General features: G+C 38.0%; 1 protein-coding gene across 3 annotated transcripts; it reads left to right on the forward strand.

The window, feature by feature from the left end:
• The first annotated feature begins 18,406 nt into the window (after nucleotides 1-18,406).
• On the forward strand, nucleotides 18,407-24,538 carry LOC107810654 (ubiquitin-like domain-containing protein CIP73). Of its 3 annotated transcripts, none has more exons than XM_016635447.2 (13): nucleotides 18,407-18,560; nucleotides 20,671-20,809; nucleotides 21,040-21,157; nucleotides 21,556-21,615; nucleotides 21,951-21,985; nucleotides 22,192-22,261; nucleotides 22,356-22,501; nucleotides 22,608-22,775; nucleotides 22,852-22,917; nucleotides 23,003-23,117; nucleotides 23,747-23,847; nucleotides 23,956-24,036; nucleotides 24,317-24,538. In XM_016635447.2, the coding sequence occupies exons 2-13, from the start codon at nucleotides 20,693-20,695 to the stop codon at nucleotides 24,323-24,325; spliced, it is 1,086 nt and encodes a 361-aa protein (XP_016490933.1). In that variant the 5' UTR covers nucleotides 18,407-18,560; nucleotides 20,671-20,692; the 3' UTR covers nucleotides 24,326-24,538. The 3 variants fall into 3 exon arrangements, with proteins under 3 accessions (XP_016490933.1, XP_016490935.1, XP_016490934.1); XM_016635449.2 differs by having other exon boundaries at nucleotides 23,780-23,847; XM_016635448.2 differs by having other exon boundaries at nucleotides 18,511-18,644.
• Nucleotides 24,539-72,089: the final 47,551 nt, after the last annotated feature.

The following is a 72,089-nucleotide window of genomic DNA, read 5'->3' on the forward strand; positions in this document are numbered from 1 at the left end:
CCAATAGCGTCGTCCTCTCCTTTTGAGCAGCAGTTGTGGCTGCGTTGCTGCGTCGCATCGCCAATGACTACCTAAACCAACCTCTCTTCTTCCCCAGACCTCCATAAACGACCACCAGTGCAGCCATGAAACCACTCTTGAGGTTGCCATTCGTGTTATGAGTTCCGTTGAAGTTGTTGCTGTCCAGTTTCCAACGAGTTCGAGATATTGAAGCTCGACGCTGCTATTAAACGTGAGTATTCATGTTACTGTTGTTGGCTCGGCGTGTTCTTTGCTTTCACGTTTTGTCTAGTTAAATTTGAGTAGTAGTAATATATTTGTCGTATCTTAAAATTTATATTGTCATGTTTAGTTTACCACTGATTGTTAATGTTATGTTCTGTTGTTGATTTTTATATTTCTGTTTAGCACTGATTGTCAGTTGCCTTGCCATTTATTGTTAGGTTATGAGATTATTAGCTTATACTTCATTAAACTAGATTAAGAAGAGAAGAGTGATAGTTTATAAATAGCATCAAATTAGTAATTTGTGGTAATATTGTCGTTTGTATGTAATTAGATTAAAGGAACCGGGGGCATCTCATGCGACCCGGCTCCGATTTGGAATAAGGTTAAATAGAACTTGTCGTGACTCACGGGTGCATTTCATATAGCATGGTTTACAATATGTTTTAATAACCTTGAATTAACCCTTTAAATAAATAAAGTAAAGTGTAGTTACTTTAAGCTTACCCTTTCAAAAATAAAAATGAGACGAGCCTCGCCGAATAAAAAATGTAAATTGCGGGGCCCTCAGTAAATACTTGTTTTAAAATTAATTAGAATTCGGAAGGACCATTTAGCGAATTTCACGGTCTTCCCAAAATAATAACGCGATAGTCTCTTTAGGCGCGTGTTTAATATTTTACTTTCTTAAGCCTGGGTGTGCATTTCATGCGACCCGTATCCAAATCCCAAAACATCAAATAAAACGTGTTCTGGATTGTGGGTGCATTTCATGTGACGCAGTCCAAAGACATATTTTAAGCGATGTTCACATTCTTAATAATAATAATTATGAAAGCGGTAAAAGGTTAAAATTTGCACATAAGTTCATATTTGTACAAAAATCAGATAATCAAGCCGAATATAACAGTTGAGCGACCGTGCTAGAACCACGGAACTCGGGAATGCCTAACACCTTCTCCCGGGTTAACAGAATTCCTTATCCGGATTTCTGGCGCGCAGACTGTAATATGGAGTCATTCTTTTCCTCGATTCGGGATTAAAATTGGTGACTTGAGACACCCTAAATCTCCCAAGTGGCGACTCTGAAATAAATAAGCAAATCCCATTTCGATTGTCCTTTAATTGAAAAAAACTCCCCTGCGCCCCCGCGGGTGCGTAAAAAGGAGGTGTGACAGCGTATATAACGCCATTTGAATACATACCCATATATGCGTATATAACGTCGTTTGAATCATATTTCAGCCACTGTGGGCAACATCATCATCATATACCAGCTGATCAGGTGGTGGTGCGTATATAACGCCATAACCTTTTCCCATATCCCATATACATATATTTACATATATACGCATATATAACGCCATCTGGTCATGGGTCAGTGCACATGAATGCAGTGCATAAAAAGTACGTCAATAAAATTATTCGGAATGTCATAAGACCATTTTGCCTCTGAGTAATATCATAAAGTAAACTCTTTTCAACTTTCGTATTTTTCTAAGACCCATGAACAGATGATAAAATATTATGACACATGAGAATTAAAGAACATAAATATTTCTATTACTTCTATGAGTAAAGTCACTTATAGAATTTGTGCATTTGCACGTTTCATTCATATCGTATGGATCATGCCAAAAGAAAGAAGGGATAGCCTTAACATACCTGGAGTAGGAATGACTCCGAATAATCCTTCGTGGATTGAACTTAGAACCCAAAAATTGGATTTATGCCTCTGCGCTTTTAAATTTGAGGAACGAAATTGGCTTGGTATCACTGCCAAAATAACGAAATAGAGCCAAGGATTTGGACGAGACTAGTTCTTGGTTTCCAATGCCAAAGACATCAAACTTGAAGTGAAACCAAGATTTGGATGAAAGTATAGGGATTTTAAAATACTTGGATTTGGCTAACTAGTTGAATACTAGGACGAAGTGTTTTGTTTTAATGTTCTTGGTTTCAAAACCAAGAATAAATTCGTTGGCTTGGAGTTGGACAAGAACGATTTTTTTATTCCAAGTTCTTGGTTTCAAACCAAGGAAAATGAATTGAAGTTGGAGACGTTTTCTGAACATGGGTTTTGTCATATCTTTGTTAATTCTTTTACTAAAAGTAAACTAGAAAATTGATATATTAATGTTGGGAAATGTGCCCAATTTGCCACTTAATAAGACTTGATCAAGAGTCACCATTTTGTATATGACCTTGCTGCCACGTGTTTGGATATATATTATCCAAATTTATCCTCATTTAATTAGGCAATGTCCCGTTACCCGGTAATTAATATATTACCCGCATTATTTACAAATTGCCCAAAATTAATTAAAATTCTATTTATTTTCAAAATACTTTATATATACTTTATATATTACACTACTGTAGTCATATGATATCTCGCATAAAAAAATTTCTAAGATAAAGAGGTCTTTGAAAAATGGTAAGTTCCACCGTTCTTAGCAAGCCTAAATCCAAAGGTTTGAGTTTTAAAAAATGATTTCTCTAGTTTCAAAATGCATTCTTTAAGTGTCTTGGTTGGTAGGCCCCATTTATAATTAATGCTTAGCAAGACTTCTTACTCCCAAAGTATGACACCAATGTAGCACACATATTAGTCATAGTTTAGTTTAGTTGTCATGGTCCCACGTGGACAAGACAATTCCTACACTTACCCACTTAAATGAATAATTAACCAATTATCTCAAATTAGTTAAAATACTACTCCCTTTTAATACACTTTATATACTTTACTATCATGATCATGTGGTATCTTACATGGTACTAGTTTATAATTATCGTGTATTATCGCTCGACCCGTATTTTATCCCAACATGCCAAACTTGGACGAAAATTCATTTTCTTTGATTTGCTTACTCTCTCACCTTCACGAATGTACTTATAACTTGTTTGAAATAACATAATACTTAAAAACTCTATAATAATCTCATTCACGAGCTTATATCAATTTACTCGTGGTGTATTTTCATGTATGAAAACATGGAGTGTAATATACTAGAGTTGTCAGAGCTGTCACACCTTCTTTTGCTACCCCGAAGGGGTATAGGGGAGTTTTCCAATTAAAGTGATAATAACCTAACGGGATTATTTATTCAAATTTAGAGTCACCACTTGAGATAATTTATGGTGTCCCAAGTCACCGATTTAAAATCCCGAATCGAGGAAGTTTGACTCTATTTTACAGTACGCGAAACACAGAAATCCGGGTAAGGAATTCTATTAACCCAGGAGAAGGTGTTAGGCATTCCTGGGTTCCGTGGTTTTAGCATGGTCGCTCAACTATTATTATTGGCCTGATTATCTGATTAATTACATATTTCATACCTATTTGCATTTTTAACCTTGGACCGCTTTTAATTATTTATGGAATTATTCTGGAACAAGTTACGATTGTCGTACACTTGTTTGTTTGGTACACACTGTGAATCATGTCACGGGAACCGTACTCACGGTCTACAACATGTTTAATTTATTAACATTATTAGAAGTTGTGGTCAGGTCACATAAATGTACCCCCAGATTTGAAAATTATGTATTACAACTACGTCGTGGGAACCGTACCTATGGCCACGATGATTTATTATTGATCGTGCCTAAAACAAGCTACGATGTTTATGAATATTAACGGCCTAAGGATGCTCCTAGCGATCAAATTTATGAGAGTAAGAATAAGAGAGCAACAGAATTATCTAAGCCCAATTTCCTCACGTTTTAAAAGCTAACTCCCACAAATCCGGTACTGTGAAGCCTTAAAAATTTACATCTTAATGAAGGGATGAAATATGGAATCAAAATCTCAATTTTACCATAAAAAAAACCCATCCAGAACAAAAAAATTTCTAAACAACGTGCAAACAAGAATCATTAATAGAGCAGATATTATTAAGACACTCAAAAACAGAACAATGATATAGTAACTCATACGATCAACGAACAGAACAATCGATAGATTAACGAAATAACAAAGGTACGAGGTTCAGCAAATAAGACGTAGAAGGAAATGAGAAATAAACCTCAAACGAATCTGAAATTAACTGTGCAGCAGCTCTGAAACACAAGCGTTAGAACCACGGATGGAAACTCGAATCGGCACCGAAAAGCTCAACTCTGATGTACCTCGATTCCTTATTCTCGGTTTGTGCTCATTGTCTATCAGACCATATATGTATCACAACCCCAGTTCGTCCTTCGTGAACTATCGTGACGGCACCTAATCTCTACGACTAGGTAAGCCTAACAAATTGCGGAAACAGAAATAACAGAATAAAACTAACCATAATTACAGAAATAACATAACAAAGCGTTTAAGATATCGCTCGGTATATACAATACAAACTCTCAAAACTAAACAACATTTTCCAAAACCTGAAATCTCATGAAATCACAAGCTATTAAATGTCTATAAGTATCTAACTCCAGAATGTCTCACAAAAGAAAATACAGAAGGGCTAATACTTAAAGAGAGAATAGAAAGGGACTCCTCGGTCTACAAATACGGCAGATATACCTCGAAGTCTCTGGAAAAGTCACATCGCCTCAAGGGTGATAGGACTAAGTCGAAGTACCTGGATCTGCACATGAAGAACATGCGTAGAAAGGGCATGAGTACATACAGCGGTACTCAGTAACTGTCAAGCCTAACCTCGGTCGGGTAGTGACGAGGAAAGTAACTGACCCTACTGAGATTAAATGAAATATAAGGTATAATAGTATAGAATAAGACAATATAATTAAGTGCAACAGTAAGAAGTAACACAAGATAGAAAGAACAACAACAACTATAACAGAGACAAAATAATCACGAAAAGGAATACAACTCAATACAGAGATAACAATCGGGGATCTCTTAGTATCCCGAGGATCTCTTAGTATCCTCAATATGTGTGCCGGGGGATCTCTCAGTATCCCGATGATCTCTTAGTATCCTCAATATATATGTTGGGGATCTCTCGGTATCCCAAGGATCTCTTAGTATCCTCAATATGTGTTGGGGATCTCTTGGTATCCCGCACTACAGTCCAAATCAATATATATATATATATATATATATATATATATATATATATATATATATATATATATATGCAGGGGATCTCCCAGGATACCGTCTCATAGTCCCAAAGTAAGCACGCAGCAACAACACAAAGAATACTCAATTAAATTCAGTTTTGCTCCAAGATAAAACAGGTATTTCTAACTTAGCATGCTTCACATAGTCCAAATAAGGTAGTTGGAGCAAATAAAGCAAATAAGGCAATTAGACATGATTCCCTAAGCTAATAGCAGGCTTAATTGCAAGTAGAATAAACAGGAAGGGAAAAACACAATTAAAGTTATTTTAAAAAAAATAGGATTTCCAATAATTAGCACAAGTACACACTCATCACCTCATGTACAAGGCATTTCAAATATCAACAATACCAAATCCTAAGTGGAGTTTCCCCCACACAAGGTTAGACAAGCCACTTACCTGGAACCGGCTCAAAATCAACCCGAAATCACGTTCTTGCCACGAGTACTCGACTCCAAATGGCCCAAAATATATTCAATTCAATTGCATAATGTAAATATAACTTCAAGTAACTTATTCCACTAATTAATTCTAAGCTAATACGCGAAATTAAGTAAAATGACCAAGATGCCCCTGGGGCCCACATCTCGGAACTGGGTAAAATTTACAAATTCAGAAACCTCACACTGTTACGAGTTCATATATATAGAAATTACTCCAATCCGACATCAAAATCTTGATCCAAACTCAAAAGTTAGGTCTAGGAACTTTTCCAACTTTTCTCCAATTTTTCCACCCCAAATTCGAATTTAAAGGATGAATTTAAGCATAGATTCGTGGAAATTAATCAAAACCAAGTAAGAGTTACTTACACAAAACACCCAGGTGAAAATCTCTCTCAAAATCGCCAATCCCGAGCTCCCAAATCAATTTTCCAAGTTTTGAAGCTAAACCCTCGTTTATGCCCTTTTTCTGATCAGTGAAACCGCATCTGCAGCCCTGAGACCGCACCTGCGGTCCCGCTTCTGCGAAGACCAAGTTACACCTGCGACTTTTCATTAAATTCCCATTTTCGCACATGCGACTAATTTACCGCATCTGCGGTCACGCAGGTGCGTGGACAGTTTCGCACCTGCGACTTCTAGCCTTTCCTCATCTGGCCGCATCTGCGGTCTCCCAGCCGCTATTGCGGTCCCACACACGCAAGTGCGGTTATGACAGCAACTCAACAGCTTCAGCTGCAAATTCCCAACTCTAAATTTCCCGTTAACCATCCGAAATCATCTCGAGGCCCCCGGGACCTCAACCAAAGGCACGAACAAGTCATATACTAATATCCAAACTTATACAAATCTTCAAAACATCACAAACAACATCAAATCAACCAATTGGCATTGGATTCAAGCCTAAGAACTCCAAAATCTCTCAAATTACGCTTTTGATCAAAAAGTCTATCAACCCTCGTCCGAATGACTTGAAATTTTTCACACACATCACATTCAACACTATGGAGCTACTCCAACTTCCGGAATCCCATTCCGACCCTTAGATCAAAATCTCACAATCGAACCGGAAACTTCCAAAAATTGAACTTTCGGCATTTCAAGCCTAAATTAGCTACGGACCTCCAAACACGCCCCTAAGCCCTAAATTACCCAACGTAGCTAACGGAACCGTTGAAATTCCATTCCAAGGTCACCTTCACACTTCTCCAACTACGGTCCAAATTCTACAACTTAAACTCTTATTTCGGGACTAAGTGTCCCAAACCTCTCTGAAACCTCAAATAAATCCTCCTGCCAACTCACAATAGCAGAAACAAATACGGGGAAAGCAGTTAATAGGGAATCAGGACATTAATTCTTAAAACAATCGGCCGGGTCATCACATCCCCCTATACTTAAACATTCGTTCATCCTCGAACGAGCATAGAGACATACCTGAAATAGTGAAAAGATATGGGTAACGGTTGCGCATATCCTGCTCGGTCTCCCAGGTCGCCTCCTCGACCGGCTGACCCCACCATTGAACCTTTACTAATATAATGTTCTTTGACCTCAGCTTTCGAACTTGCCTGTCCAATATCGCCACTGGCTCCTCAACATAAGATAGATCCTTGTCCAACTGGACTGAACTTAAATCCAACACGTGCGATGGGTCACCGTGATACCTTCGGAGCATCAAAACATGAAATACCGGATGAACTTCTGCCAAGCTAGGAGTTAAGGCAAGCTTATAAGCAACCTCCCCAACGCGCCGTAATACCTCAAAAGGGCCAATAAACCTCAGACTCAACTTCCCTTTCTTCCCAAATCTCATAACACCCTTCATAGGCGAAACCCGAAGCAGAACCTGCTCTCCAACTATATAGGAAACATCACGAACCTTCCGGTCTGCGTAACTCTTCTGTCTGGACTGGGATGTACGAAGTCTATCTTGAATCACCTTAACCTTCTCTAAAGCATCCTGAACAAAGTCTGTGCCCAATAATCTAGCCTCACTTGGCTCAAACCAACCCATCGAGGATCTACACCGCCTACCATATAAAGCCTCATACGGTGCCATCTGAATGTTGGACTGATAATTGTTATTGTAGGCAAACTCTACCAATGGCAAGAACTGATCCCAAGACCCTCCAAACTCAATCACACATGCACAGAGCATATCCTCAAGAATCTGAATAGTGCGCTCAGATTATCCGTCCGTCTGAGGGTGAAATGTTGTACTCAACTCCACCCGAGTACCCAACTCATACTGTACGGCCCTCTAGAACCGTGATGTGAACTATGTGCCTCTATCCGAAATGATGGAAACTGGAATACCATGCAGACGAACAATCTCCCCGATATAAATATCTGCCAATTGCTTTGAAGAATAGGTAGTACACACAAGAATGAAGTGTGCGGACTTGGTCAGCCGATCCACAATCACCTAAATGGCATCGAACTTTCTCGAAGTCCGTGGGAGTCCCACTACGAAGACTATGGTGATCCTCTCCCACTTCCACTCCGGAATCTCTATCTACTGAAGCAACCCACCCGGTCTCTGGTGCTCATACTTCACCTGCTGACAATTGAGGCACCTAGCTACAAACCCAACTATGTCTTTCTTCATCCGCCTACACCAATAGTACTGCCTCAAATCCTGGTACATCTTCGCGGCACTCGGATGAATAGAATATCGCAAGCTATGGGCCTCCTCTAGAATCAATTCCCAAAGCTCATCATTATTGGGTACACATATCCGACCCTGCATCCTCAATAACCCATCATCACTAATAATCACATCCTTGGCATCACTGTGCTGAACCTTGTCCTTGAGGACAAGCAAATGAGGGTCATCAAACTACCGCTCTATGATACGATCAAATAATGAAGACCAGGAAACCACACAAGCTAGAACCCGACTGGGCTCCGAAAGATCCAATCTCACAAACTGACAGGCTAAGGCTTGAACATCCATCACCATAGGCCTCTCCGTTGCTGGTAAATAAGACAAACTCCCCAAACTCTCTGTCCGGCGACTCAAAGCATTGGCCACCACATTGGCCTTGTCCGGGTGATATGAAATGGTGATATCATAGTCCTTCATCAGCTCTAACCGCCTCCACTGACGTAGATTAAGGTCCTTCTGCTTGAACAGATGCTGCAAACTCCGGTGATCAGTATAAATCTCACAAGGCACACCGTACAAATAATGATGCCAGATCTTCAAGGCGTGAACAATAGCAGCTAACTCGAGATCATGGATAGGATAATTCTTCTTATGTACCTTCAACTGTCTGGACACGTAGGCAATCACCCTACCGTCCTGCATCAATACCGCTCTAAGGCCAATCCTCGAGGCATCACAATAGAAAGTATAAGACCCCGAACTTGTAGGCAATATCAAAATTGGGGTTGTCGTCAAAGCTGTCTTGAGCTTCTGAAAGCTCGCCTCACACTCTTCCGTCCTAGAACGGAGCACCCTTCTGGGTCAGCCTGGTTATAAGGGCTGCAATAGATGAAAAACCCTCAACAAATCGATGGCAATAACCTTCCAAGCCAAGAAAATTGTGGATCTCTATAGCTGAGGATGGTCTGGGCCAACTCTGCACTGCTTCCACTTTCTTCGGATCCACCTGAATACCCTCACTCGATACCACGTGGCCTAAGAATGCCACGTAATCCAACCAAAACTCACATTTTGAGAACTTAGCATATAACTTCTTTTCTCTCAAAGTTTGAAGCACTATCCTCAGGTGTTGCTCATGATCTTCCCAACTCCGGGAGTATACCAGAATATCATCAATAAAGACAATGACGAACGAGTCAAGATACGGCCGAAACACACTGTGCATCAAATGCATGAAGGCTCCTAGGGCATTGGTCAGCCCAAATAACATAAAAAGGAACTCGTAATGATCATACCGAGTCCTGAAAGTAGTCTTCGGGATATCTGGCTCCCGAATCTTCAACTGATGGTAACCTGAACGCAAGTCAATCTTAGAAAATACTCGTGCACCCTGTAACTGGTCAAACAAATCATCAATACGAGGCAAAGGATAACGATTCTTCACTGTAACTTTGTTCAACTGGTGATAATCAGTGAACATACGCATAGAACCATCCTTTTTCTTCACAAACAAGACAGGAGCACCCCAAGGTGATATACTGAGACGAATAAAACCCTTATTAAGCAATTCCTGTAACTGATCATTCAACTCCTTCAACTCAGGAGGGGCCATACGATACGGAGGAATAGAAATGGACTGAGTGCCCAACAACAGATCAATGCCAAAATCAATATCGCTATCGGGTGGCATGCCCGGAAGATCAACTGGAAACACATCAGGAAAATCCCGTACTACTGGGACTGAATCAATTGTAGGGGTATCAATACTGACATCTCTCACATAAGCTAGATACGCGTCACACCCCTTCTCAACCATACGCTGAGCCTTAAGGAATGAAATAACTCTACTGGAAATATGATCTAAGGTACCCCTCCACTCTACTCGTGGTACACCTGGCATAGCCAGCATCACGATTTTGGCGTGACAATCAAGAATAGCATAATGGGGTGACAACCAGTCCATGCCCAAGATAACATCAAAATCTACCATGCTGAGCAATAAAAAATCGTCTCAGGTCTCAAAACCACTCAGGGCAACCACACACGACCGGTAAATAAGGGAACTTAAAGAATCCCGAGATACACCCAAATATGAAGCAAAATAAGAAGACACATAAGAATAGGTGAAGCCAGGATCGAATAAAATTGATGCATCTCTATGACAAACCAGGACAAAACCTATGATGACAGAATCGGAGACGACAACTTCGGTATGGGCAGGAAGGGCATAATATCGAGCTTGGCCTCCCCTTCTAGGGCAACCTCTACCTCCTCGACCTCCACCTCTAGCTGGTTGAGCAGGTGGGGTAGCAATTGGAGCTGTAACCATAGCCTGAGAACTCTATGGGGCACGCTATGGATGAGAAGTCTGTAGAGGTGCACTCCTCCCAAGTCTACGGCAATCCCTCACCACATGGAATGTGTCACCACACTCAAAACAAGTCTTGGGAGGATGCGACGACCGTGACTGGATTGGGACAGGTCTGCTAGACTGACCTATGAAAGCACCCCGCGTAGGAGGCGCACTAGATACTAGCGGTGCATAATAAGGCTTTGTGGCCTAGGAGGAGCTGGAATATCACTGGCTGTTGGAAGAGCTAAATGAACAGGGTGGCTCATATAACCCCTATCATAACGAACTACAGCTGGAGCACGGGCACCAAAATAATGGCCCGACTATCGAGACCTCTTGGCCTCCCTCTCCTCTCTATCCCTAGCATGCATACCCCCTATCCTCCTAGCAATGTGCACCACCTACTGATAAGAAATCTCCATCTCCAACTTACAAGCCATGCTAGACCTAATGTTGAGAATAAGCTCCTCAATAAACTAGCGAACCCTCTCGCGAACAGTAGAAACCAAGGCTGGGGCATGTCTGGCCAAGCTAGTGTAACAGACAACATACTCCGAGACAATCATAGTACCATGGTGCAAATGCTCAAACTCTGCGCGCCATGCATCCCTGAGGCTCTGAGGAACATACTCTCTCAGGAACATATCTGAAAACTGAGTCCAAGTTAGGGAAGCAGCCTCATCCAGACTATCTAACTCATAGGTGTGCCACCACTCATAGGCGACTCCTCGAAGCTGAAAGGTAGTGAAGGAAACCCCGCTCGATCCTGATATACCCATGGTACGGAGAATACGATGGCACTCATCTAGAAATCCCAGAGCATCATCTGATGCTGGACCACTGAATACAGGAGGCTTATACTTCTTGAACCTCTCAAGACTCAACTGTTCATCCTCGGAAACTACTGCCCTAAACTCGGGCTAATCTGGTACTGTAGGCTGTACAGGAATAATCTTTGGGACCTGATCAACACGCACTCGTTGTTCAGGAGTGCAGGCGGTAGGAGTCTGTGCTCCTCCCCTAACCTGAGATGTAGCTGCAGCAAGGGGAAGCAACCCTGCCTGAGCCAGAGTGGTGTACATGCTCATGAACTGCGCAAGAGTCTCCTGGAGCGCTGGAGTAGTAGTAGCAGTAGGTGTATCAAGGGCCTGGACTCCAGCTAGAAATACTGGTGGCACCTCGGTGGCAGCTCGCGCGGGTGCCCTGGCTGCACCACATGTGCTTCCTCGGCCTCTACCCCGGCCCCGACCTTTGACAGCTCAAGTAGGGGGCGCGGGTGCCTGATCATCTCTGGTAGCACGTGTCCTTACCATATGTGAGAGAATAGAAGACAAAAGTTTAGAATTGTGATATCAAAAATCTCACACGACAAGGAAATCAAATGAAGTGTAATTTTCCTAATAGTTACATAGCCTCTTATAGATAAATACATACGTCTCCGTACCGATCCGCGAGACTCTAACAAACCGGCTTGTGAATCATGACTCCTATGAACCTAGAGCTCTGATACCAACTTGTCACGACCCCAGTTCGCCCTCTGTGAACTATTGTGACAGCACCTAGTCTCTACGACTAGGTAAGCCTAACAAATTGTGGAAACAGAAATAACAGAATAAAATTAACCATAACTACAGAAATAACATAACGAAGTGTATAAGATGCCGCTGAGCATATAAAATACAAACTCTTGAAACTAAACAACATTTCCCAAAACCTGGAATCTCATGAAATCACAAGCTTTTGAATGTCTACAAGTATCTAACTCCAGAATGTCTAACAAAAGAAAATACATAAGGGCTAATAGTTAAAGAGAGAATAGAAAGGGACTCCTCGGTCTACGGACGCGACAGATATACCTCGAAGTCTCTGGAAAAGTCTCCTCGCCTCAAGGGTGATAGGACTGAGTCGAAGTACCTGGATCTGCACATGAAAAACATGTGCAGAAAGGGCATGAGTACACCACAACAGTACTCAATAACTGCCAAGCCTAACCTCGGTCGGGTAGTGATGAGGAAAGTCAGGGCCCTACTGAGATTAAATGAAATATAAGATATAACAATATAGAATAAGACAGTATAATTAAGTACAATAGTAAGAAGTAACACATGATATAAAGAACAACAACAACTATAACAGAGACAAAATAATCACGAAAAGGAATACAACTCAACATAGAGATAACAACCGGGGACCTCTCAGTATCCCGAGGATCTCTTAATATCCTCAATATGTGTGCCGAGGGATCTCTCAGTATACCGAGGATCTCTTGGTATCCTCAATATATATGTTGGGGATCTCTCGGTATCACAAGGATCTCTTAGTATCCTCAATATGTGATGGGGATCTCTATATATATATATATATATATATATATATATATATATATATATATATATATATATATATATATATATATGTGTGTGTGTGTGTGTGTGTGTGTGTGTGTGTGTGTGTGGGATCTCCCAGGATACCGTCTCGTAGTCCCAAAGTAAACACGCAGCAACAACACAAAGAATACTCAATTAAATTCAGTTTTGCTCCAAGATAAAACAGGTATTTCTAACTTAGCATGCTTCACATAGTCCAAATAAGGTAGTTGGAGCAAATAAAGCAAATAAGGCAATTAGACATGATTCCCTAAGCTAATAGCAGGCTTAATTGCAAGTAGAATAAACAAGAACGAAAAAACACAATTAAAGTTATTTAATGAAAACAGGATTTCCAACAATTAGCACAAGTACACACTCGTCACCTTACGTACAAGGTATTTCAAATATCAAAAATACCAAATCCTAAGGGGAGTTTCCTCCACACAAGGTTAGACAAGTCACTTACCTCGAACCGGCTCAAAATCAACCCGAAACCACACTCTTTCCATGAGTAATCAACTCCAAATGGCCCAAATCTATTCAATTCAATTGCATAATGTAAATATAACTTCAAGTAATTGATTCCACTACTTAATTCTAAGCTAATACGCGAAATTAAGAAAAATAACCAAAACGCCCCTCGGGCCCACGTCTCGGAATAGGGTAAAATTTACAAATTCAAAAACCTCATACTCTCATGAGTTCATATATATAGAAATTACTCCAATATGACATCAAAATCTTGATCCAAACTCAAAAGTTAGGTCTAGGAACTTTTCTATCTTTTCTCTAATTTTTCCACCCCAAATTCGAATTTAAAGGATGAATTTAAGCATAGATTCGTGGAAATTAATCAAAACCGAGTAAGAATTACTTACCCAAATACCCAGGTAAAAATCTCTCAAAATCGCCAATCCTGAGCTCCCAAATTAATTTTCCAAGTTTTGAAACTAAACCCTCGTTTCTGCCCTTTTTCTAATCAGTGAAACCGCACCTGCGACCCTGGGACCACACCTGTGGCCCTAGGACCGCATCTGCGTCCCCGCTTCCGCGGAGACCAAGTCGCACCTGCGACTTTTCATTAAATTCCCATTTCCGCACATGTGACCACATTACCGCATATGTGGTCACGCAGGTGCGTGGATAGTTCCGCACCTGCGGCTTCTAGCCTTTCCTCATCTGGCCGCATCTGCAGTCTCCCAGCCACTTTTGCGGTTCCGCACCTACAGTACCACACACGCATGTGCGGTTATGATGGCAACTCAGTAGCTTCAGCTGTAAATTCCCAACTTCAAACATCCCGTTAACCATCCGAAATCATCCCGAGGCCGGGACCTCAACCGAAGGCACGAACAAGTCATATACCAATATCCAAACTTATACAAACCTTCAAAATACCACAAACAACATCGAATCAACCAATTAACATTGAATCCAAGCCTAAGAAATCTAAAAACTCTCAAATTACGCTTTCAATCAAAAAGTCTATCAACCCTCTTTCGAATGACCTGAAATTTTGTACAAACGTCACATTCAACACTAAGGAGCTACTCTAACTTCCGGAATCTCATTCCAACCCTTAGATCAAAATCTCACTATTGAACCGGAAACTTCCAAAAATTTAACTTTTGGCATTTCAAGCTTAAATTAGCTACGGACCTCCAAAACACAATCCAAACACGCCCCTAAGCCCGAAATCACCCAACGGAGCTAATGGAACCATTGGAATTCCATTCCAAGGTCGTCTTCACACTGCTCCAACTATGCCCCAAATTCTACAACTTAAACTCTCATTAAGGGACTAAGTGTCCCAAAACTCTCCGAAACTCCAAATAAATCCTCCTGGCAACTCACAATAGCAGAAACAAACACGGGGAAAGAAGTTAATAGGGGATCAGGGTGTTAATTCTTAAAACGACCGGCTGGGTCATCACAATACGATTGCTTTATGTTATCGTGCAATGCTTAAGCCTAGATTTTCAGACCCTTAAAACTGGTTGTGACCTGGAATTAAAGGTAGTTTTATCGACTGTGAAGTGATGAAGACGTTGCGGCTCGTCGGAGTTAAGGAGATGGGTCGCTGGGTGTTCAATTGTTTTTCAGGAGTTTGCTGGAGGAAAGCAGCGGTCTTGAGAGGTGAAGAAGGTTGGGTGTAGGCTGAGAGTTATGGGGATGAGTCATTTTTTGTGTAGATGAAGGAGAGGGAATGCCTGATTGTGGTGCGCTGAGGAAGATGGTCCTGCGGTTGCTGAGTTTGTTCTCTTTATCTCTAGGGCTTTTTGTGTTGAAGAAGAAGGGTGCTGAAGGTTTGGTCTTGATGGAGAAGAAGGTCGTTTGGTGTTTTTTGGGTGTGGATCTGTTGGAGAAGATTATCTCCAGCTTCTGTTTTTGTCCAAACGGCTATCCTCCAAACTTAGAATCTCTCATGGCTGCTTCTTTTTGTGAAGATGATGGAGATGGTCCTTTGGTTAGGGGTCACAGCTGATGGCTTTTTTCTTCTGAAGAAGATGATCCAAGATGAGGGGTCTGTAGAAGATGATCAAGGGCTGCCGATTTTTTTTGTCCCTAGGTCTAAAAACGGCTGATCCCTCCTTTTGGTTTTTGGTCTAGTGTGTGTATATAAGAAGATAGGTTTGGGGTTGTTTTAAGTGTCTTTTTCGGGTTTTAGGGGTATTGGGCTTGGGTTATTATGGGCTAGATTCGAATTGGGCCAAATTTACCTTAAAAAGTGGCCTTTAACTCTAGTAGACTAAAAAATATTAATTCCTAAAATAATAACTATAAAATTGTGAAATCATTTCCAATTAAAATAAATTACTAGAATAAAACTAAATACTAAAAGTGACATTATTTTTATTTATTTTTTTTATATTTTCAAATGTTATAATACTATAAATATAAATATACTAATTGACTTTAACCTAACGATGAAAAATATTTTTGTAATTTTTATTTTTGTGATAAAATAAAGTAAAAGAGTCAAAACTATTTAAAATAGCGATATTAAACCTAAATTCAATATTTACGCTAACATGTGTGAAATCTCAGGGAGGGTAAAAAATGACACAGTTGCCCCTCTTTGACTGGAAACACGAAGTATTTTCAGACAAAGAACGACTAGACAGTTTTTTTGACCCGACCTTTATTTACAGAGACCAAAAGCTAAAAGAAAGGAGAATGTGACCGAGCTCTGGTATCTGAGCTGCCTACATATCCTTGGCTATAAAGGAATCAGGTCGCGTGTAGTTCAGAAGTAGGAATAGTGATGGAGTATACCGAGGTGAAGAGCCGATTGAGATGCCGTTCCGTCGAGGTTCCGGTCCGCAGTCGTGTTATTACATCAAAATCAAAAAGAGGGAGCTTATGGCCCGACCAACAAAAAAGATTTTAAGAAAACATTCTACCACAACAACCTCTACTTTCTATCTTGACCATGAAAAATCACCTTAAATGTAAGACTACCAGAACCTTCATCGCAGGCGACTAAAATCGGCAAGCACCACCACAAAAATCAGAACATGACCATCATCATATTTTACCATAAAAGAGGGAGCTTATGGCCTAAAACACTTCACCGACGACTACCTATCGTTGTCCACTTCTTTTAGATAACACCCTAATACACTACAAACACTTCTCAAACATCTGAAATTAAACCTATAGAAAAGTAAATTTGTTCTCTATAGATCGTTCCTCCGGCCAACTCCACCAGAAATATTTGCCACTATTTGGTGCTAGTGTTGATGAACCCACATATCTCATTTTCATTTATGGTGACCCTTCCCCGCGTTCTTGAAGTTGTTATTCCAGTTTGGACACCTCCTCAGCACTATTATTGTATTCAATTTGTGGTTCTCACTGATGGTTGAAGGTTATGTCTTAGAAGGATCGTTGTTGCTATGGTGAAGAGGAAGAGATGAAAAGAAAATAAATTTAAAATCTGGAAAATTGTGTTTTTTAAAAAGTAGGCCCCACATTTTACACATGTCAAGAATAAAAAACTTAGTATGTAACGTGTCATCTATGTCACGGCGAGTGAAAACCGCGTTCAATCAGAAGTATTTATTTGTATTCGGTTCATCAAGTTGAGGTGTCAAAATGAAATATGTATAAGTTTGTTTACCGGATTGGCAAACTGGTACAAGTTTAAGTGGTCATGCCATTAATTTTTTATTTTTTTTTGCCTCTCACACGCTTTCAATAGAGTGAGCACTCTCTATGCCAACTCACCATCCAAGGGTACTGTATTTATTCTGTTTCAAAAGATTTTAAAGGGGAAATAAGACCCTTGCAAAGATTAACTGTATAACTGAAAATTTCTACCATAATTTGGAGGAATATTTATGTCCTTTCCCTATAATCAAAATTGTGAATTTAAGTATGTACAGTTCTTGGCCACGCTAACTAACACTTCACATTTTGCACAAGATCATCTAATATATATGTATTGTGTGTATACAGTATGTATTCTAATATAATATTCGTTTCGGCATTGTTTTTCTAAATATTCAATTTTTAAAAATTTTAAACCAAATACCAAAATTGAAATACGAATTTTTGTTTTTGTTCTATAATTTGGAACATACCAAATTATGCACACTCCTAAACTGGCCTAGGGCAGTTATTACACATATTCTTTTAATTGTAAATTTAAAAAATATGTATTCAATAGAGAGATTTTAACAAAAATACAACTCACTACACTACATTGTACCTACGTAGTCATGTTTCAAGTTTACAGTTGCATAACTCATTATTTTTTTTGTACAGTATTTTTACACCTAATATATAATATTATACAACATATATACTTGTTTTAATATTGTATAATATATTATACAAAAATTAAATTTCGTCCTCCTAAGAAATTTAACTCATGAAAAACATCATCAAATAGCTAAAATATTTAGCGAAAGCTTTAAATTTTAACCACAACTTCTAAATAATATCCCAAGCCAACTCCAATCTCAGTTTATCAACAATTTCAATAAATCATGATATCTATTCAAGAAAATCCAAACAATGAAATTTTAATTTTTCACTTTATTCACCCAAACAATGTTTAAATCTATAATGATAAGCATGAATATCACTATTAAATTCATTTCTAATACAAATTTTAATACACTGCTAATAGGTGAAAAGAAACTTTAAATTATATACTTCATCCGTGCTAATATAGATGACACTGTTTGAGTTTCGAGAGTCAAACAATTTTTTATTTGATTACGATTTGTACTATGACTTTTTAAAATTTTTGAATGGGTAATTATTCTATCCTATAGTACTTTTTGTAGAGTATCTGAATATGTAAATTTTGGACTGTTGATGCTTCAAACATATAGTCAAAAGAAAGAAAAAAAAAAAGTGAAGCTGCAAAACATTGCCTCAATTGCCACGAAGTTGAAGAAGTGTAAGAGTAGGCACAATCCAAAATGGATTACAGAATAAATGTCCAGCAAAGACAAAAAGAGTAAGCCTTCTTCATATATAGCTGTTCACATTCAACAATTCTCTCCTTCTGGGCGTTACATAAGTTTCTTCTCTTTTTCTTCAGGTTATTATTACCCAGTGATTTTACTGTGTTTTTTCAGTGAATTGAGTGATGAATTTTTTGGGTGTTTTCAGGTTTTTGATAAAGCTTCTTATAATTTTTAGTTTGATTGTTTCTATCTGAATCGTTTTCTTTTTCCTTCTTGAAGTCTTGATTTCTAACCCCTACATTCAGTTTATGTATAAAAAAATCCCCCATATATGGGAATGTCTTTATATGGATGATAAGATTGGTGTTTATCTTAATTAACTTTTTCAATCTGGACTCTGATAAAAGAGCTTTTCCTTTAAGCATTTTAGTTTGTTGTGTGCTTCAAAATCAGATATGAACGCAGAGAGGATATGAAATGAGCAATTTTTCGTGATAGCATTTGGTCTTTCTCATAGAGAATTTCATTAGCTAATTAAGTGGTGCTTTGTGTTGAAAGCTTTCGGAAACAGCCTCTCTACCCTCCGGGTCAGGGATAAGGTCTACTTACACACTAACCTCCCCAGACCCCACATGTGGGATTATACTGGGTTGTTGTTGTTGTTGTTGTTGTTGTTTTGTGTTGAAAACTTTCTTGGTCTCTTCGGTTTCAATAATCATTAAGGTTCATTTTCTTTCGCTTAAGAACAGAGATATCCCGAGGGCCAGTGGTGCAAGATTCAAAAAATATGGGCCCCCGCCTCTACCCTTCTCTACTTACATACCATGTATCAATGTTCGAAATGTGATGTTTACCCTTTGGGAAATGAATTTCATTTTATCTTAGCCGTAGAATGAAACAAGTAACTTTCATGAATTTGTTGTTTACTTGATTGTTGGATTTAAATTTAGCTTTGGGCCTAGGCCCTCACGGGTTTAAAACGCGTCACTAGGGTCTAAGGCTTGTTAACTTATATACCCAGCATCTCTCTTGTGTTTTGCCGATGTGGGACTCTGTCTAAAGTCTGGGGTGTTACATACACCCCCTCTTATGAACTCAGCGTCCTCAACAAGTAACTTTCATGAATTTGTTGTTTACTTGATTGTTGGATTTAAATTTAGCTCTGGGCCTAGGCCCTCACGGGTTTAAAACGCGTCACTAGGGTCTAAGGCTTGTTAACTTATATACCCAGCATCTCTCTTGTGTTTTGCCGATGTGGGACTCTGTCTAAAGTCTGGGGTGTTACATACACCCCCTCTTATGGACTCAGCGTCCTCGCTTAGGTTTGCCCCACCGCATAGGATTTGCCTAGACTCAGCACTAAGGTTTGCCCCACCTAACCGAGATTTGCCTAAACTCAGTTGAACTCTGACCCACCATCGGCAAGGCTGATACAAGAGTGGCTCTGATACCATCTGTAACAGCCCAGCCCGCTAGTGATATTGTTCGCTCTGGGCCTAGTCCCTCACGGGTTTAAAACGCGTCACTAGGGTCTAAGGCTTGTTAACTTATATACCAAGCATCCCGCTTGTGTTTTGCCGATGTGGGACTCTGTCTATAGTCTTGGGTGTTACACAATGTAAGTTGACATTATAATCTTAACAAGCTCTAAACTAATAATAGATTTCCATATAATATGTACGTATAAATTCATTACTGCAAGTTAAACAGGACTGAATCTCAAATAAATGTTTCTTTCCGTCTGGTTAAGACTAGTTGCTGTTTAACTGGAAGCTAACTTGTTAAGTTTTCCCTATACTCCATATTGACGATATGCATCATAATTGAAAGTTGGCTAAACATTCATACCGCTTGCTTGGATAGATGTTCTGAAACTCTTCATGAAATATAATTGTTTTTGTTAACTACTCATTCGGCTTCTTTTCTTTGGCTAGTTGCAAGCGTTATATTATTCTCCTCTAGACGTACTATCTGTATCGAAAAAGTATTTACTTTCTCCTCGGTTCTTGCTTCTTAAGTTTCATTTTCATTGTAAATTTCTGCTCTCGTATTGATATTGAGGATGGATCGCACAGTCAACTGGTAGTCCCCGTTATCTTATATACATGTTGAACACATAAACAATCGAGAAACACTATAGATTACTTTTACCTGTTTCAGGTGCTTAAGCTGTTGAAAGGAAATGACTCACACTGGTGAAGCTTCTGAGGGCCATAAAGCTGAAGGCATTGATACGACGATTGAGATAAAAGTAAAAACTATGAGTTCTGAAACCCACAATTTGCGTATTAGCAATCAGGTACTTACCTCCGCTAAGGGCTATTTGTTTCAGATGGATAGCAAACTTCTGAACTATTTCCTATTTCTTTAAGTAAAAGAAATTTGTGTGATACATTAATTGTGCATGTTTAACACTAAACCATGTTATATTCGTTTGCACAACCACGTAGTTTACGCATGCATTCGCTTTTTTAATCACTAAAAAAGGTTCTTGGTTATGTGCTGATCTCCATTTGTGATGTCATGCAGAGGAGAGTATGGAACTTGAAAGAACACGTATATCTTTTGATTGGGATGCCAATGGAACAACAGCGTCTAATCTATTGTGGAAAAGTCTTACAGGATGATGACCTCCTTTCTTCATACAGTATCCTTTTTATTCACTTTATGTATAATCATCTTTAGTATAGTATAATGTAAAGTTCTTTCGCAATTTTGCTTGCTACCACAGTAGTTTCTCAAAGTAGTGTTCCTGTGTCTCTTGATCTTATTATTTCTTTCCCTATTGGAGTAAACAACAACAACAACAACAACAACCCAGTATAATCCCACTAATGGGGTCTTGGGAGGGTAGTGTATACGCAGACCCTACCCCTACCCTGGGGTAGAGAGGCTGTTTCCGATAGACTCTCAGCTCCCTCCCTCCAAGAACTCCCTACCTTGCTCTTGGGGTGACTCGAACTCACGACCTCTTGGTTGGAAGTGAAGGGTGCTCACCACTAGAGCAAGCCACTCTTTCCCCATTGGAGTCTTAACGCTAATCAGATATTCAACATGGTGATACTTTGCATCTGATTTGCACTGTCCAGAGCATGTCATCCTTTGGTAATGAGCTTTCTTTAATATATATGATGTTGGTTGAGAAGTTGGGTAGACAATCTCATCCTAAATATCCATTAGAATTTGTTTACTGGTTGTTCTTTGTTTAATTTCTTTTGTATTGCAAGTGAATTAGAAAATTTCAAAACCATTTAATACTTCTCAAATATTTTTAATGCATTTGACCTTCGGCTCATGATCAGTTCTCTCTATTCTAGCCGAAGAAGATTATACTTCGTATCTTTACATTTCTATTCAGTTAACTCATTTTGTTCTAATGCCTAATTTGAGCTAGCTGTTACTTACTCCTGTCTGTTGTACTTGTACATGCTCCACCTCAGCTGCTACTGATGAGATTTCTCCAGATACTCAACAGGTGATTTCATTTGCATATTATCAATTTATCATACTGACCATCCTTATAGTTCTTGTTCTTCAATATGCTTATGTGTGTATACATCCTCCGCAAAAGCGTAATATTGAGGGGGTTGTGTCTGCAGTTCAAAATATTATAGTAGTATCTTCTTGGAATTTGTAATTTAGGTTGTACAGAAGTACCGTATAATAGTCTGATTGTTGCAGGAAATCCCCAACTCTATAGAAAGTTTATCACGATATCTCAGCATAATGAGACGAGAATATAGTATGAACGGTCAGGTCTCTTCCTCTTTTATGTTTTCCTTTCACTTTAGAGGTATGTGGATCAGAGGGTCATAGTTAATCTGTTCTTCATTTTCTATAATCAGGAACAGAAAACAATACGAATGAGGTACTCGGAAGTGCATCCAATACTTTCACTCCTTCACAAGGAATTCCAGAAGTAGAACAATTAGCAAGACTGCTGTCGTCCACTAGGGATATGCTTATTAGCCAAACTGCACAGCGCTTTCTCGTAAGTGCTTGTTCCTGCTTATGTTTTATTAACTGCTCTCCAATTCCTTCTAATGTTCTAAGATCAGCCCAACATTTTTGACTGGTTGGAGTTTCTGTTGGCATAGGAATTGGAAAGGGATCTGCGCCAAAATCTGAACGTGGGTGATCCGAGGGTGCGCCAGGGAACCCAGTTAAATGCACAGACAACAATCGGAACAATGTTCAACAATCTAGGTGCATATTTTCTTGAACTTGGCCGCGCAGTGATGGGAGTCCAAATGGGTGACAATGCGGTACTATACTTTGCTCTCTACTAAATGGATTATTTTTTCCTCTTAATAACATGACCATGCTTGTTATTGTTTTCAGAGTCATGCCGTAGTTAACGCTGGCCCTGCAGTCTATATAACCGACTCGGGTCCACTGTCCATCCAGGTAGCCTCGTCATTGTTCCTCTACTAAAACCAAATCTATATCTGACTATTAAACTTTGTAAATCCAACGTTCTGTATGTCAACAGGAAGAACTTTATTCTGTGCTGCTCTCAACAATACACAGGCTGATCAACTCTGGTTTAGTAAGTGATAATGATACAAGGCTGCACCAGAGGCAAGTCGGTACACAAATGATAGGAGGTTCGTTATGTAGATAGTTCATAAGATTTGACATTATTTATGTACGCTGGCAAATGAGCAAGGTAAGATGAACGCGTAGTTTTATGTGCACCATAAATAGAAATGAAATAATATAGTCCCATTGTGAAATTATTACTTACTAGTTTCTCCATTTAGACTCGTCTCTTGGTCAATGCTTATTATTCAAAATAAAAATATCAGTTTCAATATCAAGTTTTTTTTCTTCTTCTTTTTAAATCAAAGGAAAAAAGTGTCAGTGGCTGTAAAGAGGTTAAGAGCTAAGTTGGATTTACTAACAACTAGAAGAGGTATCCAAAATAGAAATTTTGAAGATGCATTGGCGTTTTACTGCTATAAAAAGGGATAAAAGCATCTAGATCTCGTCGAGTCCCTGAATTTGGTTTAAAATATTTTTCAAAGATCATTCTATGATCTTTATTCTTAATTAGGAAGACCAGCACCCAATATGCTATGAGTCAGATACACCAGATACTTTCTTAGACCCATAGTTGCCACAGCTAATCAAAGTGAAGTTCAGGTGCCACCAGGAAGTGGCGTACCTACGGAAGTTAGACAATTTTTGAGAAGTATGTTCCTTAGTGGTGAACTTCAAGCTGCTACACCTGCAGGTGCAACTGTGAATAATGTCGTTGACAACGCAGGGATATTAGGTGTATCTTCTGGACCATCAATTATAGAAGCAAGAAGTGCTTATGAATCAGCTGGTGAAGTAAGTGTATTTTGCCCCTTGAATGTTAAATAGTACAATCTTATGCTCTACACTTACGCAACTAGCATAGACTCAGCTTTCAGTCTAAGCATCGACGTGTTTGTGCAGCCTGCTAATGAAGATGTTGGGACCTCTCATCGACAAACAGCTGATTTTGCTGAAAGCCCATCGCATGCAAAACGACAAAGGGTATTACTATAGAATTTAAGTTTTCCTGTCCATTATGCCGGAAGTTTGAGTTCTTTCATCCTCTCTACGTAAGACCTCTTCCTGTTGCTTCCACATAGAACCTTATAATTTTAGGAAGAACAAAACAAGGTAACGGGGTAAGGTCTGTGTACATACTATCATCCCCAGATCCCACTAGTGGAATTTCACTGGGTCGTTGTTATTGTTGTTGTTGTGTCAGATTATGGTAGGTGCTGAACATACTTATTAATTTAGTTTTTGGTTGCTGTTTTTGACACAGATGGAGTGATGCCTTTGTTGTGGGAGCCTATTTTGTTGTAGTACATCATGTGTTTGGGGTATGATCAGCTGACGACAACATGTTCCCAATTACTAATAGATAGTTAAATCAGTCTTCTCTGTGGAACTTTGTAGTTATTTTCTTGTCTGTTTTGTGACGATTTTTCACTGAATTGATCTTCCCTTAAAAACCTTTGACAAAGGATTTTAAGCTTTCTGCTCATTGGTGTTGTCTTTTCATGATTTACGCTTTTACATATGTTGCCTTCAGATTATATATACATACTACTTTCTATGAACTATCAATTGAAAATATACCGAAGAAGAAAGAATTATATAAAAACACAGTTGATGTTATTCCATTAATGATCAACAAATGTGTTGAATCAAAAAGATGTCGTATAAAGCATTAGAAATTTAGAAAGAATAATTAGGTTGTAAGCTAAATTTGAAGGAATGCAAATTAATCAACAGCTCAATCATAAAAAGTTTTGTTCCTCAAATCATTGCAAACTCAGGTTTTAGGCACTTCTCCAAAAGTTTCATAAAAATGCTGCTAGATGAGTTACCATGCAAAAGTTTAAGAACATATTTCGAGCATCATGAGTTTATTGGTGGGTAATTCTTTATTAGACGTGTTTTAGTAGACCATAAATTTTCTTGTCATGTCCTACCAATCAAAAGAAGCAAAAAATAAAAAATTTCTTATGGCTGTTATTTCTATTTACATATTTGAGATTTTGAGGATGAAGATTCATCTATAGCTCAAGGTTAAAGTTCTCTTACAAATAGGATTGTGAATGGTTATTGCATATATATATATATATATATATATATATATATATATATATATATATATATATATATATATATATATATGCTATCAAAGATTTTTTTTATCCGCTGAAAACTTAACTTCTTCCACAATCAAGAACTTGTAAGGACATGATTCTCATTAACAAACTATATGTAGTTTGATTGATCTATATTATGACATATCACAATTTATAGTCACATTCACGAAACACTAAAATTGACTTTTCATCTTACTCGACATCCATGCACGTATTCATATTTAAGAATTCCCTTATTGAGAAATCTTCAGCACTGCTAGTACCAATGTGTTCAACGATTAATTGTTCTGGAAGGAGGGTCACATCACCTCTTATAATTATTCATTCTCTCAACGAGAAGTAATAAATCACCAAATATTAAATATGTTCTTGCTTTTATAGGATTTGGTAGTAGGATCTTTTTAGTTTGATGTCATAAATGTAATCTCATAAGTTTATGTTTACCGTCTTTATTTTTATTAATTTTAAAAATACTTGTAGCACTTGAGAATTCGTTACTTTTTCACAAACGACTTATTAACATCCCCTCTTTGATTGGTAGCAGAATTCATCCAAAGCTTCTTATTTCCCTTACAAAAAAAATACTATTCTTTAGGGGCATTTGATTTGGTATTAACATAAGATATTATTTTAAAATTTTGGTCTAATCTAATCTTTTTGGTGAACAATTGTGATAACTCATATAAAAATTATCTTTAGACTGACGTAATTTTTGAAAAATTATTTCGATTTGACTTTTATAGTTTTAATTCGTATTTATATAATCATGAACCTAAATGTGCATCCGATTTTAGTTTGTAAAAGGAATTAAAGTTCATCTAGCATTACTTGTTAGTTTATCTATCAACATTTGTGACACGTGAAATGTACTTCACGCTATTAATATTACAAAGTCCTGTGCGAAAAATAAGTTTTTAACATTAAGAAATAATAAAGAAACAAATAAATTTTTCAGTTTAGTTGGATTATTAATTCAAGTGACTAAAATCGATAAATTAGCAAGAACTTTAACATATTTACGTAAGTAATGAAGAATGAAAAATAATTACTATGAGTTAAGTTATATATTTTAACAGTGTAAAAGAATTTTACAATCTTACAATCTAACTTATTATAATATGTTACTTACTCTATTAAGGTTTCAAAATCATACTGCTATAAATAGTTAATTATTATTGCAAGTAACTCTACATATCTAGAGTGATCGATTAAGGAATTTTCTATTTTTATCTAATCTTTAGTTTCATGAAAAACACATAAGAATATTTATGATATATATCTTATTCGGTAAGAGGCTTTTATTGCTAATAAAAAGTCCTGTATGAGTAAACTTAAGTGTCTAACTTGATTTTAAAGACCTAATCCTGAGTATTGTAGTCCTAACTATTTGTATTTGATATAGTAATTTTTGTAAAACTCAAGTTTAAGTAATATTAAAGTTTCAGCTGATTAAATTGTAATAATCACTAAATTGGGCTTAATATTAATGTTAAGTTAAAATAACCATGAGCTTAAAAAGGTGCATAAAGTTAGTCAACACTATAAGGTTATAGATAACATAAATAAAAAAATTATTGTAAATGAACTTCAAAATTCTGAGCATCAAGTGAAATTCTAAACGTATAATTTTATCCAATAAAGATTATCTCATTGAAGTAATACTTTAGCTTTCAAAAATTTAGTAGAGAATCAAATTATTAAAAACTGAGAAGAAACAAAAGTTGTACGATTAATATGAATAGGAATGTTTCTCCTAAAAATTCGGAAGATTTGGCACAAGAGTTTTTTTATTTTTATTCTTAAAAAAAACTTTTTATGAATATACCTTTCTGATAAAAGTTGGATTCGATTTGCTTCATAATTAGGGGTGTGGTGGCAAATCCATATTCGGTTTCATCATATATCCTACGTATTAGCTCATCCAAACTTTAATACCATATTGGAGGTGATTACAATTTCGTCCTTACTTAACTTAAATTTTTAAGGCTATTTTGGTCTTCCAACATTGTATTCGTACTTTTATAATATATATATATATATGTGTGTGTGTGTATTAAAATTATAAAATTAAAATACGTACAAGGATAGAGTGTAAGAATATTCACAGTTTCATGATATGTATTCCGTCAGTTTAGTTTGTTGAAACCTCAATTGTTTCCTTTTAAATAGTGATTTATTTAGTTTCATTGCACCCAATGGTAGAAAAAGGCAAAAGCTTCTCTACAATATTACAGTAGGTAACAATAGGGTGAGACCTATCCTCTAAGATCTATTTGTCTTTCTTTATACCAAGAAAAGAGAAAGGTTCCTTCCGGATCAGGAATAATAAATAAAATTGAAACAAGATTTAATTTTATACCAAAACGATTTCTGGCATCACTAGAATCTATGATCTAAGGTGTCCGGAGGCAAAAAAAGGTGTCCATAACTTGCTTCATCTGTCCTGAATGAGGGAATTAAGGTGTAATAATATCATTTGACTCATTATAATATGTTACTTAAACTTTCCTGCAATTACATTTTATGTGAATATATTGTACAAAAAAAAATGTATACGATCACGTTACTAAAAAAGTAAGTAATTATTCTGGTTATTAACTGCTACCACGCATTCATTTGTTTCTTTTTCTGCCCATCCTCAATATACTAATCTAGCTGACCAAACTTTTTGTGGCGCTTTCTACTCCAGTAGTACTCCTTTGGCGAGATCAAGCTTTTCGCATAATTAATGGTGTCACATATAGATACTTTCTCTCCGCGAATACGAAGGTTTTGCGTATTATCATTCTTCAGATTGTATACAACAAATTTTTCTTCAAGATCATATATCTCCAAAATTAGTTCTCCATCTGCTGTCATGAAAAACGGCTTTACAATTCCATATGAAGGGTTTATTTTTAAATTCCTTATGAAAAATAAAGAAGTCCATGATTCCTTTACTCCATATTCCTTCATGACCAGTATCTCAACACCCACCTTATCATCTTTCATGCAAGCCATACTTAGACATTCATTTAAAACTCCTAAACCAACTATAGCGTTCTCTCCTTGATCACTCTTAGGCTCAGGGACGGGAAACATGTGGAATTTTTCAGAGATAGAATCAAAATAAATTATTTCGTTACAAGGATCAAAACTATCCCACACTCTCGTCTTTCTTTTTAACCTTTACACCGTAGTGAAGTCGTTTGAGACAAGAGGGGTTGCTCTGATGGTAAGCAACCTCCACTTCCAACCAAAGGTTGTGAGTTCGAGTCTCCCCAAGAGCAAAGTGAGAAGTTCTTGGAGGGAAGGATGCCGGAGTCTATTTGGAAACAGTCTCTCTACTCAGGGGTTATCATAAAGGGAATTTAACTGTCCTCCATCTTTTGTCTTTAAGACTAGCAACTATAACGAATTCACCACCATAATCGGGGGTCTGATGGTGCATAATCAACATTGCCTTGTAAACATTCTTGGAAAAGTCAAAACAAAGTCCCCCATGTGTATAATAGCCACATTCGTCCAAGCGGTCAAGCTCAAGCACTTTGGCTTTCCATCAAGGAAAGGCTGCGTCAATATTACCCTACTAAACCCTAACTTCTCAGTTCTATGAAAGACGTTAGTAACTGCTATATTTGGAAAAAAACAGTAAATGACGGAGAAAATAGTTTGCTATAAATTTCTAAAAAGATCTCAACAATTCTCCTCTTCTTCACACATTCTCTATAATTCTTCACACACTTTTTCACGCTTAAAATAAGCTAACAATATCACTATTTATAATAGTACGAAACCTAATTTAGCGGGAAGTAGAAAAACCTATTATATTAATTTGATTACTATTCCTAATTAATTATGAATTAAGTAAACGTGTATAATGTTGAAGTTTGGCAAATTTGTCCCACATTGGTGGGCTCTTGAATTTTGGGGGGATTTTCCCCCTATAAAAGAAGGCCTAATGTTTAGGATTTAAATACACCTCTCATTTGCCTTCTCATCTGTTTAAGGCATTTGTATCTTCTCTCTTTAGTATTATTTCACTTGTATTTTTGGAGTGAAATAAAATATTGGTTGTGTCCGAGGAGTAGGCAAAATTAGCCGAACCTCGTAAATTCTGGTGTTCCCTTTATTGTTGTTTTATTGCCTTATTTATTATTTGGTGGCTGTCATAATTTTTGGTATAGTAGTTGTGACTTATTCACACTATATACATTTGGCTTCCGCAACAATTGGTATCAGAGCCAAGGTACTGTCTAAGTATGCTCTGTGGTTGCAGCATAGTCTGATCTTCCACATCAGAAAAGATTTATCTTGGTAACTGTGTCAAGATTCTGTCTTAGTATGCTCTGTGGTTGCAGCTTAGTCTGATCTTCCACACCAGAAAGGAAATAATCTTGATTTGTGTCGTCAGCTATTAAATAATATTTGTGTCAAAGATGGGAGACAATAAACAAGAAGAATCTACATCAAGTGTCAACAATACGTCATCATTGGCATCTTCGCTTATGACAAGAATTGTGTCAAATGCGAAATTTGCGGTAGAAATTTTTGACGGGTCCGTGCATTTTGGGATGTGGCAAGGCGAGGTTCTAGATGTTTTTTTTCAACAAGGGCTAGATCTGGCCATTGAAGAAAAGAAACCAGATGTTATTGGAGAAGAAGATTGGAAGATTCTCAACCGTGTTGCTTGCGGTACCATTCGATCCTACCTTGCTAGAGAGCAGAAATATCCATACACAAAGGAAACTTCTGCAAGTAGATTATGGAAAGCACTGGAGGATAAATTTTTGAAGAAAAACAGTCAAAATAAATTGTACATGAAGAAGAGATTGTTTCACTTCACCTATGTTCCTGGTACCACGATGAATGAACATATCACCAGTTTCAATAAGTTGGTCACAGATTTGCAAAATATGGATACAACTTATGATGATGGTGACTTGGCCTTGATGTTGTTGGCGTCACTTCCTGATGAGTACGAGCACCTTGAAACTACTCTATTCCATGGAAATGACGAAGTTTCTCTCAGAGAAGTTTGTTCGGCTTTGTACAGCTATGAACAAAGAAAGCGAGAAAAACAGAAGGGCGGAGAAGGAGAAGCACTAATTGTGAGGGGTCGTCCTCAAAGTCAAACGAGGACAAAGAAGGGAAGATCCAAGTCAAGATCCAGACCCAGCAAAGATGAATGTGCCTTTTGTCGAGAAAAAGGGCACTGGAAGAAAGACTGTCCGAAGTTGAAGAATAAGGCCAAACATAACAATGGAAAGGCCATTATGGATTCAAATGTAGCTGATTGTGATGATTCAGACTTCTCATTAGTTACAACAGAGTCATTAACATCATCAGACATATGGTTGATGGACTCGGCTTGGAGCCATGATATGTGTCCCAACAGGGACTGGTTTGTGGAATTTCAAGAAGGAGAATATGGAGTCATCCACACAGCGGATAACAGCCCTCTTACCTCATATGGCATTGGTTCAATACGATTAAGGAACCATGATGGAATGATCAGAACATTAACAGATATTCGATATGTACCGGATTTGAAGAAGAATCTCATCTCTGTGGGAGCCCTGGAATCAAAAGGGTTCAAAATCATTGCGGAAAATGGAGTGATGAGAGTATGCTCCGGTGCACTAGTGGTAATGAAGGCTAATCAGAAGAATAATAATATGTACCGCTATCGTGGCAGTACAGTTATTGGGACAGCGACAGTGACATCCAGTGACGACAAAGAGGCAGAAGCAACCAAGCTATGGCACATGCGCTTGGGACATGTTGGAGGAAAATCCTTGAAAACTCTATCAGATCAAGGATTGTTAAAAGGAGTAAAGGCTTGCAACTTGGAGTTTTGTGAGCATTGTGTCAAAGGGAAACAGACAAGGGTTAAATTTGGTACAGCGATCCATAATACTAAAGGCATTTTGGATTATGTACACTCTGATGTTTGGGGTCCTTCCAAAACACCTTCATTGGGTGGGAAGCACTATTTTGTAACCTTTGTTGATGATTTTTCCCGAAGAGTATGGGTGTATACAATGAAGAGCAAATATGAAGTGTTGGGAATTTTTCTCAAATGGAAGACGATGGTGGAGAATCAGACAGGCAGGAGGATCAAGTGTATTCGCACAGACAATGGAGGTGAATACAAAAATGATCATTTCAATAAGGTATGTGAAAATGATGGCATCGTCCGACACTTCACTGTTAGACATACACCACAACAGAATGGAGTGGCAGAACGTATGAACCGGACCTTGCTGGAGAAGGTACGGTGTATGTTGTCCAATGCTGGCTTGGGCAAAGAATTTTGGGCTGAGGCAATTATATATGCATGTCACCTCATTAATCGCTTACCATCTACTGCTATTGATGGCAAGACACCATTTGAAAAATGGTATGGAAAACCTGCTGTAGATTATAACTCTTTGCACGTGTTTGGCTCAACTGCATATTATCATGTGACGGAGTCAAAATTAGATCCAAGGGCAAAGAAGGCTATTTTTATGGGAATTACTTCTGGAGTCAAAGGATATCGCTTATGGTGTCCTATGAAAAAGAAAGTAATATTCAGCAGGGATGTTACCTTTGATGAATCTATGGTAAATAAGGTAACAGAAGATACCAAACAAAATAAAGGTGCTTCTAAGCAGGTGGAGTTTGAGGGAAAATTTATTTTTCCTACACAAGAAGCAGAGGAGGAAACAAATGAAGATTACCCTCTGGAAGGAGAGCCAGTAGAGGAGATTCCAACTCAGGAACCTCAACAACAACTTGAATCAATAGCAACCAGCAGGCCAAAAAGAACAATAACGAAATCTGTTCGTCTCATAGAGACGGTTGCTTGTGCAACCTCAATTGTAGCTGATGATGTTCCTACTACTTATAAAGACGCTGTCCAAAGTTCAGAATAAGATAAGTGGAGGATTGCCATGAATGATGAAATACAGTCCCTTCATCAGAATCATACATGGAGATTGGCCAATCTCCCGAAGGGAAAGAAAGCAATTGCGTGCAAATGGGTATTTGCAAAGAAGGAAGGATTTCCTAACCAAGTAGATGTTCGCTACAAAGCAAGATTGGTGGCCAAAGGATATGCTCAAAAGGAGGGAATTGATTACAATGAAGTGTTTTCTCCAGTTGTAAAACATTCCTCCATTAGAATTATGTTGGCTTTGGTAGCACAATTGGATTTGGAACTAGTTCAGATGGATGTAAAAACTGCGTTTTTACATGGAAACTTGGAGGAGGAAATCTACATGACTCAGCCAGAAGGATTCAAAGTTGCTGGAAAAGAAAATATGGTGTGCAAACTTGAAAAATCGTTGTACGGATTGAAACAATCTTCTAGACAATGGTACAAGCGATTTGACGAGTTTATGTTGCGGCAAGGGTACAAGAGAAGCAAATACGATCATTGTGTGTATTTGCACAAGCTTAAAAATGGTTCCTTTGTATATCTTCTCCTATATGTTGATGATATGTTGATAGCTTCCAAGAATTTGGAAGAAATTAATAAGTTGAAGATTCAACTGAAGAAGGAATTCGAGATGAAGGATTTGGGTGAGGCAAAGAAAATTCTTGGCATGGAGATAATTAGAGATAGACGTTCAAAGAAACTCTGTTTATCTCAAAAGGAATATTTGAAGAGAGTACTTCAACGTTTTGGCATAGATGACAAGACTAAGCGAGTTAGTACTCCACTTGCTTCCCATTTTAAGCTAAGTACTACTATGTCGCCAATGGATAAAGCTGAACGAAAGTATATGTCAAATGTACCATACGCAAATGTTGTTGATAGCTTGATGTATGCAATGGTTTGCACAAGGCCTGACATTTCACAAGCTGTTGGAGTTATTAGCAGATATATGCACAATCCAGGGAAGGAGCATTGGCAAGCTGTGAAGTGGATTCTACGGTATATTCATAATACTGTAGATGTCGGGTTAGTTTTTGAGCAGGAAGACAATCAGTCTGTAGTTGGATATTGTGACTCAGATTTTGCGGGTGATCTGGACAAACGAAGATCAACTACTGGTTATGTGTTTACTTTTGCAAAGGCACCAGTTAGTTGGAAGTCTACTTTGTAGTCAACAGTTGCTTTGTCTACAACAGAGGCAGAGTACATGGCTATTACAGAGGCTGTGAAAGAGGCAATTTGGCTTCAAGGATTGCTAAAGGAGCTTGGTGTTGAACAAAAAGGTATCACAATTTTTTGTGATAGTCAAAGTGTTATTCAATTAGCGAAGAACCAAGTGTATCATGCAAGGACGAAGCACATTGATGTTCGGTATCATTTCGTACGAGAAATCATAGAAGAAGGTGGAGTCACGGTGAAGAAAATTCATACTACAGAGAATCCTGCTGATATGCTGACAAAGGTGGTGACTGCGGTCAAATTTCAACATTGTTTGGATTTGATCAACATTGTTGAAAACTGAAGATTAAAGATGAAGACACAATCAAAATTTGTTATTGAGAGAAAATTGAAGATGTGGAATTTTGCCAAGGTGGAGATTTGTTGAAGTTTGGCAAATTTGTCCCACATCGGTGGGCTCTTGAATTTTGGGGGGATTTTCCCCCTATAAAAGAAGGCCTAATGTTTAGGATTTAAATACACCTCTCATTTGCCTTCTCATCTGTTTAAGGCATTTGTATCTTCTCTCTTTAGTATTATTTCACTTGTATTTTTGGAGTGAAATAAAATATTGGTTGTGTCCGAGGAGTAGGCAAAATTAGCCGAACCTCGTAAATTCTGGTATTCCCTTTATTGTTGTTTTATTGTCTTATTTATTATTTGGTGGCTGTCATAATTTTTGATATAGTAATTGTGACTTATTCACACTATATATATTTGGCTTCCGCAACATATAATACCAAATCCTAAATAATTTTAGTTTTCCACTACAACTTTGAAGTAATTCTTATAATTCTTCAACATTTCAATGGATAGAAATTAAAGTTGTCTACGTAGAGTTATATATATACACAGAATCCATATCAACGCGGCCGCCACACAGTGGACCGAGTCAAACAAATGGAGGAGCTGTATCCGTGTGAATTTTGATAGTGCTTTTTTGCTTTTTCTTTTTATATTATATATTGTACATTTATATAAGCAAATGGGAGCGTACTAGTCTTTGTTTCCTTTGGAATTAGCTTATATATTGATAAAATATAATATAAAAATAAATTACACTACAAAAAGTTGATATTTGTACATATAATCAGATTTACTACCCTTTGGAAATAGGACTCTTGCAAAGATTAAATGTGTAACTAAAAATCGACCATAGTTCAGGGGATATTTATGTTTCTTTCTATAGTTAAATTGTGTATGTAATAATCGTTGGCCACGCTGACTAATATTTCAAATTTTGCACAAGTAAGATCATCTAATATATATGTATTGTGTATATTAGTAGGTATTCTAATATAATATTCGAATTTCGGTATTGTTTTTCTTATATGGAATTTGTAAAAAATTTAACCAAATACAAAACTGGAATACAAAATTTTTGTTTTGTTTCATAATTCAATACATAACAAATTATGCACACCCCTAAACTGCCTAGGGCAGTTGTTACTATGACACCTCAGGCGAATCTGTTGAGTTTTATGTATTTAATTATACTAGTTTCTACGAACGTGCATTGCACGTTAATAATAAAACATAATTATTTAGTCATTATACAAAATAACAACAAATTAAAATGTCAAAATATCATTACATTAGGATATACGTAGATTCAAAATGATTGGATATATTTAAAAGGATATCCTTCATTTTCTAGATGCGAAAGTTGAATTCTGGGATAAACACATATTTGGAACCACATTAATCCATCAAGATTTTTGCATATATGACGTTATTGTCAAAGTTTCTACAAATCATCCTTATACCATTACATAAAATATTTGATGGATTTAAGTTTCTCAGTAGCATGATATGTACATTATTCTTCAAAACCAACTTGTATGCAATAGAAGTTCAATTTAACTTTGTTTAGAAACGTACAAGACACTAACAAACATAAGAAATAATGAACTTGCCAAAGTACTTGTGTGGTGGAAGGCTATTTAGTGTAAAGTATTGAAGTATTTTTTTCTGATATTAGTTGTTGGTATCATCTTCCACTGAATCGACACTAAGAAACGTTTTACTTTACTTGGGAACTTAATAATCAACGTCTCATTTAGTTGATCAATATATTCATGTTTGCAAGCTAAGATAGCTTTTTCTGTCATGTATGTTGCATAACTTTCATTTATTTAATGAGGAAAATATTTTTCTTATTAAGTGATCTTTACCACTAATATCACCATTGTCCTTGATAACTAATTGTTTAGAAGAAGGGCCAAATCATCTTTTATTGTATGCCCTTCTCTACTTTCGACATGAAGCAATAAATCACTGGATGCTGGATCTTTTGTTGCTTTCGTATTTCTTATTAGCTAATTTTTTTTATTATTTAGCTATAAGTATGATTTTACCAAGCTAGCATTAATAGTTGCTACTCTCGTCGATTTTGGAGCTATTTGTTGAACTTGACAAAAATCACCTCCAAAAATTATTACTTTTCTACCAAATCATCGTCATCCATTATATCTCTGAAGTTCCTATGAACTGTTTTGACCGCCTAATACTTTGTCATTAGCGTTTCATCCTAAATTATCAACTTTTCCTTCCTTATCAGTTTAGCATCATTGGTCTGCTTTGACATATTTATAATGATCGTTTCAGTTGTTTGAAGAGCAATTCTAGAGTGAGCTATATGATCCGTGATAAAGTTGTTGCTACTATACCACTTGTTGTTATGCCTCTTGGTCTTACATTTGCAGGTAATGCCTGATATAGAGATATCTTTTCGGTTCCTCCAGAGCCATCTACAAATTATGAATAATCTCACTCAATCGGAATTGATTCTTTGCAATATAGTTTTATAAGCTTGTTCTTGTTCATATAGAAGAGGCCACAAAAGTGTATTATTACTTCTCCTGAAATTATAGTCTTTCAATAAATCATAATCAATCTTTTATATGTACTTAGTACTGAAAATTGAGAAGTGCTCTAAGTAATAATGCTGGATCAAGTAGAAGAAGATACGATTGTTGAAAATTTACTGCTATTGCAACAAAAGAAGTATATATCAAGCATAATATAATTCCATTAACATACCTTTCTTTCCTTCCTGCAAAATTTATTTTAATTAGCGTACAAAATTAAACGTTATATAATCCTGATTTATAAGTAATCTATATCCTATATCTACCTGAAATTTGTGTTCGTGTTGCTTATGGTTTATCAAAAGAATTTATATAATTATTTAACTTAAAATTTTGAAATTTTCAGCGTATGATAAAGAACATTAAGTGTCAATTATCGTTATTGCTATCTTGTTGTACCATTTGAACAATAAATGATATCATGTTTCATAATAGGAAGTTCTTAATATTATTATTTAATTGAAAAAAGTGAGTTGGCGTAAATTTTCAAATAATTAGATACTAATTTACAAAGAGTTAGAAGGTCTAACCGATATAACAAAGAGTTCGAGATCTAATGATTATGTGATATGTTCAAAGCTATATATCAAGATAACTTGTTCCAAATAGAGTGATTCAAAAAGTAAATTAAGTATAACTTCTAGCTTGATAATGAACACATACGTCACCAAACAGGAAAAGAGATATAAATATTTTGTGCTCATATTGCTAGAATTGAACAAAATTATACGTAGAGAGACATATATAGTATTTTTTTTGGTAATTAATTTTTTTTTTACCAATTAAAAATATGTAGACATATATATTATTAACTATTGTTCGTATACATCAACTAACTATTTCAACAAATACATAAGTTATTTAAGTAATCAGCTCAAATAAATTCTTTTGTACCTAAGAAATTATTTCAGGAACTCCAAATTATTTGTCTAATATATATATAACCCACATGTATTGTTGATTTTGAATCTTAGGAAGCATAGAAGGGATGTTCCAAATTACGTATTAGCCAAGAGTAATTTTACGAATTTATTAAGTTTAAACAAAAATAGAAAGAAAGATATTGGAATCGTAAAAGTGAATATGGATAAACCTAACGTATAGTTCCTTCCAATTTTGGGGTTTTGTCTTTCTTCGTTTGGTTCACGTAGGATTCCTAACGTGTAGTATTATGTTCTAAAACTAATAGGATTATAAGGTTAATGTTAAGAATTTCGATTATGTCCTTTTATTGTGAGTTATTATATTTAATACTATAAGGTTATTTTTATAAACCGACATTATATTCATGCTTTTATAATAATATAGATTAAATACTTAAAAGAGGGTAAATGGGAAATGGAGGGAAATGAAATTTTTTAGTGAAATTCTAAGTTTCCCCCCTTTGGCAAAGGGACATTGTCCCATATTGGAAGGAGGAAGAAGTTTTTTATGGGTATATAAGCAATTGCTCTTCTTCTAACTCTTAAAGAGTTGAGAAGAAGGCAAGCCTCTCGTCGCCGTCGTCGCTTGCTCGGCTCGGCTTTGGATTCAGATTTGGATTTGGTCAAATGATCGATTGATTGATTAATTTTTTGGACCAAATTTATTTGTTAATAGTAAAATATTAACATAAATGTTTTAAATATTTGTTTTAATAACAAAATACTAATATTAAAATAAATATTAATATTAAATCCTCCAATCCGTTTTTCTGTTTTGGTAACAGAAAATTAACTACCCTCTTCAATTTTCCCTCTTTATTGTTGAGTAAATAGCCATTTATGTAATGGCATTTATGCTGTGGCCGTTTTGCAGAAACAACCATTTTGAAGAGTTGCACATCTTCAGATTTCAGCCCAACTTTGGCTATAAATACAACACTATTCTGCTCAGAATTTTCATATGATTTTCTAAGTTTCTCCTCCTTCTTCTGCATACTTTTAGCATCAAACAAAGCAACAGTAAGTGTGATTTGCTACCGAACTTAAGTTTTTCAACTACAAAATGGTAGGTAGCAAGTCTGTTATTACCCAAGTCCGGGAATTGCAAGTGATTATTCACGATTCCTTGCTGAAGGTATAAATCAAATTAATACTGACGTTGAAAGTAGTAATCTTAGTATTTTACTAACAAAAATTTCATTGAAGGTCTTGTCATCAATGAAGCATTCCAAGTAGCAACGATGATTGAGGAGTTGCCTCCTTTATGAAAGGACTTCAAAAACTACTTGAAACACAAACGCAAGGAGATGTCCCTTGAAGATCTCATTATTCGGTTGAGAATCGAAGAGGACAACAAAGCTACTGAAAAGAGAGGCCGTAGAAACTCAAGAATAATAGGAGAAAATATTGTTGAAGAGAACAAAAAGAGGAAGAAGGCTTCTGGACCGAAATACAACCCAAGCAAGAAGCGGTTCAGTAAAAATTGCTACAATTGTGGAAAAGCCGGACACAAATCTATGGAGTGTCGTGCTCCGAAGAAAGACAAGAAGAAGGGTCAAGCAAACATGGTTGAAAAGCATGATGATATTGATGACTTGTGTGCCATATTTTCCAAGTGCAACTCGGTGGGCAATCCTAAAAAGTGGTGGATTGATTATGGAGCCACTCGCCATGTTTGTGATGTTAGAGAAGCTTTTTCTACTTATGCTCCTATTGGACCCGATGAGACGATTTCTATGGGAAATGCTGCAAAGGCCAAGATTGAAGGATGTGTGAAGATATTTCTCAAAATGACTTCCGGCAAAGTGGTGACTTTGAACAACGTCCTTCATGTTCCCGGGATTAGGAAGAATTTAGTCTCTACTGGACTTCTTGTTAAGAATGATTTTAAATGTGTATTTGTATCCGATAAGTTTGTAATAAGTAAGAACGAGATGTTTGTGGGAAAAGGTTACCTCACTGAGGGTCTTTTCAAGCTGAATGTAATGGTTGTTGAAAATAATAATAAAATTTTAGCTTCGTCTTACTTACTTGAGTCAAATGAATTATGACATATACGTTTGGGTCATGTCAATTATAAAACCTTGCGGAAAATGATTAATTTAGAAGTATTGCCTAAGTTTGAATGTGACAAATCAAAATGTCAAGTATGTGTGGAATCTAAGTATGTTAAACATCCTTATAAGTCAGTTGAAAGGAATTCAAATCCTTTAGACTTAATTCACACAGATATTTATGACATGAAGTCAATACCATCTCGCGGTGGAAAGAAGTATTTCATAACTTTTATTGACGATAGTACTCGATATTGCTATGTTTACTTACTTAATAGTAAAGATGAAGCAATAGACGCATTCAAGCAATACAAAAATGAAGTTGAAACACAACTTAACAAGAAAATCAAAATGATAAGAAGTGATAAGGGCGGTGAATATGAATCTCCTTTGGAACAAATATGTTTAGAATATGGAATTATTCATCAAATAACGGCCCCTTACACGCCCCAATCCAATGGGATTGCAGAAAGAGAGAATTGTTCATTAAAGGAGATGATGAACGCATTATTAATAAGTTCTGGTTTGCCACAGAACTTATGGGGGAAGTCGTTCTTACGGCTAGCCGAATACTAAATCGAGTACCACATAGCAAAACACAATCCATTCCATATGAAAAATGGAAAGGAAGAAAGCCCAACTTGAATTATTTTAAAGTGTGGGGGTATTTGGAAAAAGTGCAAGTTCCTAAACCCACAAGGATAAAAATATGACCGAAAACCATTGATTGTGTTTTCATAGGATATGCAACTAATAGCAAAGCATATCGATTTCTGGTTGATAAATCAGAAATTCCTGACATTCATAATAATACGGTTATAGAATCAGATAATGCCGAGTTCTTTGAAAATATATATCCGTATAAAAAGGAATATGAGTCGATTGGTAAAGGATCTAAACAACCTCAGGAAGAAACAAAAGAAAGTACACTTAACCAGGAGGATCCAAGACGTAGTAAACGTCAAAGAACGTCTAATTCATTTGGACCAAATTTTGTGACTTTCTTATTGGAAAATGAGCCTCAAACATTTAAAGAAGTTATGTCTTCTTCGGAATCATTTTTATGGAAAGAGGCAGTCAATAGTGAAATAGAATCCATATTGAACAACCATACATGGGAATTGGTTGATCTTCCTCCTGGAAATAAACCGTTGGGTTCTAAATGGATCTTTAAGAGGAAAATAAAAGATGATGGCACTATTGACAAATATAAGGCAAGACTTGTGGTCAAAGGGTATAGACAATGAGAAGGTCTTGACTATTTTGATACATACTGTCCAGTTACAAGAATTATATCCATACGAACATTAGTAGCGTTAGCTGCAGTTTATGGTCTTGAAATTCATCAAATGGATGTTAAGACAACCTTCTTAAATAGAGAGTTGGAGGAAGAAATCTGCATGGAACAACCTGAAGGGTTTGTGGTTCCAGAAAAAGAAAATAAGGTCTGTAGACTTGTTAAGTCCCTTTACGGACTAAAACAAGCACCCAAACAATGGCATGTAAAATTTGACCAAACAATATTGTCAAATGGGTTTAAGATAAATGAATGTGATAAATGTGTGTACATTAAAAGTGTTCCAAATCACATAGTCATTGTTTGCTTATATGTGGATGATATGCTCATAATGAGTAATGACATTGCCAACATAAATGCTACTAAGCGTATGCTAACTAGCAAAGACTTGGGAGTTGTTGATTTAATTCTGGGGATTAAGATCCATAAGACTCCTCAAGGTCTGGCATTGTCACAATCTCATTATATTAAGACAATACTTGAAAAGTTCAAGCACTTAGGGTTTAAAGTTGTAAAGACTCCAATTGATGTGAATCTTGCATTAGCAAAGAACAAAGGCCAAAGCATATCACAGTTGGATTATGCTTGTATGTTGGGATGCTTAATGTACATCATGAATTGTACACGATCAGATATAGCTTGTGCTATAAGTAAATTGAGTAGATACACGAGCAATCCAGGTATACTGGAGGCTGTGATGCAAATTGGATGGCAATGAAACGAGTTTTGGGATATTTAGAACATACCCAGGGCTTTGCTTTGCACTACAGTAAATATCCTACAGTGATAGAGGGATATTGTGATACAAACTGGATCACCGGTTCAACTAATTCTAAGTCCACAAGTGGATATGTATTCACTATTGGTGGAGAGCGGTATCTTGGAAGTCATTCAAACAAACTTGTATTGCCCGCTCTACAATGGAGGCTGAGTTCATAGCCTTGGATAAAGTCGGTAAAGAAGCTGAATGGCTCCGAAATTTCTTGGAAGATATTCCATTTTGGCCCAAACCATTAGCACCAATATGCATACATTGCGATAGCCAAGCGGCAATTGGAAGGGCTGGGAGCGTTATGTATAATGGTAAATCTCGTCATATACGACGAAGACATAAAACTGTTAGACAATTACTCTCTAGAAATATTATCATGATTGACTATGTAAATCAAGTGATAATGTGTCCGATCCACTTACAAAAGGCCTAACTAGAGATGTAGTTGAGAAATCATCAAGGGGAATGAGACTGTAACCGAGAACAAGTCATAGTGGCGGTAACTCTACCTAGAAGACTGGAGATCCCAAGATCTAGGTTCAAGGAGATCAAACAAAGTCATTAATGATGGTTCAACATTATCAACTAAACTTTTGGTCCATTCTCATGATGAGACAATGTTCAGTATCAAGGATAAAGCATTAAAGCTTTTTAATGATATTTAAATTTGATACGGGGTATATCAAATAGTGTATCTACGGGATGACACGTTTAGGAATCACCTATGTAAGTGTGAAGTGTTAGCCGCTTGAAGGAGAACTTTGTAAGGCCAGTTCTCTATGCACTTATGAAACCAGGCGGTGTTCATGGATGAAACGAACACAACAATGAGAACAAAAGATGGTTAAGGGTTGGTTGTGTGATTTATGGTTGTCTAGGTATACACTAAAGTTCAACGGTTCAAAGATATCAAATCTACCGATTGACCGGGTATATCTGACATAAGTTAACTACGGAAAGATCAAAGGGAAACCTACTTATCCAGATGCAATTAGTCCTTGCTTGCGAATCACACAGCTTTCATGCATATTTTCGTGATATAGCCATTCCCCATTCATGTGGGGGATTATTGGGTTTTATGTATTTAATTATATTAAATACCTAAAAGATGGTGAATGGTAAATGGAGGGAAATGAAATTTTTTAGTGAAATTTTAAGTTTTCCCCCTTTTGGCAAAGGGACATTGTCCCATATTGGAAGAGGAAGAAGTTTTTTATGGGTATATAATGTAACGACTCGACCGGTCATTTTGAACTTTTGCATTTAGCCCGCTAGTTCTCGGGCATGACTTGCCTCGTGTGGTGTATTATGACTTATGTAAATTGTTGGTGTTGGATTTCAGGTTAATCAGAATGAATTTGGAGGGACAGTCTCAGTTGAAAGCTTAAAATTTGAAAGGTTTGACCAAAATTTGACTTATGTGTATTTAATCTCGGATTGGAATTTCTATGATTTGGTTAGCTCCGTTAGGTGATTTATGACTTAGGAGCGTGATCGAATTGTGCTTTGGAGGTCCATAGCTAATTTAGGCTTGAAATGCCGAAAGTCGGATGTTTGAAGTTTCCGGTCAGATAGTGAGATTTTTATTCAAGGAACGGAATGAAATTTCGAAAGTTGGAGTAGCTCTGTAGTGTTGAATATGACTTGCTTGCAAAATTTCAGGTCATTCGGACGTGATTTGATAGACTTTTTGATCGAAAGCATAATTTAAGAGTTCTTGGAGTTCTTAGGCTTGAATCCTATGTTAAATTGGTGATTTGATGTTGTTGTAAGCGTTCCGAAGTGTTGAACAAGTTTGAACAATGTCATGGGATGTGTTGGTACAATTTTTTTGAAGTTTCAGGGGTCCCGGATAGGTTCCGGGATATTTTAGGCCGAAAATCATAGCTGCAGCAGGTTCAGGAGGGTTGCAGGCCCCAAAACTCACCCACGCGGTCCGCACAAAAATAAGTGCACCCATGGTGAGTGCAGTGCGGACCTCACAAAAGCGGTCGCGTCCACGGTAGGCGTCGCGCGGACCGCACAAAAGTGGGTGCGGCCGTGGTGAAGAACATTCCGCTGGTCCTACTTCAGAAGCTCATATCTTTTGGGCTACAAGAAATTTTTAGATGATTCAAAAACTAGAGTTGTAGCCCTTCGTGTCTAGTTTCCAGAAAGGTAAAGATATTTCCATTTGGACATCTGTAGAAAATGTTATTGCCAAAATACTAAAGCCTATCACTGCAGAGGAAGGCCTGTGCGGCCGCGGTTGTCTTTGCGCGGACCGCACTGGCTTGCGCGGACCGCACTGGCTTGCGCGGACAGCACTGGCTTGTGCGGACCGCGGTCGATTTGGTGCGGCCCGCGGAGGCTGAAACCTGGAGGCTACACTATTAATACGAGGTTTTGGATTTTATTTGATATTTATACCTAGAGAGCTCGGATTTTGGCAATTTTTCGAAGGTTTTTCAACAAATTCATCGGGTAAGTGATTCTAACTTAGATTTTGGCTAGAGTACATGAATCTATCATTGAATTCATCATTTAATTCGTGATTTGGGATGGAATTTGGGAAGAAATTGTAAAAAATTTCAAAAATGTAAAATGATGATTTGAAGGACCAAATGGTATCGGAATTGGATAATTTTTATATGGTTAGACTCGTGAGAGTATAAGGATTCTAATTTTGTGAATTTTGTTAAATTCAAAGATGTGGGCCTGGGGGTCAGGTTTGACCAATTTTGGGAATTTTGTGGTAATTTGATTATTCTCAAGTGGGTTTTGTTCCCTTAGCACATTTTGATGGTTTGGTACTGATTTCGGCTAGATTTGGAGCATCCGGAAGCCGACTCGAGCGGTAAAGGCATCGCGGGCTAGAGTTTGCACCCGAATAGAGGTGAGTAATTGATGTAAATGATGTCTTGAGGCTTTGAAACCCCGGAATTTCACATTGCAACGCTATATTGAGGTGACTTGCACGCTGGATAACGGGCGTGGGGTAGAGCACCATTGGGGATTGTGACTTGGTCCATCCCGAGAGATGTTTTTACCGTGTTTTCTACTTGAACTAAATTGAGAATCATCCTTACTTAGATTTGATTGTTATATTTGGTCTTCTTGCCAATTCTTTGAATCCTTCAGGGATTGATATCACTGTTTTCGCATATTTTGCATATCATTTGATCTCAGACCAAGGTTTTAAATACTGTTTTGCAAAGTCAGCCATTTTTCTAAGATTTGAAAACTTAAATGATATTTCTAAATGATATTTCGGGCTGAGAACTATTATTTTACGAATGCCCAAGGGGCTTATGATGATTTCTGGACTGAGCATGGATCGGGTTGTGCGCCACAACTGGTTGATTACATTGATATTGAGGCCGAGAGCCTGGGTGATTATACTGATATTGATATGAGGCCGAGGGCCTAGATTTGATGTCACGAGATGGCTTGATATTGCGCTTGGGCTATAGGAGCCCCTCCGGAGTCTGTACACACCCTCAGTGAGCGCCATCAACGATAAATAAATATGGATGGCTCGGGCTGCATGCTGTAGTGGGTACCAGAGGGTATCGTCATATGCATTGCATTGCACTCATGCATTTATTCCTTATCTGCATTATCTGCCATAATAATTATATGCTTTTATTTCATTGACTAGTTGCTTCATACTGTTCTGAGCCTGAGGGGCTGATACTGTTCTGAGATACTGAGCCCGGGGGCAGATTTCTACTTATTATTTTGATATTGAGCCCGAGGGGCAGATTTCTACTTATTATTTTGATACTGAGCCCAAGGGGCAGATTTCTAATAATTATTTTGATACTGAGCCCGAGGGGCTGATTTCTAATTATTATTTTGATACTGAGCCCGAGGGGCAGATTTTTACTTGTCATTTTACTGCCAAATTACCTGTTTTACTGGTTTAAAAGAAATTTCACATGATATTTCACTGAATTGTTATTTTAAATGATTTCACTGCTTCTGTATAGAATGTTGTGTGCCTTAACATGTTTTCTTACCTTTAGTCATTATTTATATTCATTACACACTGGGTCAGAGTACTCACATTACTCCCTGCACGATGTGTGCAGGTACAGGTATTCCTGAGGCATAGAGTGAGTTTTCTGCTGTTCAGTTTTCATCAGAGTTGTCGAGGTAGTTGCATGGCATTCGCAGACCCGTTTTCTCCCTTATCTTCTGTTATTTATGACATCTTCAGACCTTGTTCCTAATTCCATACTTTGTAGAATTTTAGTAAACTCTGTAGTAGCTCATGACTTGTGACACCCCGGTTAGGGCTGAGTTGGGTTAGATTTTCGTATTTTATCTTTACTTTTCGCTATTGGATATTATTAAAACATGTTTATATTATAATTGTGTTAATAAATTGTCTTAAAAGGATGAATTGGGTTGAATGGCTGGTCTTGTCTTCATGAGAGGTGCCATCACGACCAGGTTCGGGAATTGGGTCATGACAAGTTGGTATCAGAGCCTAGGTTACTAGGTCTCGCGAGTCATGAGCAGGTTTAGTAGAGTCTCGTGGATCGGTACGGAGACATTTGTATTTATCCTCGAGAGGCTGCAGAACCTTTAGGAAAAACTTCACATTCTTGAATTCTTATCGTGCGTCCTTGACTCATCTTGAAAAGAAACTTTTGATATTCCTTCCACGCGTTCGTATGCGTGCATGAGCACTCAGTATCAGATGTGCCTCGATGGCTTGTGATTCCCTTATCGAGGGGTGAGATGTGATCTCTGTAAGTTGATGTTGGGCCAGTCTGGAGGACTTGAGGACAGATCCTTGCCTATATCTTGAGCACCGAGGTGCTTATTGTGTGAGCAATTATTTTTGAACTTCTATGTTCGGTAGTGTCCCTATTAGTGGGAGTGATGGCTAGATAACTATGTGATGAGTATTAGTACTGCGAGATGTATCCATCTTGATTTGAGGCATAGCCCCGAGTTATGGGTGTGCAAAGAGTCTTTTCATGTGTCCTAGTTAGGGGTGAAGTAAAATTCATGTTGCGGTATGAGTTCAGACTTAGGAAGACTAAGTGACTGCGTAAGTTTATGATGGTGGAAGGTATACAGAAATGTTAGTTAGAGGAAAAACAGGTGGGTTGTCTCCTGCGAAATGTTCTGAGGTGGTACGATCCTTATGTGTCTGTTAGAAGATCTCATTTGCGAGTGAAGGATATGTGTTGCAATTTAAATTGAGTTGCTTCGAGAGTGGGTGTAAGTGTTGCGAGAGTGGAATGCGAGATTTGAAGAAGAGTTAAAATTCTTGATGATCTGTGTTTTCACAAGCTTATAAAAGATTTGAGTTTAATCTCACTATGGTATCATGGCATCAATAGGGTATAATTGCTATGAGTTATGGAGTGTGTGCTGATCTATGGCTTCGAGCCAAGTGGGGGAGTCGCTATTGATTAGGCGATTGTACGGTTATGTGATATGTTGATTCCAGTTTGATGTGTGCTGGTGAATCAGTTATGGCTTGCGGAAATTGAGATCGAGGATGGCTCGAGTAAAGGAAATTTTTTTAACAAAGGTTATAAGATACTTCACAGGCGTGTGAGAATCACGGAATGTCTTGAGTTGTTGTTGGTAAAGGATGCTCGGTGCATAAAGCAGAAAGTTGCTTGGTTGTAATAGAATGATGTCACATTCTGCGGTGTCAGAGTGCCAACAAGGCACGGGTTGTTCGGTTCACTTGATCAGACTAATTACAGTTTGAATAAGAGTGAATGACTCTCGAGAATGGTTCCAATGTGTTCAAGATTCTACATGTAATAATGGGGTATTTTAAAGTCATATATGTGGTTAAGAACTGAGTTTTCATTTGGAAGATGTCAAGACTTTTGGTACTTTCTACATTAACTATGGGATTTTATGTATCAGTATCAGGAAAGCAAATGTAATGGATTTAGATTCGCAGGAAGTTCTTCAGAGTGAAATATTCTGGAATATGGTGTTTTGGGAGTAATCGAGTGAGTATTCATCGGCTTATAGGTCTTAGACAGTGTGGTCTTGTGCTTGGGTCTCGTGTGGTGAGCGTGGGTTGAGGAATTTTGGTGCTACAGCAAGAGAGAATATCAATTGCAAATGAATCAGAAGGAAATTTAGATAGATGGAATAGATTTATAGTAGGCCGGATCGGTATGGTAAGGATATGATTAATTCCTTGGGTGTTTCCGAGGTAACGAGTCTCTACATGTGTTTCGCGGCAATTCTTTTAGGTTTTAGTGACATGCGTAGCTCGGTTGAGTTAGAAGGATTCAGTCCTGGCAGGTCTGGTTTGTGCAAAGGGAACTCGGAGAGTTCTTGATGGTTTCTACCTTGGTTGGAGATGTATATTTTCTATGGGCATGAGGAGCATGAGATGTATAATGATTTTCGTCCAGATGGGATCAATGGAAAGTTTTTGACAAGTTGAGTATGTAGTTGATTGTGGCTCGGAAAGGGATTATGAAGTTCTCATATTTATCATAGGATGGCAGGTTATATGTGGTATGTTGTGTAGGGTGGAAATTGGAATATGTAAGGTCGCAATTGAGTTGAAAGGAATGTCATAAATTCTTAGACAGCACAGGCAGTTTTAGATGACTAGGTAAATGATATTACCAAATGGTGTGTCTTGGTAATGGTATGCACTTTAGAAAGAGGGAAATGTGATTGAGTGAATAATACATCATAGGTATTGCAGCGCTCTCTTATTTGATCGACTGCTGCTATTCAAGTTTGCTTGGTGGCACAAGAGAATTATAGGAGTACCTCTTATGGAATGATTGGGTATTTGAGACGTGGTATGCATTCGGACGACGGGATTGGGATCAGGTGTGTTGAGTCATGTGCCATATGGACTTAGAGTCAGGGAAGTTCTCACATTTAGGCTATATTGTAATTGTGAGTCGTGTGTATCGACACTGTTTAGAGACTATCGGGGTTTGGAGACCCGAGCATATCTTTCGCTGCTTGGTATGTTAGACTTTGGATGTGATATTGGGTTCAGAGTGGTTGTCTCCGTGTTGTATCATTTTGGACTATTGCACTAAGGTGGCGTTGTTGGCTATGCTAGAAATGCAACGGATTGAGTGGCAAGGTTCAATGGATTATATCCTAGTAGAGTGGTTTTATATTTCGAAGACCCAGCGGATGGCTGGGAAGGATTGTCTTTCTTATTTGGTCTTTCGTGATGGATGTCAGTGTAGAGGCCCCTACCATTGATTTAGTTCCGGTGATGAGGGACTTTTTGGAGGTGTTTCTGGTGGCCAGGCATATCGCCAAGCAAGGTTGTTGATTTTGGTATTGGTTTGATGTCGAATACTGTATCGTATGACACCGGCAGAGTTAAAGGAGCCAAAGAGCAGCCCCATGATTTTCGTGATAAGGAGTTCGTTGGCAGGCCAACGCGGATGTGTGTTTTAACTTGAGTCAGCTTGGTTGGATCCGAATTGTATTGTTGAGGGATGTGTTGATTCGATTGTTATGAGCTTATTAGTAATCTGGGGAGATCTATGAGTGACCTTTCTGTGTTGCGAGGTGTTGTGATTCGTTGGCTATAGGCACCTATGGTACAATTCGATTGGGGTTTCATAGTGGAAGTCGAACGGGAAGAGAAATTTGGTGTTGCTCGATGAATAGTTTGATGTAGGTTAATTGACCTACCGTGGGTATGATGATTTGTTTTGGTTCCAGACATCAAATTGTGCGTGGTTATCAATTTCGAGCATAGTGACTTGAGGTGTTTCATGTGGAACAGTGTTTGGATAGGATCGCGCATTTTGCAGTGAAGCTAGGTAGAGATATGACTTTGCGGGTTAGACTCGGGTGTTTTATTTCTATGATGTGAGACGGGTCCTCAGCCTTGTGTTGTGGTGGTATTGGTGATCTTGAGGTACAACTCTTTCATTTGAGTTATTTTCATGATTTGAGTATGTTCGGACCATTGCTTATTGGTGCGCGTATTATGCAAGTTGTGGCTTAGGCCTATATTGTTGTGTCATGTCACCGGAGTGGTGTGTTGGATTGGAGGAGATTGTTGGGAATAGTAATGAATACAAATGGATTCGATTTCAGTATGTCGGAAGGATAAATATCGAGGTTCGACTCAGAAATTAGCTATGGTCCTTGCCAAAGGAGGAATGGCCCTATGAATAATTGATATGAGAAATGGTTATAGTTTATTGCGTGTTTCATTTATCATTGGCAGTATATGGAAATGTTAGAATGAGACTTTAGTTGATAAGAGGTTTCCTATAGGTATTCGGTTGTTATGTACAACTGTTATGATTAGAAGTTATCGCTGCTAGTGTTTGAGTTATGTGGTATATCATGTGATTGCACCTGAGATAGCAGATATGGTTTGTTATGGCTTGTTTGGAGTTATTCACAGTATAAATGTGGGATTTTGATAGCATTGATGGTTTCAGAAATGGAAATGTGGTTCTATGGTTTATGGGATAGGTTGGACTGTGAAAATGTCAATTACATCAAGTATGTTATCGGACCTATATAAGATAGGGTGACGTGGGATCACCCTCGGGTATATGCATGGTAAGGTTATTCAGTGATTGGTTGGCTTTTAGAACAACTCTGGGCACGTTCGCGGACGAACGTATATTTAAGTGGGGGAAGATGTAATGACCTGACCGGTCGCTTTGAACTTTTGCATTTTGCCCGCCAGTTCTCGGGCATGACTTGCCCCATGTGGTGTATTATGACTTATGTAAATTGTTGGTGTTGGGTTTCAGGTTAATCAGAATGAATTTGGAGGGACAGTCTCAGTTGAAAGCTTAAAATTTGAAAGGTTTGACCAAAATTCGACTTATATGTATTTGATCTCGAATTGGAATTTTTATGATTTGGTTAGCTCTGTTAGGTGATTTATAACTTAGGAGTGTGATCGAATTGTGTTTTGGATGACCATAGCTAATTTAGGCTTGAAATGCCGAAAGTCGGATGTTTGAAGTTTCCGGTCAGATAGTGAGATTTTTATTCAAGGATCGGAATGAAATTTCGAAAGTTGGAGTAGCTCCGTAGTGTTGAATATGACTTGCTTGCAAAATTTCAGGTCATTCGGACGTGATTTGATAGACTTTTTGATCGAAAACATAATTTAAGAGTTCTTGGAGTTCTTAGGCTTGAATCCTATGTTAAATTGGTGATTTGATGTTGTTGTAAGCGTTCCGAAGTGTTGAATAAGTTTGAACAATGTCATGGGATGTGTTGGTGCAATTAGTTTGAAGTTTCTGGGGTCCCGGATATGTTCCGGGATAATTTAGGCCGAAAATCATAGCTGCAGCAGGTCCAGCAGGGTTGCAGGCCCCAGAACTCACCCAGGCCGTCCGCACAAAAATAAGTGCGCCTGCGGTGAGTGCAGTGCGGACCGCACAAAAAGCGGCCGCGCCCGCAATAGGCGTCGCGCGGACCGTACAAAAGTGGGCGCGGCTGCGGTGAAGAACATTCCGCTGGTCCTACTTCGGAAGCTCATATCTTTTGGTCTACATGGATATTTGAGATGATTCAAAAACTAAATTTGTAGCCTTTCGTGTCTAGTTTCCAGAAAGGTAAGGATATTGCCATTTGGACATCTGTAGAGAAAGTTATGGCGAAAATACTAAAGCCTATCACTGCAGAGGAAGGCTTGTGCGGCCGCGGTTATCTTTGCGCGGACCGCACTGGCTTGCACGGACCGCGGTCGATTTGGTGCGGCCCGCAGAGGCTGAAACCTGGAGGCTACTCTATAAATACTAGATTTTGGGTTTTATTTGATATTTAGACCTAGAGAGCTCGAATTTTGGCAATTTTTCGAAGGTTTTTCAAGAAATTCATCGGGTAAGTGATTCTAACTCAGATTTTGGCTAGAGTATATGAATCTATCATTAAATTCATCATTTAATTCGTGATTTGGGATGGAATTTGGGAAGGAATTGTAAAATCTTTCAAAAATGTAAAATGATGATTTGAAGGACCAAATGGTATCGGAATTGGATAATTTTTATATGGTTAGACTCGTGAGAGTATAAGGATTCTAATTTTGTGAATTTTGTTAAATTTCGAGATGTGGGTCCGGGGGTCGGGTTTGACCAATTTTGAGAATTTTGTGGTAATTTGATTATTTTAAGTGGGCTTTGTTCCCTTAGCACATTTTGATGGTTTGGTACTGATTTCGGCTAGATTTGGAGCATCCGGAGGCCGACTCGAGAGGCAAAGGCATCGCGGGCTAGAGTTCGCACCCGAATAGAGGTGAGTAATTGATGTAAATGATGTCCTGAGGGTTTGAAACCCTGAAATTTCACATCGCAACGCTATATTGAGGTGACTTGCACGCCGGATAACGGGCGTGCGGTAGAGCACCATTGGGGATTGTGACTTGGTCCGTCCCGAGAGATGTTTTTATCGTGTTTTCTACTTGAACTAAATTGAGAATCATCCTTACTTAGATTTAATTGTTATATTTTGGCTTCTTGCCAATTCTTTGAATCATTCAGGGATTGATATCACTATTTTCGCATATTTTGCATATCATTTGATCTCAGTCCAAGGTTTTAAATACTGTTTTGCAAACTCAGCTATCTTTCTAAAATTTGAAAACTTAAATGATATTTCTAAATGATATTTCGGGCTGAGAACTATTTTTTTACAAATGCCCAAGGAGCTTATGATGATTTCTGGACTGAGCATGGATCGGGCTGCGCGCCGTAGCAGTGTTACATTGATATTGAGGCCGAGAGCCTGGGTGATTATACTGATATTGATATGAGGCCGAGTGCCTATATTTGATGCCACGAGATGGCTGATATTGCGATTGGGTTGTAGGAGCTCCTCCGGAGTCTGTACACACCCCCAGTGAGCGCCGTCGACGATAAATAATTATGGATGGCTCGGGCTGCACGCCGCAGTAGGTACTAGAGGGTACCGTCATATGCATTGCATTGCACTCATGCATTTATTCCTTATCTGCATTATCTGCCATAATAATTATGTGCTCTTATTTCATTGATTGGTTGCTTCATACTGTTCTGAGATACTGAGCCCGAGGGGCAGATTTCTACTTATTATTTTGATACTGAGCCCGAGGGGCAAATTTCTAATTATTATTTTGATACTGAGCCCGAGGGGCAGATTTCTAATTATTATTTTGATACTGAGCCCGAGGGGCAGATTTCTAATTGTCATTTTACTGCCAAATTACCTGTTTTACTGGTTTAAAAGAAATTTCACATGATATTTCACTGAATTGTTATTTTAAATGATTTCACTGCTTCTGTATAGAATGTTGTGTGCCTTAACGTGTTTTCTTACCTTCAGTCATTATTTATACTCATTACTCACTGGGTCGGAGTACTCACATTACTTCTTGCACCATGTGTGCAGGTACAGGTATTCCTGAGGCATAGAGCGAGTTTTCTGATGTTCAGTTTTCATCGGAGTTATCGAGGTAGCTGCATGGCGTTCGCAGACCCGTTTTCTCCCTTATCTTCTGTTATTTATGATATCTTCAGACCTTGTTCCTAATTCCATACTTTGTAGAATTTTAGTAAACTTTGTAGTAGCTCATGACTTGTGACACCCCGGTTAGGGCTGAGTTGGGTTGGATTTCCGTGTTTTATCTATACTTTTCGCTATTGGATATTATTAAACCATGTTTATACTATAATTGTGTTAATTAATTGTCTTAAAAGGATGAATTGGGTTGAATGGTTGGCCTTGTCTTCATGAGAGGCGCCATCACGACCAGGTTCGGGAATTAAGTCGTTACATATAAGCAGTTGCTCTTCTTCTAGCTCTTAAGGAGTTGAGAAGAAGGCAAACCTTGCGCCGTCGCCGTCGTTGCTCGCTCGGCTCGGCTTCGGCTTCGGATTCGGATTAAGATTTGGATTTGGATTTGGTCAAATGATGGATTGATTGATTAATTTTTTGGACCAAATTTATTTGTTAATAGTAAAATATTAACAGAAATATTATTAAATATTTGTTTTAATAACAGAATATTAATATTAAAATAAATATTAATATTAAATCCTCCAATCCGTTTTTTCTATTTTGGTAACAGAAAATTAACTACCCTCTTCAATGTTTCCTCTTTATTTTCCCTCTTTATTGTTGAGTAAATAGCCATTTATATAATGGCATTTATGCTGAGTCCGTTTTGCATAAACAGTCATTCTGAGAAGTTGCACCTCTTCAGATTTCAGTCCAACTTTGGCTATAAATACAACACTATTCTGCTCAGAATTTCCATACGATTTTCTGAGTTTCTCCTCCTTCTTCTGCATACTTTTAGCATCAAACAAAGCAACAGTAAGTGTGATTTGCTACCGAACTTTGTGTTCGTTGAAACACTGGGGTTTGAAGTACCACTACACCAGTGTGTAATTCGTTCTATCCTGGGAGGAAATAATTCATACACTTAACTAGAAGGGGATTAAATTCCTTAAGGAAACACTGTGAATTCAGTGGGCTCGAATTGGTTTTCTATTATTTCGTTGTTCATTTCTGTTTATGTTCATTTATATTTCCAGAATTATTTTACAAATACAATTTAACAACAGAATCGCACGTCGACAAAATGCGGGAGAGATGCTGAGTATATAAGTAAATAGGCCTTAAATCCTAGTGGTTTTAGGCTCAGAGCGGACAATATTACTAGCGGGCTGGGCTATTACATACTTGAACGGTGGTTGAGCAAACCTCAGCGATGACGTTGAGTCCTATGGGGGGTATATATGACACCTGAGGCGAATCCCACATTGACAAAATACGGGAGAGACGCTGGGTATATAAGTAAACAGGCCTTAGACCCTAGTGACGCGCTTTAAACCTGCGAAGGTCTAAGCCCAGAACGGACAATATCACCATCGGACTGGGCTGTTACAGTTACACATATTCTTTTACTTGAAAATTTAAAAAATGTGTGTTAAATAGAGAGATTTGCAAAAAAATACAACTCACCACACTATATTGTACCTACGAAGCCATGTTTTAAGTTTACAACTGCATAACTCATTATTTTTCTATACAATATTTTTACACCCAATATATAATATTATATAACATATATATACTTGTTTTAATCTTGTATAATATATTATTATTGTATAATATTATATACAAAAATTAAGATTCGTCCTCCTACGGAATTTAACTCATGAAAAACATCATCAAATAGTTAAAATTTTTATCGAAAACTTGAAATTTTAACCACAACTTCTAAATGATATCCCAAGCCAACTCCAATCTTAGTTTATCAATAATTTCAATAAATCATGATATCTATTTATTATTTTTCAAGCTTTTAAATATCCAAACAATGAAAATTTTAATTTTTCACTTTATTCACCCAACAATGTTTAAATCTATAATGATAAATATTCATATCACTATCAAATATGTTTCTAACACAAACCTTTTTAATTAAAGGTAGAGCTAGGATTTAAAGTGTATGGGTTCAAAATTTTAAAGGAATTTAACTCAAGAAAAACATCATCAAATAGTTAAAAATTTTATCGAAAACTTGAAATTATAACCACAACTTCTAAATGTTATCCCAAGCCAACTCCAATCTTAGTTTATCAATAATTTCAATAAATCATGATATCTATTTATGATTTTTCAAGCTTTTAAATATCCAAACAATGAAAATTTTAATTTTTCACTTTATTCACCCAACAATGTTTAAATCTATAATGATAAATATTCATATCAGTATCAAATATGTTTCTAACACAAACCTTTTTAATTAGAGGCAGAGCTAGGATTTAAAGTGTATGGGTTCAAAATTTTAAAATAAGACCATGATCTAAAACTAATTTTTATTTCTTAGCTAGTTACGTTTTTTATTAAAAAAAAAAAAGAAGAAGAAAAAGTAACAGAAAAACGCGTTGCTTTCAAAGGGAATCGAACCAAGGCATTTACCCTGGAACCCAAAACCTTTGCCACTGAACCCAAATCACTTTTGTTGCTAGGTTAGGCGTGCTTTATATATATATATATATATATATATATATAGACACACACACACACACAAATACAAGGTTCGAGAAAAAGTCACTAGGTTCATCCAAACCCGAACCCACAGACTCTAGTGTAGCTCCGCCCCTATTTTTAATACCCTTTAAATTGAATACTCCATCCATCATAATTTATGTGATAGTGTTTGAATTCCAAGAGTTAAACCATTTTTACTTTGATTGTAATTTGGTAATATGCCTTTTAAAAAATTTTGAATGGGTAACTATTGTATCTTATAGTACTATTTGTATAATTTACAAATATATAAATTTTATTTCAAAAAAAATTAAATATTATATATTTGTATTTACCATTAAAATTAATTCTATTTAGTGATGACAGTTGATTCTTTAACATATAGAGCCCGTTTGGTTTAGGAGATTTAAAATAGCTGATAAGCATTAAGTGCTGAAAAATACTTTTTAGTGCTAAAGTTGATTTAATAATAAGCAGTAATGTGTTTGAATAAGAGTGCTAAAACTTGTCACAACCCAAAATCTACTAGTTGTTATGACACCTAACCCAACCCGCTAGGTAAGCCAACTAATAACTATCCAATTTCAATAATGCTAATAAGTCAATTAAACAAAAATAAATTATCTGGATTTATTATATTTTCCAAAGACGGGTAGTACAAAAGCATGAGCTTCTAAGAATAGAGTTTACAAAGTTGATACGAAGAAAATACATCTTCTGTTTGAAAAGTACATAAACATAATTTGTTAATTTAAGGCTACCGTGAACAGAAGGCAACTACAGCAAGGACGCAGGTACGCCTTCAAATCCAGCAACCATCGAACGTAAAACATCAACATCTGGGATCTGCACTCAATGTGCAGGAAGTGCAGATGAGTAAAACCGACCCCATGTACTCAAAAAGTAACAAACCTAACCTCAGATTGAAAGTAGTGACGAGCTGGAACATGATCGGGTCCAACAACATATCATACAACGTAGAGCATATATAACAAGGAAATAATCTCAGAGATAAAAACGTTCAGCTTTTGCACAATCTTCCAAAAAATAGTTCCACTTTTCAATAATATCAGTGAAAACCCAAATCCTTTATCGAAATCATCAAAAAAATTATGAGATGGTTCGAAAACTGTAATTTACTGAAAAATCCTTTCCATGATAAAAATGTATCATTTCCTTTTCAAATAATAAGTGTGAAATACCACTCAATGCCAACATATTAATATGTGTAAAAAGTCATGAATGATGTTATACCGTATAGCATGAGGAAAATGCGTCTCTATGCATGTATACCATATATGCATGTCAATGCCATGTATCTCAAAGATGAATCATGTACTCACACCCTCAAACTATTTAACCTCAGTGTATCACACTTTCCATTCATCATACTCAATCACTCGGTACTGTATATGGCCCATGCGGCCCATGAAAATCCATCCCGGAACATAGGGGTGTCAATGGTTCGGTTCGGCCGGTTATTTTATAAAATTTGTACCATACTAATTTTTCGGTTATTCTATTATGTATAACCAAAATTAGACTTTTCGAAACCGTCCCAATCATGTCAGTTTCTTTTCGTATCGGTACGGTTCGGTTAATTTTTGGTATTTTTTTAATATCTTGTAAAATTTACCAGTAGAAGTAGAATTGCAATAACATACGTTCTTTTATAGGACTTAGCAAAACTGTCTAGACATTTTTACTGTTTAAAGGGTGATGAATTAAAAAAAAAGATGGCTAGAGTATAGATCAATTAACTATTCTGCAACAGCATAAAAGAAATCAAACAAAGGCAAAGAAAATATTAATCACACGAGTTGAAAGATATACCAAGATGGGACTCAAGAATAAAGTCTATAGAAGATTAAATATTCAAAAAGATAAATCTAAATTATATGAAAGGAAACATATTCAATACATTGTAGTTTGATACTCATAATCGCTAGAATACTTTGTGTCTTGCTAATAAAGATACTTGAAATAACTTAGTTTAAGTAGAAGTAGCATAATAGGTTTCATGAATTAGTATTTTGAGTTTAATTACTTATTGGCTTGTAGTAGTTTTTATAATTCCAAGGCTCAAAGAAAATTTAATGCATTATTATTTTTAAACTTACTAAATAAATATATTTTTTACATGTAAAATTTATTCGGTACGGTTCGGTATTTTTTTGATTTATTTTTATAAAATAAAAAACCTACCCTAATTATCGGTGTGGTTATAAATTTATATAAAAAAATTACGATTTCTTAAAAAGAAACCTAAAAATCGGTTCGGTGCGGTACGGTTCGGTCGGTTTAGTCAGTTTTCGAATATCCATTGACACTCCTACCGGAACATATACAACACTGACTATAAGTCATCCAGTACCGAGGAAACAGACCAAATCCAACCTCATGGAGAAGATCCATCTCTAGGTATCAAGTACTTCGGACAGATCTATGTCCAGGGAAATCCATCCCTCCAAAATATATATATACTCAACCACTCGGTACTGTATATGGGCCATGCAGCCTAGGGCAGATCCATCCCGGAATATATATATCAGTGACCATTAGTCTCCAGTACCGAGGAAAAATAGCCCAATCTAGCCTCACGGAGAAGATCCATTTCCATACCAAGGGAAGATCCATCCCTGAATATAATCAACCGCGCCCACTGGGGGTGTGCAGACTGCGGAGAGGCTCCTTCAGCCCAAGCGCTATAACAAGCCAATCATGGCATAAATCAATCAGGCCCTCGGCCTTACTCAGTCATAAATCAATAAAACATGCTGCGGCGTGAAGCCCGATCACAAAACTGCCACTTATAACCAGGCTTTCGGCCTCACTCAGTCATCAATCTCTCCAGTCTCACCCACGGGCTCACAATGTCATGAAAACTAACCCGGAATAATGATATGATGTATTAATAAGTAATAACTGAGACTGAGATATGATATGAATGCATGAATGCGACTGAGTACGAAATATCAATGAAATCAATGAGATGACAGCAAGAAACGACCGCCAAGGGTCCCAAAAATATCAGCATAAAGCCTAAACATGATCTCTAGCATGATGTACAACTCAATTACTTATCACATGGTGAAAAACACAAATATCAACAAAGTGTACCACTAAACAATGCCCTGGAAACAACAGAGTCACAACTCACGGGGTGCACGCCCACACGCCCATCACCTAGCATGTGCGTCGCCTCAACACCAATCACATAACACATAATTCGGGGTTTCATACCCTCAGCACTAAGTTTAGAAGAGTTACTTATCTTAAACAAGCCAAATTTCGACGCTGAGCAAGCCAAGCGATGCTCCAAAAATGCCATCACGTGTGTTCCGACATCCGAACGTCTCGAAACTAATTAAAAACAACTCAAATACATCAAACAATGCTAAAGGAACTAATCCCAATCGAAAAAGGTTGAATCTTTAATCAAAAGCCCGAAATCGGCCAAAAAGTCCAACCTGATCCCGCACCTCAGAACCCGATAAAATTCACAAAATCCATCAAACCATTCAATTATGAGTTCGACCATACTAGTTTCACTCAAATCCGACTCTGAATCGGTGTTCAAAACTCATAAATTCATATTATGAAACTTTAGGCTAGAACCCTCAATATCTTCTTTAAAATTCATCAACCAAAAGTTAAAATCGAAGATAGATTTATGAAATATAACCAAACCGAGTAGAGAACACTTACCCTAATTCATATGCTGAAAATCGCCTAAAAAATTTCATAATTTCGAGCTCCCCAACTCAAAATATGTTAATGAACAAAACCCTCGTTTTAACATTATTCTGACCCTCATTTTTTGTGCCAAAAGATCTCGAAACTCACTTTTGATGCCTCTAATGGATGTTTTGTGAAATTCTAGTCACGTTAGGCTCTTGAATCACTCCATTTGATCTTATATTGAAGGAGATATGTTGGTTTCAATATTTTAAAATAGTGCAGATTTTTAAATACGCAGTCAATGGCAATTTCATAATTAATCTGAAAAATCTGGCAACCCAATTCTTAGTAAAATGACCATAAAATCCTCATACGGTGTTCAAATTTGGCGATTCTTTTTGATATGGCTCCGTAATTATGATACAGATCTAATTCTTTAATAAAAATAGAAATCAGAGCTCATTTGTTCAATGTGGTACCATTTATGCTTGAAGAAACGACGTCGAAACATAATAAAAATGAGCGCACCCAAACCTATCCGAAATTCACCTGAGCCCCTTGGGACCCCATCGAAACATACCAACAAGTTCCATATCATATTATGGACCTACTCGAGGCCGCAGAACACAAATAGCAATATTGAAACGACAAAACGTACCTCAAATCAAACTTAATAAACTTTCGAACTTTTGACTTACAAAAATTCACGCCAAAACATATCAAATCAACTCGGAATGAACTCAAATATTGCACACAAGTCCTAATTCATCATACGGAGCTACTCGTGCCCCCAAACTACCAAGCGAAGTGCAAATGCTCAAAACAACCGGTCAAGTCGTTATAAAACTAATAATAAGTAGCTGATGTGCTTAATAAAAAAATATTGATAAACTTGTTTCTGTTAAATTGACTCAAATGTCCTTCAAGCTATTTACACTAGTTAGAAATTGATTATTACAAAGATTTAAATTCATTATTTCTTATGAAATTATTTTTATGTCTCATTTATTTTTTTAGTTTTAAATTTTATTAGACTGATCATTTTAATATAAAATAACATACTGTATAGGGTAAAACATCTATGCTAAGTAGCGGCTTAAGAGAGTGACATGTGGAGCCTAAGCGGGGGGATAGTTAAAATCGAAGGCAATTGTCCTGTTTGTTACCTGTCACGACCCTAACCCTGAACCCAGTCGTGACGGCGCCTCTCGTGAAGACAAGGCCAGCCAGTTCAACCCTATTCGCCCTTCAAAACAGTTAATCAACACAAATATAGTCTAAACATAGTTTACATAATACTGAATAGCGGAAACATAGATAACAATGCGAAAATCTAGCCCAACACGGCCCTAACCGGGGTGTCACAAGTCACGAGCATCTACTAGGGTATTAATACAACTGAAGGTCTGAAGTGTACAAATACAATCTAATGAAATGAAGAGAGAGAAAAGCAATGCTGCGAACGCCGGCAGCTACCTTGCTAAATTTTACTCGAGCCATCCTCGATCTCAATTTCCGCAAGCCATAACTGATTCACCAGCACACCTCAAACTGGAATCAACATAGCACATAATCATGCAATCAACTAATCAACAACAGACTCCCCACTTGGCTCGGAGCCATAGACCAAAACACACACAATAACTCATAACACATATACTCTATTGCTGCCACAATACCATAGTGAGATTAAACTCAAACCTTCATAGGCTCGTGAAACACAGACCATCTGATACTTTAAACCTTCAGCAAATCTTGCATTCACTCTTGCAACAGTTAAACCCACTCTCTTAAGCGACCCAAAATTCAAATTTCAACACTTACATTTCACTTGCACATGAGATCTTCTAATAGACCCATAAGGATCGCACAACCTCAAAACACTTCGCAGAAGGTAACCTACCTGCTTTACCTCCAACTAACATTCCTATATACCTTCCACTGTCATAAACTATACGAAGTCACTTAGTCTTCCTGAGTCTGAGCTCATAGCGCAACATAAAATTTACTTCACTCCCAACTGGGAAACATGAAAAGATTATTCACACGCCCATAACACGGGGTTATACCTCGAATCAAGATGGAAATCAAGCACCTAATAGTTCTTCTATCCTCCAGTAGATCCTTCTTGTCGCTTCCGATCGTATGGATACATCTCGCAATACTAACATACTCATCACATAGTCATTCAGCCGTCACTTCCACTAATAGGGACGATACCCAACATATAAGTTCAAAAACACTGGCTCACACAATCAGCACCTCGGTGCTCAAGCTATAGGCAAAGATTCATCCTCAAGTCCTCCAGACTGGACCAACATCAACTCACAGAGATCACGTCTCGCCCCTCGATCGGGGAATCACAAGCTATCGATGTATGTCTGATACTGAGCGCTCATGTGCGTATACGAACACGTGGAAAGAATTCAAGAGTTACATCTCAAGCTGAATCAAGGACGCACAATAAGAATTCAAGAATGTGAAGTTTTCCTAAAGGTTCTACAGCCTCTCGAGGATAAATACAGACGTCTCCGTACCGATCCGCGAGACTCTACTAAACCTGCTCATGAGTCATGAGACCTATGTAACCTAGGCTCTAATACCAACTTGGCACGACCCTAACCCCAAACCTAGTCGTGATGGCGCCTCTCGTGAAGACAAGGCCAGTCAGTTCAACCCTATTCACCCTTTAAAATAGTTAATCAACACAAATATAGTCTAAACATGGTTTACATAATATTGAATAGCGGAAACATACATAACAATTCAGAAATCTAGGCCGACACGGCCCTAACCGGGGTGTCACAAGTCACGAGCATCTAGTATGGTATTAATACAACTGAAGGTCTGAAGTGTACAAATACAATCTAATGAAATGAAGAGAGGGAAAAGCAATGCTGTGAATGTCGGTAGCTACCTTGATAAAGTCTGATGACTCTGCCTCCGATCAGCCAAAACATACCTAAATCTGCATACAAGGTGCAGGGAGTAATTTGAGTACTCCGACTCAGTGAGTAATAATAATAAATAAAGACTGAAGGCAAGAAATCACGTAAAACATATCAAGATGCTGTTTAGAAGCAGTCCAAAACCAGTAAGAAAGCAGTGAAGCTGTAAAAATCTCTTTAAAATATTTTGGCTTAGTTTAAACTTCTTTGAAAATGACTTTTCCAACAGTTACGCAAATGAATGCCAAAAACAGTTAGTGCAGATAAGCACAGAAATCTGCCTCTCGGGCATAAATACCATAGTTTAACAGGTAAAATGACAAGTAAATGTGAAAGATAACATATAAGGGTTCGCCCCTCGGGCAATATCTCAGAACAGTATCAGCTCCTCGGGCTCACTCTCAGAACAGTATTAGCCCCTCGGGCTCACTCTCAGAATAATATTGGCCCATCGGGCTCACTCTCAGATCAGAATGGGTACCCGCGCTCACTGTGGATGTGCAGACTCCGAAGGGGCCCCTTACGGCCCAAGCATTATATCAAGCCACCTCGTGGCATCATCTCTCGGCACTTGGACTCACATCAATCAAGCCACCTCGTGGCGTATAAAAATATCTCAGACCCTCGGCCCCATATCACTCAGCATATCCTCACATATGTCCCTCGGCCTCACTCAGTCCGAAAATCATCACAAGCCCCTCGGGAATTAGTAAAACAGTAGTTCTCAGCCTAAAACATTATTTAGAAATATCATTTAAGTCTCAAAACTGAGTAAGAGTGGCTGAGTTATGAAACAGTAGGAAACAACAGGACTGAGTTCAAGTAATAAATCAATACGGTGAGGAAATAGTTATAAAAATACTCAGAGGGTTCAAATGGTTGGCACGAAGCCCAAATATGGCAATCGGCCCAAATCATGATGATGACAAATAAGTTTCATCCAAAAACGCGGTAAAATTATCAATCGGGACGGACCAAGTCACAATCCCCAATAGTACACGATCCCGCGCTCGTCATCAAGCATGTGCCTCCCCTCAATATAGCACTAAGATGTGCAATTCGGGGTTTCAAACCCTTAGAGCATCATTTACAATCATTACTCACCTCGAACCGGCTAATTCTCTAGCTCGCGATATCTTTGCCCCTCGAATTGGCCTCCACGCGCGTCGAATCTATCCAAAATCAGAACGAATACATCACAATATGCTAAGGGAATAAAGCCTAAGCGAAAATAATCGAATTACCACAAAATTCCAGAAATTGGTCAAACCCGACTCCCGAACCCACGTCTCAGAATTTGACAAAATTCACAAAACTAGAATCGTTATACTCTCACGAGTCTATCCATACAAAAATTATCCAATTTCGATACCATTTGGTCCTTCAAATCATCATTTTACATTTTTGAAAGATTTCACAATTTTCTTCCCAAATTCCATTCCAAATCACGAATTAAATGATGAATTTAATGATAGATTCATGTACTTTAGCCAAATCTGAGTTAATCACTTACCCTAATGAATTTCTTGAAAAACCTTCGAAGAATCGCCAAAATCCGAGCTCTCTAGGTCACAATATCAAATAAAACCCAAAAACCTCGTATTTATAGAGCACCCTACAGATTTACACCTCCGCGGACCATACAAAATCGACCGCGGTCCCTGCAAAAACAGTGCGGTCCGCACAAAAACGACCGCAGCCGCACAGGCTTTTCTTTGCAATGACAGGCTTAGTATTTTGACCATAACTTTCGCTACCGATGTCCAAATTGTGATATCTTTCTTTCTGGAAACTACACACGAAGGGCTATAACTTTAGTTTTTGAATCATCTCAACATTCCTTGTAGATCAAAAGATATGAGCTTCCGAACTAGGACCAACGGAATGTTCTTCACCGTGGCCGCACACCATTTTGTGCGGTCCGCACAGCACCTACTGCGGCCGCACATCATTTTGTGCAGTCCACACAGCACTCACCGCGGACGCACTTCATTTTGTGCGGACCACGCGGGTGAGTTCCGAGGCCTGCAACCCTTCTGGACCTGCTACAGCTATGATTTTCGGCCTAAAACATCCCGGAACCTACCCGGAACTCCCGGAACTTCAAACCAATTGTACCAACACATCCCATGGCATCGTTCAAACTTGTTAAAAACTTCGGAATGCTCACAACAACATCAAATCACCAATTTAACATAGGATTCAAGCCCAAGAACTCCAAGAACTCTTAAATTATGCTTTCGATCAGAAAGTCTATCAAACATCGTCCAAATGACCTAAAATTTTGCACACATATCCCAAATGACACAACGAAGCTACTGCAACTCTCGGAATTTCATTCCGACCTTTATATCAAAATCTCACCTATCAACCGGAAAACGCCGAAATCGCAATTTCGCCAATTCAAGCCTAAACCTTCCAAGGACTTCCAACATGCATTCCGGTCACTCTCCTAAGTCCCAAATCACCTAATGGAGCTAACCAAATCATAAAAATTCCAATCCGAGATCAAATACCATCAAGTCAAATCTTGGTCAAACCTTTCAAATTTTAAGCTTTCAACTAAGACTTTTCTTCCAAATTCATTCTGATTAACCTAAAACCCAACACCAACGATTTACATAAGTCATAATACATCACACAGGGCAAGTCATGCCCGAGAACGGGAGAGCAAAGTGCAAAAGTTCAAAACGACCGGTCGGGTCGTTACATTATCGGAGGGAATGACACTTGTAAAGATGCAATAAATACCCTCCGTCCGGTAGCATTTAATGGAGAATATTCCACAGTTTTAGTGTACTGCCCATTATAGAGAATTTGGCATTTATGCTCACCGTTACACCTTCTTCAATGGCCCCAAGGGAAAATTTATAGGCAAGTAAATGGGGCACGTGAACCCATGGTATCTCCGCCAAATTAGGTATTTTATGTAAATAATTTTTAGAATTGGTCTAATATTATCTGCTGGCACCCATGCTCCAAAGAGGCTAAATGGTGCACTTGGTTGAATGATGATTGTTTATCTAGAGGAGCAGGGCCACTTAATACATTTTTTCTCTCCTTTCTTTAGTGGTGCACCCATATTATAAAAATCCTAGATCCGCCTCTGGTTGACCCTCATAAGTGACGTTAATGAAGGGCATGATCCTAGGACCTTATTTCCTAGGTGCAACTATAAATAATGAGCTCTATTATCATTGAAAAGGGGACGGCTTTTCTGGCAAACTTACGACACAATCGATTCAAAGCTTCATACAATTCTATCTTCTTATTCCTTGATTTCATTAGTTTTGTGCCCGGAAGATCTGCTCCCGAATTTTTTTTGTGATTTTATCTTCACTTCAAAGCTAATTATTGCGTGCTTCTTTAATTATTTTATTATTTCGGGATCAAATTAATTCATTAGTCTAGAAACCACGTATAAATTCAACTGTACTATTTTATGGGTAAACAATTTGGCACCCACCGTGAGGCCTAGACAGCCGTGTAATTAAATCACAAAAAATTGTAGATAATGGTGTTAACAATACACACAATCTTAAGGCTCAAGGAGACCAGCCTCATCATGAGGATTCAGTGTGACACCCACAATGAGGGGAATGGTGCCATGCTGGTCCAAGATAGGCGGTATCTGCGACATGTTCGGGAGGCGACTCCTGATGATGTTGAAGAGGAGCATGTTGATGATGCGGTAAGGGTCCTACAAGAGTAACAAGCGATCATTCTAGGCCACTTCACACGGTAGGATAAGGATATAACGGAGTTGAAGCATGCGTTATTGGGGCCTTCCAATAATGCAAATAGACGAAGTCTAGTTCCTCCAGCCTCTCCTACAAATCAAACAACGCAGAGGGTTGAAAACAATACCCCGAGGGGCGAGGTTGGATCCAATGGGGCTAGGGGACCGGATCCATTCCCAACAACAAGAACGATCCCTTCAAGAGCAACCTCTTATGGTTTATGAGGGAAGTGAACGCCCGGATGGACCAAATCTCGGGTGCAATGCTGAAAGTACCGGATTCAAAGAAGTATAATCAGTTGTCGTACAAATCAAGCGTGGCACCAGAATTAATCCCGAAGCAGTTCAAAATGACCGACGTGCCGAAGTATGATGGAACTTCAGACCCTCAAGAGTATATTATAACCTATACAACATCAGTGAAGGGGAATGATTTAACTCCCCGCGAAATTGAATCGGTTTTGCTGAAGAAATTTAGAGAAACTCTTAGGAGAGGAGCCTTGACGTGGTATTCGCTATTACCCAAACATTCCATAGATTCCTTTAATATGCCTTACAAACTCTTTTTGTTAAGGCTCATGCCTAGGCCAGAAAGGTGCAGGCTCGAAAGGCCGAGATATTCAGAATTGCATAAGGAGAGTCCAAGTTGCTACGGGAATTCGTCACTCGGTTCCAAAAGGAGAGAATATTGCTCCCGGCTGTTCCGGATGAATGGGCAGCTGAAGCATTCACCAAGTATCTGAATCCGAGAAGTTCAGACGCTTCCCGAAAATTGAAAAAAGCTTGCTTGAGTTCCAAGCGACGACTTGGGCGGATATCCACAACTGGTACGAGTCTAAGATAATGATTGAACATGATCATATTGGCTTCCCATCATTGGCAATGGGACGGTAGAAGAACAAAGAAAAATCAAAAGACGATTTCGACACAGATAGACGATCTTCGAGGAGCCGACAAAAGAACTGATCGCGGTTAGAATAACAAATTATTGCAGGACAAAGAAACATCTAGTAGACAGGATCCTTCCTACCCTAGGATATCAGAATACAACTTCAACGTCAGTGTAGTAGAGTTGATATCGGCTATGAGGAACATTAAAGAAGCACGATTCCCGAAGCTGATGAGGTCTGATCCCAACTAAAGGGATCCCAATTTGTGGCGCTAGTATCATAGGACAAATGGCCATCACATTGTGGACTGCCGACATATGCGTGAAGAAGTGGTGACACTTTTGAAGAATGGACATCTCAGAGAATTCTTAAGCGACCAGGCCAAGAACAACTACGGTCACAACCGTGATAACGTAGAACCCTCAAAAGCAGGGGAAGATCCCCCACGCTAGACGATCAACATGATCTTCGGGGGGAGCGAGATCTACGTGGCCACTTTCTCGGTAGAAAAAAAGACAAAGGTATCTATAACCATAGCAAGAGACTCCGGGAAGTCGTTAAAGACGACATCACTTTTACGGAGGAGGACGCAGGCGGATTGTTGCTGCCGCACAACGATGCATTGGTAATTTCTGTAAATATATTAGATTTTAAAATTAAATGCATTATAATGGATCCAGAAAGCTCGACCAATATCATACAATGGAGGGTACTGGAACAAGCCAAACTCACCGGAAGCATCATTCCGGCCACAAAACTCCTTGCTGGATTTAACCTCGCAAGTGTGATAACCCGAGGAGAGATCTTGCTACCCACGAACGCTGAAGGAGTGATGAAGACCACTCTTTTTGAAGTGGTGGATGGTGATATGGGATATAATATTATTTGGGGAAGACCGTGGTTGCACAAGATGAGAGTTATACCATCAACATATCATCAGTTGCTGAAATTCTCAATGCCCGAAGGAATCAAACAGATAAGGGCAACCAACCGGTGCCTAGGGAGATAAATGCAATTTCGGTCTCCAGTAGTAAAGGGAAGGAGCATATGGCATATCAACTACAAGAACCGGCACCCGCTCCCGAATCGAATGAAGTTAGCCAGGGGGAAGAAGTGTCAGAATCTTATAAGGTGCTGAGATATTTCCAGGTACCAGAAGAGACGGATGTAATAAAATCTACAGCGAAAGAGCTCGAACAAGTTGCATTGTTCAAAAAGTTCTTAGAAAGAAAATTCCACTTAGGGATAGGACTGCACCCCGAGCTCAAGTCTGGCTTTATTGAATTTCTTAAATATAATGCTGATTGTTTTGCATGGTCGCATGCAGACAAGACAGGTATCCCAGTAGATGTGGCTGTACACAAGCTAAGCTTGGATCACGACATCCCTCTGATAAGACAAAAGAAATGCTCTGTTGCGGAGTTCAGGAATAAATTCGTCAAAGAAGAGGTAACTCGCCTATTTGACATCTGTTCAATCCGAAAGGTAAAGTATCCAGACTGGCTAGCTAATGTAGTAGTAGTTCATAAGAAAAACAATAAATTTTGCATGTGTATAGATTATAAGGACTTTAATAGGGCGTGCCCAAAAGACTCGTTCCCACTGCAAAATATCGATCAAATGATTGATGCGACGACCGAGCACGGGTTAATGAGTTTCCTCAATGCTTATTCCGGGTAAAACCAAATTAAGATAAACCTAGAGGATCAGGAAAAAACTTTGTTCATAATGAATTTTGGCACATATTGCTAAAATGTGATGTCCTTCGGGCTGAAGAACGCCGGAGCCACTTACCAGCGACTCGTAAACAAGATGTTTGAAAAATAGATAGGAAAAACTATGGATGTTTATATAGATGATATGCTTATTAAGTTTTTGAACGCAGGTGATCATATTACGCATTTTCAAGAAACTTTTGACATCCTAAGAAAGGATAATATGAAGCTTAACCCCGAAAAGTGCGTGTTCGGGGTCAGCTCCGGCAAATTCTTAGGATTCTTGGTATCGCAAAGCGGGATTGAGGTAAATACCAATAAGATCAAATCCATCGAGGATATCCTGGACTAGCTGTCAAGTGTGAAAGAAGTTCAAAAGCTCACATGGAGATTGGCTGCTTTGGGCAGGTTAATTTCCCGGTCATCAGAGAAATGACACTGTTTCTTCGAGCTGCTAAAAAAAACAATTTCAAATAGACCCCAGAATGCCACCAGGCTTTGAGAGATTTGAAAAGATACTTGTCAAGCCCTCAGTTACTTTCAAAATCGAAGGAAGGTGAAATACTGTTGGTCTACCTCGCAGTCTCAGAAGTAGCGGTAAGTGTAGCTTTAGTCCTTGAGGTTAAAAGTACGCAATCTCCCATTTATTATGTTAGTAAAATTGTAATGGGAGCAGAAACTCGCTTCCCGCATTTGAAGAATCTAGCTTTAGCTCTCGTAGTCGCTGCTCTGAAGTTGAGGCCTTACTTCCAATGTCACTCGATAGCTATGGTGACCACATTTCCCCTGTGGACATCCTTCACAAACCCGAACTCTTGGGTAGATTGGCAAAATGGGTCGTCAAAGTGAGTGAATTTTACATAGAATATAAACCAAGGACTGCGATTAAGTCACAAGTTTTGGCCGACTTTGTGGCTGATTTCAGTCTGGGATTACTGCCTCTAGCGACCAAAGAGTCAGTAATGGTGTCAGAATCGACATCGAGAGTTTGAATCTTATTTATGGATGGAGCTTCCAATGTAAATGGGTCCGTGCTTGGCATAGTATTAACCACGCCTTCAGGAGAAACCCTAAGGCAGGCCATAAAAATGGTCCCTTTAACTAACAGTGAAGCATAGTATAAGTCTTTCATTGTAGGACTCAATCTGGCCCGATGACTAGATTCCGAGGTCATAGAAATCAAATGCCACTCCCAGATGGTGGTAATAAGGTCTACGGGATCTTTGAAACCAAAGATGATCGCATGCAACAGTACGTAGTGAAGGTCCAGTCTTTGCTGGCTCGATTTTAGGAGTGGTCGATTACTCATATCCCGAGGAAAGAAAATGCAGAAGCGGATGCACTGGCTAACCTCGTTTCATCAACTGAAATGAAGGGATCGGATTCTGGTACGGTAGTATAATTTATGCACTCGGCCCTGGATGTGGATAGCTGCTATAAGGTAAATACAACTAATTTGGTCTAAGATTGGAGGAATGAGATCATCGATTATATCAAACGCGGGAATTTTCTCGAAGACTCCAATGCGTCCCGGGAACTGCGTGCTAAAGAATTATGGTATAGCTTCAAAGGAGGCCAATTGTACAGGAAATCTTTCCAAGGCCCGCTGGCACGATGCTTGGGAGCGTCCGAAGCTAACTATGTTATGCGAGAAGTCCACGAAGGAATATGCGGAAACCATTCGGACGCAGATTCCTTAGTGCTAAAACTGGTAAGGGCAGGTTATTATTAGTCCCGAATGGAACAAGACAAGCTTTCGTGCAAAAATGCGATAAGTGCCAATGGTACGCACCACTAGTACATCAACTAGCAGAACCATTACACTCAATTCTGTCTCTGTGGCCATTCATGATATGAGGAATATCGTCAAACCACTGCCACCATCCCCCGGTAAGGTAAGGTTTCTTTTAATTTTAACTGACTATTTTTCTAAGTGGGTTGAAACACGTCCTTATCAGATGATTGGCGAACGTGAAGTGGTGGATTTCTAATGGGAGAACATAATTTGCAGGTTTGGAATACCAAAAGAGATAGCATGCGATAATAGGCCACAATTTTTTGGTGCGAAGATCACAAAGTTCCTTAAAGATTTGAAAAGAAAGAGAATCATATCTACACCACATCATCCGAGCGCAAATGCTCAAGCGGAATCAACGAACAAAGTGATTATACAAAATATCAAGAAAAGCTTGGAAGCAGCTAAAGGTAAATGGCCTGAGGAACTACCTAAAGTGTTATGGGAATACCGAACGATGGCCAAATCGAGCATAGGAGAAACTCCTTTTTCACTTGTGTACATAGCAGAAGCCTTAATCCCGATAGAAGTAGGAGATCCTGCCTTAAGATATTTTCAGGCAGGCAAAGTGACGAACAACAAATCGATATTGGTCAACTTAGAGTTACTCGATAACTGGGGGACTTGGAACATATTAGAATGGCGGCCCAGAAGCAGAGAATGGAAAGATATGATAATCGAAGAGCCAACATCTGTCATTTTAAAGTGGGAGACTTGGTTCTAGGGAAAGTAACTTAAAACACTTGGGAACTCGACTCAGGGAAGCTGGGTCCAACCTGGAAAGGCCCTACTATGTTTTATCTATCACCGGGAAAGATTCACATGAGTTGGGAAATCAAGATGGAGAAAATTTGCCCAGAAACTAGAACGTGGCACACCTCAAAAGATATTATTGCTAACAAACATCGCATGTACTGAAAATATATGCTGCATTCTTTTTCTCTTCGTCCAGTTTTTATCCCAATTGGATTTTTCTAGCAAGGTTTTTAATGAGGCAACAACGAAAATCATACTACGAAGAAAGTTTCAACAGCAACAATAAGACCTTTAATAGCAAGGCACACAAGCGAAGAACCACTCTGGTGCTGTTAGATAATCTTTGGCCCGATAAAAATTCCCACCGGGAAAGTGAGTTTGCTATCAAGCAAAAGGTTACCCAACCGTTCACAAGTGCAAACCACTAGAGGATTGTTGGATAGTCTTTTGCTCGATAGTATAAATTCCTAAGGGGAAGCGAAGTTTGTTATTGAGCTGAAGATTGTCTAGCAATTTATTAGTGGGATCCTCGAAGGTGAAAGATTTCCAGTATTCCAATTTGCATTCTTCACATTCAAACACTAGGGGGGGAATGATATGAGAATACTGAAACAATGACTTTCACATTGTATAGAACATGAAAATCGAGAACATAGTTATATCATCGGGACCAGGGACTGCGCATGCAACACCATAGAAACAAGTTGTACAAATTAGCCACAAGAAATGATAATTTCTTTTTACCATAATGAATGCTTATGTACTTTTTGAAAACGGAAGGAATATAGTGAAGTCCTTTTAGTTTTCCATCTTGTTTCTTTTCTGATCGATAAATTGAATTTATAATTTGAAAGTTAAACAAGTACTTAAAATGCTAGTGTCGTAATGAACACGAGACGTCCTCTTTAAGATCACCGTAAACATATGAGGGCCCTCTCTTATAAAAAATCTCACGATAAAGGATTGATTTCGGAAGAATTTGTGCTTGGAATCCAAATTTTTTCGGGGGAAAACACACCCAAGGATTTACATAATAAGACACAAACAATAAAACTTGCGCAAAACACTTAAGCAAAAGAAAAAAAGAGAATGCAAAGATTAAAACTTGCATAAATATTCAAACGAAAGAAAGACTCAAACAATACTTGAGCAAAAATATGTCTTTATTTACTGTAACATGCCAAAGTGGCACAAATACAAAAGTTGGAAAAATAGAAAAAAAGCTAAACTGCTGCATCTCCGTAACCTGGAGGAAGAGAACTGTCCGCGCCCCAGGGGAAGTGGGTAGATTCGCCTATGGATCAACATTTTGGCTCTCATCAGTTTGGCCTTAAAAATCTTTGCCTTTTATTTCCACTTCAATTTTCGAAGTTTCAGAACCGGA

This window comes from Nicotiana tabacum, chromosome 9 (genome assembly GCF_000715075.1).
Source record: "Nicotiana tabacum cultivar K326 chromosome 9, ASM71507v2, whole genome shotgun sequence".
Taxonomy (NCBI): domain Eukaryota; kingdom Viridiplantae; phylum Streptophyta; class Magnoliopsida; order Solanales; family Solanaceae; genus Nicotiana; species Nicotiana tabacum.

Coding starts and splice junctions, on each gene's coding strand:
- LOC107810654 (XM_016635447.2), top strand. CDS start 20,693: ATGACTCACACTGGTGAAGCTTCTGAGGGCCATAAAGCTGAAGGCATT. Junction 21,158..21,555: donor TGACCTCCTTTCTTCATACA/GTATCCTTTTTA, acceptor AACGCTAATCAG/ATATTCAACATGGTGATACT. Junction 23,118..23,746: donor CGGTACACAAATGATAGGAG/GTTCGTTATGTA, acceptor CTACACCTGCAG/GTGCAACTGTGAATAATGTC.